Source organism: Bactrocera neohumeralis, unplaced genomic scaffold (genome assembly GCF_024586455.1).
Source record: "Bactrocera neohumeralis isolate Rockhampton unplaced genomic scaffold, APGP_CSIRO_Bneo_wtdbg2-racon-allhic-juicebox.fasta_v2 cluster10, whole genome shotgun sequence".
Taxonomy (NCBI): domain Eukaryota; kingdom Metazoa; phylum Arthropoda; class Insecta; order Diptera; family Tephritidae; genus Bactrocera; species Bactrocera neohumeralis.
Genome location: NW_026089623.1, coordinates 14,474,059 through 14,535,815, shown reverse-complemented (window position 1 = coordinate 14,535,815; position 61,757 = coordinate 14,474,059). Strand labels below are relative to the sequence as shown.

At 37.3% G+C, this 61,757-nt stretch overlaps 2 protein-coding genes and 1 pseudogene across 4 annotated transcripts; 1 reads left to right on the top strand and 2 right to left on the bottom strand.

Moving 5' to 3' along the window:
- Positions 1–5,553: 5,553 nt before the first annotated feature.
- Positions 5,554–26,034, bottom strand: LOC126765223 (uncharacterized). 3 transcript variants are annotated; one of them, XM_050482863.1, is made up of 6 exons: positions 26,016–26,034; positions 6,643–6,747; positions 6,473–6,573; positions 6,131–6,343; positions 5,912–6,059; positions 5,554–5,839 (listed from the first exon to the last, which is right to left on the bottom strand). In XM_050482863.1, exons 1-6 carry the CDS (start codon positions 26,017–26,019, stop codon positions 5,667–5,669), a joined length of 744 nt encoding a protein of 247 aa, XP_050338820.1. In that variant the 5' UTR covers positions 26,020–26,034; the 3' UTR covers positions 5,554–5,666. The 3 variants fall into 3 exon arrangements, with proteins under 3 accessions (XP_050338820.1, XP_050338821.1, XP_050338822.1); XM_050482864.1 differs by having other exon boundaries at positions 5,912–6,048; XM_050482865.1 differs by lacking the exon at positions 26,016–26,034 and having other exon boundaries at positions 5,912–6,065; positions 6,643–6,818.
- A 3,079-nt stretch (positions 26,035–29,113) lies between these two features.
- LOC126765654 (small nucleolar RNA U3) lies at positions 29,114–29,316 on the bottom strand (annotated as a pseudogene).
- A 12,185-nt stretch (positions 29,317–41,501) lies between these two features.
- Positions 41,502–44,030, top strand: LOC126765207 (uncharacterized). Its single transcript, XM_050482821.1, has one exon. It carries the CDS (start codon positions 41,502–41,504, stop codon positions 44,013–44,015), a length of 2,514 nt encoding a protein of 837 aa, XP_050338778.1. The 3' UTR covers positions 44,016–44,030.
- Positions 44,031–61,757: the final 17,727 nt, after the last annotated feature.

Sequence of the window (61,757 nt, the reverse complement as noted above, 5' to 3'; positions counted from 1 at the left end):
TTATTACGTCCATAGAACGTCGAAACATTCAATCTAGTACTTTCTTTTCAAAAAATTCACTAAAACCGCTTAATTTTTCATGCGTCACACTGGTATAGCCCCTTAAGCGTGGGTTTGGCTTGTGATGAAAAATTACCAACAGGATTTGCTCCAGAGTAGAATTTTTTAGTTAGCGTCCCGTTGGAATTTTCTGTCTGTAATCAAACTATTTGAGAGTGAGTGCAGAGTTAACGATTATTTATAATACCATAAACAAATTTTCTCATAAAATCACTTTTAGCTAATTTTTACACATATATACTCCAAGCGTGGGGAAAACCGAATAATAATAACGCATTTAATACATATATTTAAAACTATAGAAGCATTAAGTTTTAGAAAACTAAAACTGAATATTAATGACTCTGACTGTATATTACAATAATATTATAGTCAATCACATTTCATCTTTGAAATTTTCATACGCATACATCAGAACATAAGTACATTCTATGTAAGTACAATTCAAATCAAGATATTATCGTTTATCAATTATATAATGTGTGTGCACTGCTCTATATGTGCATATGTGTATATGACATTGCCGAAAAAGTAATAGGAGTATTCTCTTGCTCTTGCAAAACCATTGGACGGTGCACGAATTGCAGAATTTTCCACTTGATGCGACGGCACAACAACAAACACACGCAGACAATTATTTCCAGTGGCTGTAAAATATGTCAGACCAAAACCATTGTTTATTTTCGTGCAACGACATATAAAAATATAATTGCAACCCTGTTTTAGCTGTTATTTTACATAAAGACATATTACACCGTTAAATTGTGGAGGAAAGTAAGTTTTAATTAGAAGATACATAATTTCTACTTAAATTATAAGGGCTAGTAATAAAATATTTTTTTTTATAAAAACTCAATTTATTCAAGTACTTCATGGAAAACTACATTCGTAGTGGTTTTATTTTGGTCGTAAGTCTTAACTTTGATATCTTGAGAAGATCGTACTCGACTCAATGCGACATACAGCTGGCCATGCGTAAAACAATCCTCCTTGAGGAAAACACCAACTCTTGCTAGAGTCTGCCCTTGAGATTTGTTTATTGTTATTGCGAATGCTACAATTATTGGAAATTGGTGACGCTTTAAAATAAAAGGAAGTGTTGATTCGCTGGGCTGTAAATTTATACGGGGCAATAAAATTTGTTTCCCTTGTGATTCACCGGTTAAAATTTCGACCTCCAAACAATTACAATGTAGTGCTTTTACTATCAAGTGAGTCCCATTGACCAACCCTTCATATGTATTAAGATTGCGGATTAACATCACAACTGTTCCAACCTTAAGCCTTAACTCATGAGGCGCTACTCCACTGAAATTAAGGGAGTTTAGAAATTCTGTAGGGAATCCGACATGCTCTTGAGGATCTTCAGAAACGACAGTATCCACGCTATAATATACCCTTTCTTCACCGGGCAACATATTTACTATTTCGCTATTTATTATCGTACAGTGATCATTTTTTGGACACATAATTGCCCGATCCTTCAAATGGTTTTGACTAATAACACCAGACTGAGGCTGAAATACCCAATCCACTAAATTCTCATTTAGAAAAATTATCTCTTCTGGTATATTGATTTTCGACTCTGGAGAGAGCTCTCGACCTTCTCCAACACGCAAAAGAAAACTGTTGTATAAGGATTCTTTAGAACGCATATTCGTTGAGAGTTTGAGACACCTAAAAAATTTCCAAAGTGAGCACCGTTTCAAACAATTACCAACTATAGCGGCGCGTGAGCTATTGGGCACCACAGGAAGAACTTGCCTGAAATCACCACCTAATAAAATAACCTTTCCACCAAAAGGTATTTCATTTTGGTGAATATCACGTAATAATTGATCTAAGCAAAAGTAGCATGCTAATTCGGCGAGCATTGCAATTTTCTTCTCTGGCCCTCTGTTCCTCTTCGCGTTCAACCTGCGCCATATGCTTATACTCATCTGCCAAGGGGTTAATATTTGAAAGCATTTCGTGGATTTCTCTCAGCAAATACCTATCGCAGTTTGAATTATGTTGTGCCCTTATATCAGTTGCTTGATCCGTGTCAAGAATAAACAGCTTGGCGTAGGAGGATTCTAAAGGATGATCTGCATGCAATGGACCTACCCTATGATATATTGATCCATGTATTCGGAAGCATTTTGGTCCGCGCCCTGTAGGCTCCGCATTTTTCGCTTCGAATGATGCAAAAGCAAACGAACTATTTAGCTGCCGCCAAGAGCTCAAATCATTTTCTAACACAGCTTTCAAAAACTCAGGTACACGTAATTCTTGAAGTTTAACTCTTTCGCCATGACAACATGTCGTAAAGCCATTTCTTACCTAGTAACAATTTCAACCAAATATTAAGACAATAAGTATGTATATACATACATATATTACGAATACAAAACAATGAAAAGTACAGGTACCTTTTCACTTCCGAAATGTTTTGCTTTACAGTGTAAACATATATTAGTCAAATCCCCAAGCGAACTATACTCCGGAAGAACTACGGAGTTTAGGGCAGCTTTGAAATAACTTGCCACAGATCCTGCATGACTACGGCTCTAATAAAACAGGTCAATTCATATACATACATACATTAACAATTAAAAATTCCTTTTTATCTATAACATTCACCTCTTCTCTTCGACCTGTTAAACTCCTTTTTCGTCTAATTCGCCTTTGGTTTGGCATTTTATTTTTAATAATTAATCTGAATCTGAACTGAAATTCGATGTAGTTTGCATGTATTCGCTGGTAATAGCCGCCTTGACTTTTGGAAGAAAACTGAACTGACTCAAAGCTTACCTAACGCAATAACACTTCTAATCAAAATAACGCCGACAACAATATTTCTGTTAAATTTTGCACTTGCGTCTTCGCCCATACATATGTATATACATACATATGTTTGTAAGTATGTATGTGTGAATATTAAACAAAGTAGAGTGCGCATGTCAAAGCGCAGTGTTCCTTAGCTCGTACATACATATTCGTGCAACATAGAAGAGAGCGCATGTCAAATCGTAGATAGCGCCTTAGCGCATGCATATGTATGTATGTACCAGTGCACATGCCAAAGCAAACATTTGTAATATTCGTCATTCTCTTATTGTCATAGATAACTTGATTAGAATCTCTTTTCTTGCTCTCTCGCTTGCAGCTGATCTGTTTTCTGAGCTGGCAACAAAACACAATCAGGGTGCCGTCAACCAGCAGTTAGTGAAAAAAGCGGGATGCCAGAAAAGCACACGAAATTAGTGTGAAATGAAACTGTGCGAACATATTTTGGCAAAATAAATGTTTATGTAAATTAATTAATGATTTTGCATTTTAGCATTTACATATATATGTATGTATGCATTTTCAAAGTGTTTAATTTAGTGTTTTGTATAATTTATTAAATACCCAAGTTAATATTTTTCAGCAGTGGCATCATTGGCAAATGTTATAAAAAATGCGAGTTTTGACAGCTCTCTCTCGAACCGAAGAGTCTCGTATCAAGTTATCTATGCTTATTGTCATTTTGCTACCGAGCAGCAGTGGTCGGCATGAGAGGATCTGTCACTGTATTGGTGAGCACGAAAGAAAAGTAGTCCAGTGAGAAATTGGAACTAAAATTCAGCAAATTTTATGAATAATTAAGAGTATAATGAAAATTAACAAAATGTCTTTTAAGGATATATTCCCTATTATCTTTAAAAGACTTGGAACATAAGAGGCATTGCATGGCACCAAAGGCATTTAGAATCATAAAATATTTCTCGCAGGGTATATTTGGTTTTGCGCTATAGTTTTGCGTGATGTTAATTCCTTGCTGGCTCGACAACGACTGAACGATAGAGCGTAAGCGTACGTGTGAAGTTAGTTTGCAAAATTTTGCTATGAAATGCCGACCACTGCCGAGCAGACAACATTGATGTTGTTAGATTTTGCACTTGCGCCTTCGCGTATGTGGGTATGTGTGTAACGAAAGCAAATGACGGAAACATTTGTAATTATTCATTCTCTTACATATATGCTCTTTTCTGTAGAAGCGCTGCTTATATTAGCTTAATGTAAAAATTTAAGAACTTTAAACGCAAATATATCAAAAGTGGTTCAATGAATTTAAAATCTGTAAAATTTGTGCAAAGTTTCAGATCGCACACTTTAATTTGATGTATTATTTGTCTCTGTACGTTTTGTAGATCTCTGGAAATAAGCGCCTTGTCTTAGAATAATATTTAGATTTGTTACAGTTTTTTGTTACAAAAAATCCCTCCGTTAATACATTTTTATACTCTCGCAACAAAGTTGCTAAGGAGAGTATTATAGTATTTTTCACATAACGGTTGTTTGTAAGTCCTAAAACTAAAAGAGTCAGATATAGGGTTATATGTACCAAAGTGATCAGGATGACGAGTAGAGTTGAAATCCGGATGTCTGTCTGTCTGTCTGTCCGTCCGTGTAAGCTGTAATTTGAGTAAAAATTGAGATTTCATGATGAAACTTGGTACACGTATTTCTTGGCTCCATAAGAAGGTTAGGTTCGAAGATGGGCAAAATCGGCCCACTGCCACGCCCACAAAATGGCGAAAACCGAAAACTTATAAAATGTCATAACTAAGCCATAAATAAAGATGTTAAAGTGAAAATTTGCACAAAGGATCGCATTAGGGAGGGGCATATTTGGACGTAATTTTTTTGGAAAAGTGGGCGTGGCCCCGCCCCAAACTAAGTTTTTTGTACATATCTCGTAAACTACTATAGCTATGTCAACCAAACTCTATAGAGTCGTTTCCTTCAGGCATTTCCATATACAATTCAAAAATGGAAGAAATCGAATAAAAACCACGCCCACCTCCCATACAAAGGTTATGTTGAAAATCACTAACAAAAAACGTCAGAAACACTAAATTTTACGGAAGAAATGGCAGAAGGAAGCTGCACCCAGCCTTTAAAACTTTACAAAAATACGGTATTTGAAAAATATGTAAATGACGTATAATGAAATCTCGATTATCACTTTATCAAGCGAGAGTATAACATGTTCGGTGACACCACAACTTAGCCCTTCTTTACTTGTTTTGGTATAATTTCAATTCGGCCGTTTCAGTCATTCCAATCGCAAAACGTCAAAACCTACCAGATCCGGTCAACTGTCGAAGTTTGGTAGGTGAGCGGTTCTCACTTTCCAGTGACAGGAGAGTGTTCATCTCTTTATCTCTGGTTAGAGCAGTGACGGTCATGTTACCTAATGACTTGCCGGTAACGCGTGCCGGTTTAGTTGTCACTCTTTCCCATCACGTTCTTAAGGGCGAATCAAAAAAGCTCCCAAAACTTTTATAGACATGTGATGTTTTATCACCTTCTCGCTCACATATTTTCTGCTGCAATAAAACTATATCCTTCTTTCTGACACTTTCATTAAATTCGGGACAAATCAACAGAACTGCTTTCAGGAAAGTTTGACATTCGTTTGACATTCGTTTGACATTCCTTCAACCTAAAGTTCCAAACACAAAATTATAAAGATCTTTTTTATTACAATGTTTTTATTAATTTTAATAATAATAAAATCATTTTATTTAGATTTATAGTACATTACATTAATTTTTTTTTTCATTTAAAAATTATTTCTATATAAATAAATTATTATATATATACATATATATCGAAAAAATAATTATAATATTATGATTCCTCAGCTTTTCGCTTCCTATATTTTTTTGCTTATATCTATGGTGGCTCTTTTTGATGGACTTCCGAATTTGTTGTTCGAAATTTGCAAATCCACATGTGATGAAAGGATCTAAAAAAAAATGCAATTAAAAATCAATTTAAAATGCATCTTTTTAGGTAAATATGTATGTATTAAATTTACCATATAATATGTTGGACAATAGAGATTTTGATAGCGGTTGTTTGCCTCCCCTACCGTCCCAATTACATAAAATCAGGAATTCATCAGTGTGCAGATGCCGCAACACATCACACACCCTTTCGGGAATGCCTTTCATCCTTAAAATAAACTTTACCTATAGTTTGAAAATAGTTTGCAAAATAAATGTTGTTTAGTGAAGAAATTGTACACATAACTAACCGTTGCTTTAGCAAATTCTTCGGATTTTAGTCTTTCACCCATTTTTAAAGCTGCAGATAGTGTTGTTAAGGGTAGGATGAAAGCAATTTTTGTTTGGGTGTTGTCGATTTCTTGGCCAGTCAGTCGGCATACTAATTGATGAACTTTTCGAATTAGCACCTTACATTCGTGGACGATCTTTTGTTGGGCCATTTCTTCGCTTTTATGAATTATCTGAAAAGAGAAAAAGTGCAGTTAGAGAATACTTAAATAATGCTTAAACCACAATATCTAATCAACCCGTCCTCATTGCATTGATGAATACTTATAGAACAATAAAAACTTTTATGGACATAAACTTACATTTTCTTTCAAAGAGCTGTCCATCTTCTTTTCCATATTACCAACTCTTGAAGACAGTTCTTCTAGTTGCGGGGAAATAGTTTTTAACATGTTAAAAACATCTGAAAAAGGTATTAATATAATAAAGTAAAAAAACTTAAGAAATGCATTTCAACAATATATTGGATTACCGTTTCCGTCCACAGACAAATTGTTTACTTGTTGCTTTGAGAAGCTTGCCTCTGAGTTGTAGCAACCAGAAATATTGAACTTCTTTCGTTTCAATGTCAATTGATCTACAATAACAAATGCGTAAAAAGAAATTGAAAACTGAAAAGACAATTTTTCATGCACCTTTTAAGAAAGAAATACAAATTTGACAGCATCAAAATTCATTTTAAATAACTTAACATAATATAATAAAATACCGTAAAATGGGAATTAGAGTAAGCTTGCCCGGAATAGAAAAATATTTATAAACTATATTGTCTTTTTCTATTTTAAACAAATATGGATCTAATTTATTTGCCAACAAAATATCTAAACGAGATGACGATTCCAATGGTTCTTGAAAATAGTTTTCAACACCCAAGAAACAATGTGCCTATACTATAGCGATATCAGATTCCTCTGTCATGCCTGTTACTTTTATGGGGCCTAAGTTTAGACTAAAATAATAAGAATATTTCTCTTTTTTTTAAATCTACATATATTAAACGAATAAATTTTGGATATTTAATTGCAAGTATAATCTGCAATATTTCTTTCTTCAAGCCTTAAATGTAATTGCTGCAGGATTATATTTTGGGCTATTTATAAGTTTTTCTTAAATACTGTATGCGATTTTCAAACTTGTAAGCGGAAAAGTTATCTAGAGGACCATATTGGTTGGTACATTCAGTTAAATGAAGTAAACCATGTATAATGCAACTAAATAAATAGTGTCCGTATATATTTCCAAACAAAACAACGAATTGTTCCAAGATTTGTTGGGCAACATTGGCTTCAGTGCTATAAGACTTCTTGCATGTTAGTAGCCTTATATTATATTTTTTAGAAGAAATATACCTATGTACAATAAGAACTGCCTAAACTCTATCGCTTTCCAATTGTTGATTTCATCTAAACTTCTACATATTCGACCGAGTTCCGAAGGAACTAAATTGAAAAAAAAAAAAATGTATTTTTCGTTAGCTTTGCTTACGTTTATATTGCCTTTTTAATCAACAATTGATGTAACTTTCACATACACCTTTCTCTAAATTTAAAAGGATTAATGTGATGTGATCTGTCACTTAAATTTTTAAAAGAGTGGTCAGTTCATAAATGTTTTATTTGTTTTGAACTTTGTTAATTAACTTCTTCACAAAATTCTTTTAAAAAATCATTAATATTCCAAGGTTTTTCTCTTCCAGAACAGCATGTAATTGTAAGCGGTAATTCATTTGGAAAATCAACTATGGAAGCTAGAATAGACCACAATACTCTATTCGAATTTTTGAATAATTTGAGGTCATCTATTCCCACATCATGCACAATATTATTTTAATTTTCAAGTTCAGGAAATGAATTTTTCTCAGAATGTTTTTGATTTCCTCTATATAAAAAAGATCCACTTGGAATCGTTTGAATATTTACTTTTTTTCGGCTGGTACCTAGGAGACTTTTAGCCATTAGAGGTAAATCTGTGCAACCTATTTTACGTAATATTTGCAGAAGATTGGTTATTGTATTGTGGGATACCCTATTTCTTAAAGCCCAAGCTTTTAACTCAGAACTAGGTGTATTATTTTCTATTAGTTATAAAATTTTACTATCACTGTTATTCCTATCACTAACATAGCTATCGGGGAGCTTACTAAGATGCATCCCTCCACATCAGGATCACAATCAAAATTTACATATGTTTCACAAATTTAGATGCACTTAGATTAAAAGCCTTTTTTCCCGGCTCATATATGCACTGAATGTATCTTTCTTCATATTAATTATCATTTCCTTTACTCACCCTTTTTCTAAATATTCTTATAGTCACAAATAGTCACAAATATTGAACGAAATACAATTCGAATAGATATTTTAAATAATTTTGCACAAATATGCACAATTCTTTTCACGACCCGTTTGTAACCGAAATCTTTTTTCTTCGAATTCAATTTGTCACAACGAACAAGCAACCGTCGAATTCACGGTATCATGCTGTACGCTTTCACATCCATCGTTTTCAATACGCGGTAAAAGTTAAAAAAATTTGTTTGTCTTCTTTTGTTTTATTTTTGCTTAACATCTGTTGAGTGGAGAGCTTATAATATACGAGTAAAACGAACAAAAGACACAATAGATTGACTTCTTACTCATTTCAAAGTTTTTTGAGGGAAACTTAGTGACAAATAAAAATTGTGTAAAACTATTGGGGTTCGGTCACGCAAGTTTTGCTGGGTTCATGAAAACAAACACATTTACATCTTCCCGAGCATGCCTTTGCCGACAAGTGTCTTTTAGTGACGATGGCAAAAGCTAAAAATCATAAATTGTAAGGGTCAACCCCGTAAGCTCGCAAAGTACAGAAAAAAGTGGCAACTGATGTAGCTCTTGTCGATTTAAAATATTATACAATTCTAAAATATTTTTTCCACGGCTCGCAAAATTCTGCGAACGCGAGCTCATACATTAACATAAATATACATTTACGCTGGTTTGTAGGCGAAGCTGTTCACTATTAAATTAGAAAAATTATGCTAATTTCAATGTTTAGAAATGTACGCGTACAGGTTCGTATATTTGTAATGCGCAAACGATTCTGCATATCTTATATAATGTTGGGTTTTTGTCTGTTCGCTATAGCTGACTAAACCGTTGCATGAAATGAAAAATGGTTTGAACCACTTTGAAGAGAATCCAATGAGGATTGTTTGTACAAAAGGAAAATTCAGAAAATCTTCAAAAAATCTTCAAAAATCTTTTTAACAGACTTAAGAGCGTAAATTTCCAAAAAGTGACTTCTCCATACACATATTTTTTTCATTTTTATTTGTTTTGTTACCCAACTGATTTATTTGTAAATTATTTGAGTTCGGTGGTTTGCTTTCTTTATTTCGGCTATTCAAAAGAAATTATTGAAAATTATTCAGTGAAAACGTTATGTGTGTTTCATACAAAGTGATCAATTACAGATTGAAATTTGTTACGATGCCACAAAGAGGTCGCGCTAATATCGGTTGGGGTTCTTTTTGCCATCAACATACATTAGCATCCCAAAGCACATGCACAAGTACTCGCAGGATGCGATGACATACGTGCAGAATTACGGATCGCGGTCAATTAGCAAGCGATTTTCACGATGTCACAGCACGACTTTTCTTCAAGCAACTTATATATTTCTGCGGAAATTCCTGATCTTGAGATAGATCCAGAATTATGCGAAGTGGTGAAAATCAATATGTTTCATGGACCTTGCGGACACCACAATCCCACTTCGGTTTGTATGTCAGACAATAAATGCACGAAACACTATCCACGTGCTTTTCTTTCGGAAATGTAAAGTGGAAATTATGGACGACAATGCCACAACATTCAGCATTCAATTTAGAGGAGTGAATATCGCCACTATTGTCTACTTCAGATTCAAAACTCATAACAATGTTGAGAATTGCAGTTTGACAAAATCGATCAAATACGTTTGCAAGTACGTCATAAAAAAACAACTTGGCGGTTATTGTCCTTGAACGAGATGAGATCAGCAAGTATCAAATGGGTAGCTGCGTGAACTGCAATGAAGCGTTTCGTAGGATATTTACTTTTGATTAATGTATGTGGTTCAACTTCATTTGAGTCATGGCGTATTGTTAATAGTACGGTGTGTGCAACTTCTTGAGAAGCATGGCAGCAAATCCAATTACTAGGACATGATAGTCACTAGAGTCAAACGATGGGCGATGCGATAGCTACTTCGCATGCCAGTGAAGTTCGTACACTTTTCGCGATGAACATTTCGACATATTCGCTAAGGATTGGAAATGGGCGAATTCCGGTTGATACTTCCAGTGGTTTGATATCAATTCCACTTGTCTTTTGTTAATTCACTTCAACGAAAGATGAACTTATCACAAAAGTTTATCCGAACATTGGCCAAATTATCGTAACTATGCTATAGTGCACGCGCAAATTTAGCTGCCAAACATACCAATATTAGTGACTTAAACTGAAAGATTCGAAGTCAAATTCCGGAAGGTTTGCGTTCATACAAATCGATCGATCGTCATGACAATGAAGACGATGCGTGAGTTATCCAGTGGGATTTTTAAATTCTTTGGAGAGGTTTGGTATGCCGCCGCATCATTAACGTCTCAAAGTTGGATTTGTCATTATTATGTTTCGCAATCTTCATGCGCCGAAACTGTGTAATGGAATCCGACTGATTGCGACGCAGCTATCGAATACAAGGGGCAGAATGCTTGATTCTACGAATTTCTTTGAGTTCCAACGATTTGCCATTTCAGCTCAAACGTATTCAGTTTCGAGGGAAAATTGCATTTGTGATGACAACCAACAGGACACAAGGTTAGTCGCTAGAAGTGTATGGTATAAATCTGGAAATGCTATGTTTTTCACATGGCCAGATATACGCGGGGTGTACACGAGCTGGAAAACCGTATTTTCCGTACATTTACGGATTGGAACAGAAACCAAAAAATGTTGTTTATCAGGCTGCGTGACATTAAGAAAATGTAAAAAATCGCAAATAAATGATTTTCAACACAATATAAATTCAACTTCCTTTTCATTTCAAAACACATAATTTCACGCAGGACAACATCTGCGGAGTCAGCTAGTAATTTACATATATATGTACATATGTATATTTTATATCAAAGCACACAAGCATGTACGTACAAATTGAACTATTTCATGATGAATTTCTTAAAATCTTTTGAAATATATAATAAAGTCATGCATATATTATTACCTAAATATTTAAATAATGTAGGCTTAATAAGTTATATATTTATTTGCAGGGCATTGTATGTTTGATAACAATTAAAAGACCAAGCGGCCGCACAAATTCACGTACATACATATGTATGTAAATATGTGTGCAAGTTAACGCCACTAATAGCTAACAGCAGTTATGCGCAATATAAACAATATATATAAAATTTCTTCATTAAACGAATGTGTCAAATTTGTTATGACACCTCGCCAATTAGGGAACGGCCTTCAACTTTAGCTTATGGCATGCTTTAACCCTTTCGACCCCAACTTTTTCCACGTGAAATGACAATTTTTTTTTATATTAATGGTTTTGTATTCATTTAACAAGTATTTGGTAAAAGTTTTAAGTCGCCACTCTCATCGGTTTGGCGGCTACCGGAAGTTGCTTGTGGGCAACGTTGGGCCATGGTGGTATATAAAATAAACAAAAATATTCTTTGAACAGCTTACAATTATTTCTATGTTATTTTGAAAATTAGGTGTGGTATGACAAAAAGCAGTTTTTCTTGTTGTTACAGCAAAGATGGACTTTGCATTTAAGGCATTTGGATATTGGTGTTACACATTCTGCAACGTCCTTTTTCACCAAATACAACCCAATGTTCCATTTTAGCATAACGCTGAGAGTTTGATGGATTCGGTTGGAACCTGTACTTTTTTGACTGAGGGATAGACAGACTACTTGTTGGGGACATAGTATCTAGGGATACTATAGAGCTAGCCCTTTCAACATTCGATGGTCGTCCTCTCTTCTTTTCGAATGTAGTAGTGGTAGTACTCTGTAAAAGCTCCATTGCAACTTCTATCTGGAATTTAATAAGTGTCATATATTTTTTCGTTGGGTTGATCAAATATAAATGTTTTCTATACAAAAGCCAGGCATTTGTAACCGATGTTCCCAGGCACCAATAAAATATCCTTATGTACCACTTCTTTGAACGGTGGTTAACCTTGTAGAGTTCCATAAGCATGTCGGCCAAATCAACTCCTCCCATACCATTGTTGTAAGAAGCAACAATCGCAGGTCTTGAAACATCAATATATATATATATATATATATATATATATATATATATATATATATATATATATATATATATATATATATACATCCGAAGATATTCCCAATCCATTATCAGGACAGGTGCCTTCACCAACATACAGCGTTAAGTCGTAAACTAACCCAGAGTTTCCAGCACGCGTAAACATTTTCAGACCCCATTTGTGAGGCTTAGCTGGGTTGTATTGTTTATATAGTAAGTCGATCGTCCTGTAAAACTAAATAAGGCTAAAGTGTATATTTTTTATGACATTACGGAAGGTATACCTTTGAACGCGATGATTTGTTCATCAACGCTTTGATGTCCTTCCTGGGGTGGTTTACCAAAGTTTTCTTTGAGAATCTGCAGTAAAGGGCGTATCTTGTACAGCTTATCATAGTTAGGCTCTCCTTTTTTGGGTTGTTTAGAGTTATCGTTAAAATGTAAACATTTCTTCATTTTTTCAAACCTTCCGCGTGGCATTGAATCTGTTATAGCTGTAAGCTTTAAGTCTTTTGACCATGTCATTTTGAGTTGTGGTAATTTTAGAACACCCAAGTACAACCAAATACCAATGTAACGTTTAATATCCTCCTAGTACATTCTAGCTCAATGCCGTGCTTTTGCAGCCCATACAATTCAGTTTGCATTGTCAGCAAATAAATTACTCGCCTATCAAAAAAGGTGCAAAAATATTCTATCAGCGTCATTTCAATTTGTCGCTTCGCCAGACTTTGTCTTCTTCCCAAATACTCGCTTGGGAACGAAATGGCCTTTTTCTCCACTTAAGTGCCTTGGGGTCAACTTTTTCAAAGCACAAATCTACAACATTACAATATTCCTTCTCACGTTCATCTTTGTTCATATTTTCAAAAAGGCCAATCTCTATGCTTTCTCCTTTTTCCATTATCCCATCCAAATTGTTCTCTAACACTGGATGTGGATGTGAAGCACACTCATCTCTTTGAAATAACTTTGCTAAATGTTCTTCAAAAGTGAATTTGCTTAATTAAATTCCAAGAATACACGTAAAAGTACCGTAATAACTAAGTATATGCCAACCAAAACAAAAACCACGCTTACAGTTAATCGCAAAACAGCCGAAATTGCCCAGAAGCAACGTTGGTGTCAAAAGGGTTAAGTAGAATTAGACAGCACATCATCTAACACCTAACATCTGCACTTCCTAGAATGTACATAAGATGAAACTTTTTAGGCTTAAGAAATCAGTTGTATAAACGAATGTAAAATAAAGACATTTCAGTTTAGTATGTTAAATAAACTCACTAGACTCAGTTCATTAATGACCTTTTTAAAAACAACCCCGCATTCGCGCAAAACATAATTGGCCAGGAGCAACGAAAAAGCTCCTGTTAGATCATAAAAGTTACAAAATTTTAAAAACGCATTAAGCGTTCAAGTAACGACTTATCTTTTAAAAAAGTAGCATTGTTATTGTAAAGCAACAATCCCTTGTGTATATCCGCATTAAAAGCGATAAAGCAGCGGCCCAGCGTAGAGGAAAAAAACACAAGTTTCCAAAACAACAGTAGCAGCAAAGGCAACAAGAGCAATAGCATTAGCAACGAAGGCAAAAATTAAACAGCAACAGCAGCAACAACAACATCAAGTTAGTTGTAAGTATAGTATACAATATTTCATAATTAAATGGGAAATAATTCCACTAGTATTAAGTATGAAAAATAGTGAGTATTGCCAAACCAATATCATGACACTCACAAGTGATAGTGAAGTCAAGTCAAACAAGATAAATTCGTATACATATGTATATTAAATATACATAAATAAAAAAGAAAACGAGATAAATTATATTATTATTGTATTAAATATATATAAAAAAAAGAAATAAAGTGGACAACATAATTTTACAATTTTCAAAAATGGCGGTTAGTAATTTTACTGCAGAAGACATAGCTCAACCGATAGCGACTCAAACGATGAACTTAAGAGCTGAAATAGCTCAGCTAAATAACCAAATAAAAAACATAACAACAGCTACGCAGGTGGCAGTATACGAAAAACAGACAATTAACGACTCAAATATAACATGCAATAAAAATTTAGAAATTGTGAAATAATTACCGGAATTCTCGGGAAGGTCATACGTCAGCTGGAAGGAAGCTGCGAAAAATCTAATAAGTCTCTATGTAGAAGAGAGTAGGAGATATTTTGGAGCCCTAACAATACTGAGAAACAAGATTGTTGGCAATGCTAAGGACATTTTGACAAACCATCGCACAGTTTTAAATTTAGAGGTCATATTTTCAAAATTAGACTTTGCATATGCGGATAGAATGCCAATACACGTAATTGACAAAGAAATGAGCATACTCAGACAATAATTAATAACAATAATGACCCATGGAACAAATTCCGAAATAACAAAGCAATTAAATACTAAAAATAGGGAAACCGAGCTTAGAACATTCATAACTGGTTTAAATTATCCTTTAAACCAAATACATTTTACTTTAACGCCTACAGATTTGCTTAATGCTCTTGCTAAATCGCAATAACTGCAGCCAAAGAAAATGAGATCACAATTCACGTTACATTTATTCAAAACAAACCAAAAATATCCAAATCGTCCAGAACCAGTGGACGTGGATCAATCAATTCAAATAATAAATAACCCCAGGCCTATACAAACAAACCAAGCACATGCTAGGAGTAACAGATTCAATTGGCAAACCAATTATCAACAAACAAATATACCAAAGAGAAAAATTGAAAGTGCACAAGTAAGCACACAGTCTCAACCAAAAATTCAAAGAGTTAATAACATTGGAAAAAATCATATTATGAAAACAGATATGAAAACCGAGCAAATCCTTAGAATTTTAATAGATATGGGGGCAACCAGTTCATATATACGAACTGGAATTTATAATAATAAAAAAATATTACTAATTAAGAAGAGGCGATCATAAAATATCGGGTGATTTTTTAAGAGCTTGATAACTTTTTAAAAAAAAAAAACGCATAAAATTTGCAAAATCTCATCGGTTCTTTATTTGAAACGTTAGATTGGTTCATGACATTTACTTTTTGAAGATAATTTCATTTAAATGTTGACCGCGGCTGCGTCTTAGGTGGTCCATTCGGAAAGTCCAATTTTGGGCAACTTTTTCGAGCATTTCGGCCGGAATAGCCCGAATTTCTTCGGAAATGTTGTCTTCCAAAGCTGGAATAGTTGCTGGCTTATTTCTGTAGACTTTAGACTTGACGTAGCCCCACAAAAAATAGTCTAAAGGCGTTAAATCGCATGATCTTGGTGGCCAACTTACAAGATGAATTGTTCTCCGAAGTTTTCCCTCAAAATGGCCATAGAATCGCGAGCTGTGTGGCATGTAGCGCCATCTTGTTGAAACCACATGTCAACCAAGTTCAGTGCTTCCATTTTTGGCAACAAAAGTTTGTTAGCATCGAACGATAGCGATCGCCATTCACCGTAACGTTGCGTCCAACAGCATCTTTGAAAAAATACGGTCCAATGATTCCACCAGCGTACAAACCACACCAAACAGTGCATTTTTCGGGATGCATGGGCAGTTCTTGAACGGCTTCTGGTTGCTCTTCACCCCAAATGCGGCAATTTTGCTTATTTACGTAGCCATTCAACCAGAAATGAGCCTCATCGCTGAACAAAATTTGTCGATAAAAAAGCGGATTTTCTGCCAACTTTTCTAGGGCCCATTCACTGAAAATTTCTTGATTGGACTTTCCGAATGGACCACCTAAGACGCAGCCGCGGTCAACATTTTAATGAAATTATCTTCAAAAAGTAAATGTCATGAACCAATCTAACGTTTCAAATAAAGAACCGATGAGATTTTGCAAATTTTATGCGTTTTTTTTTTTAAAAAAGTTATCAAGCTCTTAAAAAATCACCCGATATTTTCATAATATTAATCAAGAACGTTTTTATGAAATTGATAACTTAGAGAGCGATCTCTTAATTGGAATTAATTTCTTAAATAAAATCGGAGCCACAATAGATATTCCGAATCGGAAATTAATTTATGGAAATACAAAAATAGAGAAAATACATTTTCTCAACGATTTAGTTTTATTAAACACCTTGGGTTTTTACCGGCAAAGTAAAACAAAAAAGGATTGGTGAAAAACCAAATAAAATATAAAAACACAAAGTTTTAACTACTTGGGACAAAAAAATCTTAAGATGCAAGTCGAAGATAACACCGATAATAAAATAAAAAATATATGTACTCCAAAAAAAGAGGTACTAATATTTTAAATATAAATAATTTCAATATTACCCATGAAACTAATTTCGAAGCATTTGCAGAAAAATATAAAAACAATAGTAAGGAAATTAAAAATATTAATATCCCACTGCTTAAAGAGGATTTTATCAAAATTATATAAAACATAAACATGGATTTACCATTCAGAACAGATATCAAAGCAGAAATAAGAACGGAAGGTAAAAAACCCATATGAGCGAAACAATATCCATATTCATTATCCGCGAACAATTTTGTCAATCAGGAAATCCAAAGTTTATTGGAAAAGGAATTATAAGGAATAGCAAAAGGCCATATAATTCTACTGTTTGGGTTGTTCCGAAAAAAGGTGTAAATAAGGACGGTAGTTCAAAACTAAGAATGGTCATCGATTTAAAAAAAATTGAACGAAAAAACAATAACGGATAGATATCCAATGCCTAATCCAGAGGTTATACCCTTTAATTTGGAATAATCTAAATATTTCTCTACAATAGACCTTTAGACCGGATTTCTTCAAATATTGATGGAAGAAGATATTGAAAAAACTGCATTTTCCGTGAATAAAGAAAAAAATAATATTTAAGAAAGTATGAATATTTAAAAATGCTTCAAGTATATTTCAAAGAGCAATGAACTATCTACACGAACGTATCGGAATATTTTGTCACGTCTATATTGACGATATTATAGAATACTCAAAAACATTAAAAGAACAAATATTTAATTTAAAATATATATAGTACATACACTTGAAAAAGTTTATGTGAAAATTTGCATGGAAAAGTCAAAGATTAAAGCAGCCGAGGTTGAATTTTTAAGATACGTTGTATCCCACACAGTTATAAAAAAATATCCCTAACAGATAGAAACAATAAAGAATTATCCAAATCCCAACACGCTACGGCAAGTTAGAGGATTTTTAGGAATAACCGGATATTACAGGAAATTTATTGAAAACTACGCAACAATTGCTAAGCCATTAACAAAACATTTGAAAGGAGAAAATGGGAAACTATTACAATTTATGTAAAAAAACAGTTACTAACCTTGATCAAGAAGGAATAACTGCTTGCGAAACTTTAAAGAAAGCATTAGAAGAACAAATTGTATTTGTTCAACCAGATTTTGAAAAAAAAAATAGTTCTAACCACTGATTCATCAAAAGCAGATGTAGGTGCAGTTTTATCCCAAGAAGGGCAATCAATTACAATCATTTCAAAAACCTTAAATTCTACCGAGAAAAATTATGCAACTAACGAAAAGGAATTATTCGTCATAGTATGGACATTAAAAACATTACGACATTATCTTTAACGTAAAGGATTTGGAAATCCATACAGATCATCAGCCATTGGCATTCGCAATGTCATCCAAACGTAAAAATGAAAAAATGGAGAGCTTTCATTGAAGAATTTTCACCAAAAATAATTCATAAACCGGTTGCAACGAATGTGGTTGCTGACGCATTGTCAAGGTAATTTTTAAATAATTTAACAAATTCAGGCGAACTAAGTCACTCAGACAATTCTATAATAGAAATCGAAAATTCACGAAACAAAAAAGCCATTAAATAATTTCAAGCAACAAATAATAATAATAAGCAAGTAATAGATAAAACAAAATATCAGTCTTGGAGACAATTTCCTATTTCAATAACAAAAGATTTGTGATCGAATTCGACATACCAGAAGATATAGTTGGTATTTTAAAATATATAAATCCAAAAATAGTTACTGGAATATCCTGCACACCTGAAGGAAGCACCTATATCACAGAAAGAGCGGGAGCAATTTCACAAATTTCTTACGTGCATTGATTCTTATTCCAAATGTATAACAACAAAATATATTGAAGACAAATCGAATTTAGAAGAAAAAATTCTAGAACTTTTACAATTCTTAGATTGTAAAAAGTGTAGTTATCGACAATAAATCAGGTTTAAGTAAAATGCAATTCAAATCCGACTAAGTACGAGGGCTGCTATATATATTCTGGCTTAGGGCAACACTAAGTGTTGCCAGGTGCAATCTGACATTTCCATTGGAAAGTTTGACATTTTTTAGCATAACATCACTCAGAACGTTTTGTCATTTAATCGTGAATTGTTTTATTTACAGGGAATTAAAAAATTCATCTCGGCCAAAAAATGGAATCAACTCGTGAACATTTTCGTGCGATCATTTTTCACAATTTTCGACGTGGATTATCACGACAAGAGTGCACCGATGAACTAAAATCTTTGTATGGCTATGAAGCACCATCCTATAGCACTGTGAAAAACTGGTACAAAGAATTCAATCGTGGCCGACGCTCGCTCAAAGACGAATTCCGTGAAGGTCGTCCAAAAACAGCCGTTGTGCCAGAAAACATCGATGCCGTACGTGAACTGATAATGCAAGACCGTCATGTAACATACCTTCAGATAAAGGCATGCCTATGCATTTCTCCCACCAGCATACATTCGATATTGCATGAACACCTGGCCGTAAAAAAGGTTTGTTCTCGTTGGATCCCGCACAATTTGACAATATACAAATTTATTACTGTACACCACGTCACAGCACTAGTGATGGGCAAATAGAAAGAGTTCATTCGACATTAAGAGAAATTTCAAAATGCTTAAAACAGGAATATACAAGTAGTTTAATTCGTAACTTTGAAGCTATTATTAGAGCGGCTCAACAATATAATAAAGCATTACACTCAGTAACAGGTAAAAAACCTTTTAAAATTTTAGTTAATAAAGAGACCCACGTAGACCTAATAGCCACGTTAAAAAAAGCTCAAGAAAAGATGTTACAGTATCATAATAAAAAAAGAGAAATAATATATGAAGAAATACATTGGTAAAGAAATAAATATGAAAAACAAATAGTTGCAGAAGACCTAGGAAATAAAGTAAAAATACAAAATAGAAAAAGAATAATACATAAAGACAATATTAAAGTTTAATTTCATTTCCTTATATGCACAATGAAGACATTTTTACATATTTCGTTGATACTTTTATACAAGGTCTGTCGCAAAAGAAACAGGACTGTTAAAAAACAACAAAAAATTAATATTTTTCAAAAGTTATATTTTTTTATTCAAAGTAGTTTCCTTGTGCTTCAATACAGCGTTTAGCCCGGTCAATTAGCATTTCAAATGAGTGTTTAAGGTCATTTTTCGGAATGCTCTTGAGAATATCGGTCGTCGCTTTTTGGATAGCTGAAATGTCCTTAAACCAGTGCCCTTTCATGCGCAAATGAAGGTTTCCAAATAGGTAAAAGTCACAGGGTGCCAGATCAGGTGAGTAGGGTGAGTGATTAATGGTTAATATGGAGTTTTTTGCCAAAAAATCAGTGACAAGCGTCGACCGATGACACCGCGCATTATCGTGCAACAGGCGACAGAACCCTGCCTCACGGTATTGTGATCGAGCACGACGATTACATTTGCAAAACTGGATATTTTGAATAATGGCAGAGATCAAAAAAATAATAAGCGAGGAAAGAATAAACGTAAAAATATCAGATTTTATTGATGTTTCAAAATTTAATTGCACAAAAAATAATCTAATAACAGTATATATTAAATATCCAAAAATGCAAAATATTTTTAAGTTATTTAAAGCAATACCCGTTTCATAAATGATGGTAAAATACTAATCGAAAGCGAAATAATAAAATGTGGAAATAAATTTTATTCAGTCAATTTTGCAAAAAAAAGTTAAATAATGCATTTTGTATGATAAAAAGAAATAATACTTGTTTTTTAGACATGTTAAATAATAAACATGCTAATTGTACAAAGATTAATGAAGCAAATAAAGTAACAAATAGTAAAGGACGAGGTGACCAAAGATGACTTCTATGAGCGCTTGGAGCGCGCTTTTGAGAGCTGCCCCCGCCACGATGTCAAAATCGTGCTTGGCGACTTTAACGCCAGGGTGGGCAAAGAAGGTATCTCTGGCACTACGGTGGGTAAATACAGCCTCCACGACGAAACTTCCCCAAATGGGTTAAGGCTGATTGACTTCGCCGGGGCCCGAAATATGGTTATCTGTAGTACTAGATTCCAGCATAAGAAGATTCATCAAGTTACCTGGCTGTCTCCAAATCGAAAAACTACCAACCAGATCGATCATGTTGTGATAGACGGAAGACACGTCTCCAGTGTTTTAGATGTGCGTGCGCTCCGAGGTCCTAACATCGACCATTATCTTGTTGCAGCCAAGATTCGCACCCGCCTCTGTGCAGCAAAAAACGCACGCCACCAAACACAAGGAAGGTTCGACGTCGAGAAGCTGCAATCACAACAGACGATTTTCTACTCGGCTTGCACTCCTGCTCTCTGAGAGCACTCGTCAACAACTCGGTATAAGGGAACTGTGGGACGGCATTTCAAATTCCTTACGTACAGCTGCAACCGAAGCCATTGGTTTTCGCAAAGTGCAAAAGAACAGCTGGTACGACGAGGAGTGCCGTGTCGCAGCGTTAAGAAAACAGGCTGCCTACCTCGCAACGTTCCGATCGATCACAACACGTGCGGGATGGGATAGATACCGAGAGTTGAAAATGGAAGCGATACGCATTTGTAGACAGAAAAAGAAAGAGGCTGAAATGCGTGAGTACGAAGAGCTTGATAAGCTGGCCGATAGGGGTAATGCTCGAAAATTCTACGAAAAAATGCGGCGGTTTACAGAAGGTTTCAAGACCAGAGCATACTATTGTAGAACCCCCAAAGGTGATCTAGTGAACGATGCCCAGAGCATACTTAAATGATTGAGGGAACACTTCTCCAGCCTGCTGAATGGCAGTGAAAGTACAACGCCAGGAAAAGGCGAACCCGATTCCCCAATCGATGGCGATGGAGCAGACGTTCCTTTGCCCGATCATGAAGAAGTTCGAATAGCAATTGCCCTCTTGAAGAACAAAAAAGCGGCAGGGGCCGACGGATTGCCGGCCGAGCAATTCAAACACGGCGGCGAGGAACTGATAAGGAGCATGCATCAGCTTCTTTGTAAAATATGGTCGGACGAAAGCATGCCCAACAATTGGAATTTAAGTGTGCTATGCCCAATCCATAAAAAAGGAGACCCCACAATCTGCGCCAACTACCGTGGGATTAGCCTCCTCAACATCGCATATAAGGTTTTATCGAGCGTATTGTGTGAAAGATTAAAGCCCACCGTCAACAAACTGATTGGACCTTATCAGTGTGGCTTCAGACCTGGAAAATCAACAACCGACCAGGTATTCACCATATGCCAAATCTTGGAAAATACCCGTGAAAGAAGAATCGACACACACCACCTCTTCGTCGATTTCAAAGCTGCTTTCGACAGCGCGTTAGTTCTGCTTTCTCCAGGCTGGAAAAGGAAGCACAGAAAATGGGTCTGGCAGTGAACGAGGGCAAAACGAAATATCTCCTGTCATCAAACAAACAGTCGTCGCACTCGCCAACTTGCTCTCACGTCTTACTCCACGGCGCTCAAAAGCACAGCGGATCAAATCAATGCGTTGATCAGCGCCCTGAGAATGCAAAGCATTTTCGGTACCAATTGGCAGTGTGGAATGGACACACTAACCACCTTGGTAGGTTTCGAGGCCCATCTAAAACCTCTGCCGTGCTTTGGGTCCGGCACCCGGTTGCAATGCAACCCCACATTCAACTGACAAAGTCAGTTCTTCCCGCGATTTGGGTTTTAACCACAACCACCACGATACTCCCCGAGGGGCCAGTCCGCACGAGCAGGTTGGAGCGAAGGGCTCCTGCTCCCCGTGGTACCAGAATTAAGTCTCCGGTCAGACCTCGCAGCTGAAACTACTACCAGTTGAGCTTCCATATGGCTCAGGACTGGTGGTTGGACCCCATACACACATCACTTACACACACCAATCATACAAAAACTAACCCTAACTTCCAGCTAACCGCCTTCGCCGCATAAATAGTTCACGCGCAATCGACCCTTGCTGTTCGGTATTCCGACTAGTGGAGATCACACCACTAACATCGAATTGTCCATCAGTCCAGCTAATCCCCATACCACCCAAATCCCTAATGTCCGAGTACATCGGGCACTCCGCAATCAGATGCGACCAATTTTCCGACCCACGTCACTGTTAACAGTCATAACTTTGAAGTTGTAGATAATTTCGTCTATCTTGGAACCAGCGTAAACACCACCAACAATGTCAGCCTAGAAATCCAACGCAGGATAACTCTTGCCAACAGGTGCTACTTCGGACTGAGTAGGCAATTGAAAAGTAAAGTCCTCTCTCGACGAACAAAAACCAAACTCTATAAGTCGCTCATAATTCCCGTCCTGCTATATGGTGCAGAGGCTTGGACGATGACAACAGCTGATGAGTTGACGTTGCGAGTTTTCGAGAGAAAAATTCTGCGAAAGATTTATGGTCCTTTGCGCATTGGCCACGGCGAATATCGCATTCGATGGAACGATGAGCTGTACGAGATATACGACGACATTGACATAGTTCAGCGAATTAAAAGACAGCGGCTACGCTGGCTAGGTCATGTTGTCCGGATGGATGAAAACACTCCAGCTCTGAAAGTATTCGACGCAGTACCCGCCGGGTGAAGCAGAGGAAGAGGAAGACCTCCACTCTGTTGGAAGGACCAAGTGGAGAAGGACCTGACTTCGCTTGGAATATCCAATTGGCGCCACGTAGCGGAAAGAAGAAACGACTGGCGCGCTGTTGTTAACTCGGCTATAATCGCGTAAGCGGTGTCTCCGCCAATTAAGAAGAGAAAAGACGATGCTATAATAGTTTCCAACAAACATATTGTGAATAATCATACAATAAATGGAGTATATAATATTTAATAACTTTTGAAGATAATGTAATGCAAAAATTTTTAAATATTTAAAAGAAGGAAAATGTAAGCTATTTTTCTTAAAAGAATACATATTTTGAAACAACAAATATTGATTTAAGATTGGAAAACTTTGACATGTTAAATCCAATAAAACAAGAAATGAAAATAAATCATATTTGGTGGACATTTAGTGCTTTATTAGTGATAATCATATTAGGTTATTTTTGTTGCAGAGAACCACTGATAATATTAAGATTACAACTTCAGCACTTCTTCTTAAGCTTATACATATATCTACTTTTTAACAAAACTAGAATTTAATCCAAGCATTTTTACAAAATTACAGTGCTTTTGCCTAGACAAAGACTTTGTTAAGATATCGGCTACATTTGCCCGATGACCCGATCGTTGACAATTGAAGCATTTCCCCTTAAATATGAATTTATTTTGCTTCTTCACTTCTTTCGTTGCATCGCTTTGCCAATCGAGTGTTCTAACGCTGCTTAGTTGCTTTTGCGCTGCATATGTGCTTTTGTTTGCGCATGCATGCACTGCTTGCATGTCCTCTCTTTCATTTCGTTCTTGCCTACGCGTACTTTCCTCAAGAATTTTAGCTTTGACTGTGTCAAAAGTTGGCAATTCGTCGCGAGTCTCAATTGCTACAACAAAAGTTTCCCACGAGCTAGGAAGACTTGACAACAATATTATGACTTTCAAATCATCCGCTATTTGTATGTTTAATTCCGCTAGTTTGTCGACCGTTTCGACAAACAACTGTACATACTGAATCACGCTATCATTTTGCTGCATATTCAAACGCAACAATTTTTGATATACATAACTGCAGTTTTCTTATTGGACCAACTGGCATTTGAATTTGCTTCAATTTTTGCCATGCTTCTTATGCCGTTTTGCAAGATTTTATATGCAATAATTGCGTCGGTTTCACATTAAGGAACAAGCATGCCAAGGCTTTTTGGTCTGCTGTGTTCCATTTTTGCACATCTTGAGGCGTTGCCTCCACTGGTTTTTTATCACTAACAACGTACCACAAATCTGTGGTAATTAGCACACTGCGCACAGATACCGACCAGACGCCGTAATTATCTTCTGCAAGTTTTTCGATTTGCAGAGACAAACTCATTTTAAAAACTTATATAAAAACCGCGCACACACGAAATTGAAAATTCACTTCAGTTAATATTTGCCGTTACAACAAATGGTGCCCTATGCGTTCTGGCCTGGGCCCATAACCATTGTTGCAGAGAACCACTGATAATATTAAGATTACAACTTCAACAATTTTATTACAAAAGTAATAACATATATTCTATTAAATATTAAAATTAAAAATTAAAAAGAAAAAGAGGAAATGTTAACTATCGACACAAATTAATAAGGTACAGAATATATATTCGAAGACGGGATGCTTCGATATAGAGGTGGCGGAGTCAACGCCATTAATAGCTAACAGCACTTACTTTTAAAATAAACAATATGTAAGTATATAATTTCTTTATTAAACAAATGGGTCAAATACGTTATTGACACATCGACAATTAGAAAGCGGCCATCAACTATAATTTATGGCACGCTTTAAGTAGAATTAGACAGCACATAATAAAAGTGAAATAAAGATATTTCAGTTTAGTTCGTCATATAAACTCACTCGATTTACTTCAGTAGAGGTCCCCCCGCGTTCGGGCGAAACATAATTTACATGTTAACAAATTTGAAAGGACCATACGCAAAATGTTTGTAAATTTGTCTGCCCACAACTTTGTATGTAAATGTGTACACTTATTCCTTAATGCGAAATCTCCTTTGTCATGGGCAACCAATGGCCGAAGCTCACGTTTTGTCAAAGAGTCAATGTGTCGAAGAACTGTAGCGACGACAAAGCGTCACAACATTATGTTGTTGGTAGAAAATCCGAGCTTCGCCTACAAGCCAGCGTAAATATGTATGAGCTTGCATACATATCGACGCAGATTTTTGAGAGCCCCGGAAAAATATTTTACAATTGTAAAATATTTTAAATGGATAAGAACTATGTTGCCCCTTTTGTCACTTATTTCTGTGCTTTGTGGACTTACGGGGTTAACACTTCTCCATTCTAGAAGAAACATCAGAAATTGTTCAATTTGTGATATTTGGCTTTTGCCATCGTCGCGAAAATTCGCTTGTTGACAAAGGCATGCTCGGGAAGATGTATTGGTGTTTGTTTTTATGAAGAAATCTTGCCTGTCGAAAGTGCGCTTGCGTTCATGAATGAAAACGATAAGCGAAAATATCTTGATTTGAATTGGTCTTACATATATATGTATTGTATAATGAGTATAATTTTGTATGAACGCATATTTAATAATTTTATTTGATTTGTACATAATATACTATTATATATCGGGTGATTCTTATCAAGCTCTTCATACTCACGCATTTCGGCCTCTTTCTTTTTCTGTCTGCAGATGCGTCTCGTTTCCTTCTTCAATTCTCGGTATCTATCCCATCCCGCACGTGTTGTGGTCGATCGTAACGTTGCGAGGTAGGCAGCCTGTTTTCTCTCCGCTGCGGCGCGGCACTCCTCGTCGTACCAGTTGTTCTTTTGCACTTTCCGAAAACCAAGGGTTTCGGATGCAGCTGTACGTAAGGAGTTTGAAATGCCGTCCCACAGTTCCCTTATACCGAGTTGTTGACGAGTGCTCTCAGAGAGCAGGAGTGCAAGCCGAGTAGAAAATCGTTCGGCAGTCTGTTGTGATTGCAGCTTTTCGACGTCGAACCTTCCTTGTGTTTGTTGGCGTGCGTTTTTTGCTGCACTGAGGCGGGTACGAATCTTGACTGCAACAAGATAGTGGTCCGAGTCGATGTTAGGACCTCGGAGCGCACGCACATCTAAAACACTGGAGACGTGTCTTCCGTCTATCACAACATGATCGATCAGGTTGGTAGTTTTTCGATCCGGAGACAGCCAGGTAGCTTGATGAATATTTTGTGCTGGAATCTAGTACTACAGATAACCATATTTCGGGCCCCGGCGAAGTCGATCAGCCTCAACCCATTTGGGGATGTTTCCTCGTGGAGGCTGAATTTACCGACCGTAGTGCCAAAGATACCTTCTTTGCCCACCCTGGCGTTAAAGTCGCCAAGCACGATTTTGACATCGTGGCGGGGGCATCTCTCATAAGTGCGTTCCAAGCACTCATAAAAGGCATCTTTGGTCACATCGTCCTTCTCATCCGTCGGAGCGTGGGCGCAGATCAGCGATATGTTGAAGAACCTCGCTTTGATGCGGATTGTGGCTAGACGTTCATTCACCGGAGTGAATGATAGTACTCGGCGACGGAGTCTCTCTCCCACCACGAATCCCACACCAAACTTGCGCCCCTTTATATGGCCACTGTAGTAAATGTCACAAGGACCTACTCGTCTCTGTCCTTGTCCCGTCCATCGCATTTCTTGGACGGCGGTGATGTCAGCCTTTGTTTTTACGAGGATATCAACCAGCTGGGCAGTGGCACCTTCCCAATTAAGGGACCGGACATTCCAGGTGCATGCCCTTAATTCGTAGTCCTTCTTTCGTTTGCCATGGTCGTCATCAAAAGGGGGGTCTCTCATCCGAGGCTGCTGTTGGTTTTTCATTGGGGTGAGCTTTTTACGTGACGGGTCCCAAACCCAGCGCACAACTCTATGCAGGGGTGTTTCGCCTTCTTACTTCAGCTCACCTTCGAACGGATGTTCTTAGGCTACCCAGAGGATACTTGGTCAAAAACCGGAAGTCGTGAGCTGCTTGAGTCATATATAATTTTCCAGTAAATCTTCCTCGAATTTGGGAGATTTCAGAGAAATTTAGGAAATCACAGAGTTGATTTCTGCATGTATTTCCTAAATGCAAACAAAAATTTCTTTTAGTTGCATTTAGGTATAGAATTTTGTATGGCTAATGCCCGGTTTCACAGTCCATACTTAAGTTGTGCCTAAATAAAATCCTAGCTAAGTATTGTTGCAAACTGAGTAGTCGTTTGCGTTTCACAGTCAATGATTAATTTTTATAAAATTTTATTATGATATATGTCAACGTTATGGGCAACATATGTTTTACAAATGTCATTCATAAAAATATGTTTGAAATATTTAAATTATAACTGCGAGGAAAATTATATCAAAAATTGATGAAAACAACAAAAGAACCCCAAATTTCATCATTCCCATTTTCAGTGCCTAAGCATAACCTAAGTATGAACTGTAAAACACTATTTTCCTGTTTTATTATATATTAAATAAAAGAAAGTTGTGTTAGTTACACCATTTATAACTCAAGAACAGCTGAACCGATTTGGTTGAAAATTGGTGGAGAGGTAGTCTAGAACCGGCGTAAGGACATAGGATACCTTTTACCTCTTTATACCAAAATTTAATAAAACTCATAAATACAAAATTTATATTTCAAATCATAAGCATTTGTTGAAAATTCATGTTTGTAGAAATCATTTGAATATATGCGTACAATTTTAAACAGATTCTTCGTCAAAAATAATACAATTGCTAAGTATTTGGAATAGTAGAAAAAAACTGCAACCAAATACGCAGTGAAATAGATTATAACTGGCTCAGTAAAACTGATGTTATAACCTTTCCAGCGACTTTTTCGTCTTTCCACGCCTAAGAACCGGTTCATCATGTGCAGTCCACTAGAATAACTGTCGATTAGACTTCAGTGGGAAATGATGGAGCTATGTTTCTATTGTCAAACACCGACGCAAAAATGCGGTTTTATTACGATTAAAGAGCACTCAAACTTCTCAGAATCAGTTATTCGTTGTGTTTGTTGGATTATGAACTTGCGAGGCACACACTTTGCCCAGAGCTTTCGCCTCTTTAAGTTTGGCAAATATCTTTTCATCGGTGGATTTCCATGAGCCAAAATACAACAGTATTTTCACAAAAAAGGCAATGCTTCATTGACACACGAAATGTTTTATGATCCATTTTTTTGTAAACTAACACAAGCTGCTTCACAAAAATTCAAAATCTCCTTAACTAATAGTTATAATCCAACTAATAGAAATCATATACATAGATGGTAGTTGTAGTATTTTCAGCCACAGTGAAGCGTGGACGGGTCCTCTAGTTTATTATAATCTATTATCTCCACGAGCATGCCTTTGCCAACAAGTCTTTTCGCGACGATGGCAAAAGCTAAAAATCATAAATTGCACAACTTTCTGGTGCTTCTCGCAAAAATCTGCGTCGATATGTATTCACGATCATACGTATACATACAAACATATTTACACATGTTTGTAGGCGAAGCTGCTACAGCGGCAAGGGGTGACAATCGGCGGCCATTACTTTACTTATGCCATAGAAATTCCATTGCTACGAATATGGAAATGACAACGAAATAATGCAAATATGCATATTTCTAAAGGTCATTAATTTCTTGAAAGGAATGAACGATCCTGAGAAGTATAGTCTTAACTTTTCAACGGCCAACGCAGAGCATTTCAACCAAAAGGAATTTATTCATTAAAATCACCACTCAGAAGTCGTTTTATCCGTTGTAAGCGAACGATTTTCGAAGAAACATCATTTCTAATATGCCACAAGACACAATTAGAAATGAACTTCTTAAACCTCACGCTGTCAGATAAAACGATATACCTCGTCATCGCGGGTCGATTTCCAAAAAATGTAAATGAAGACTAACTACAGAAATAATCCTGTAAAGTATAGCCTTAATTTTTCAACGGCCAACGCAGGGTATTTCAACAAAAGGTCACATAAAATAGTTGAGAATTCGCAGAAATGAAAGACAAAGGAAAGAAAAAGCAGTATAACTTCAATAATGAACAAGCACACAAACATACATATGCGCAGCAGCAGCAAGAAAAGAGGTAACAATCGGCGATCCATTGTATATTTCTTTCATGCATAACCAAACCATAATTAGGACAATGCAATTCAAGTGTCAATGGTGGTGTTGGTGGTAAGCGCTTGAAAAGTTACGACGAGCACGTAGGTACGTAGGTTCGAATCCCAACAGAATTTATATTTAATTGAATATGTCACCAACCAAAAATTGAAACATTGTTCTACAAAAACAACAACAGCATAAGCATGGCAACATTGTGTTGTTGGTAGAAAAGAAGAGCTGTGCCGAAAGAAACGAACAAACGATCGTCGATTGTCACCGCTTCGCTTGCTGCTCGAACATCTTCGGAAACAAGCTTGCGTAGATTCATATTGAGCCAGGTTGCGCAACCTGAATCTATCGCAACCTTTTCCGAACTCGTATAAGAAGTATAACTTCAAAAAAAATAAACAAAGTGTATCAAAACAAAGCCTTATTAATTACGGAAAAGTAAAATTTATGTCATTATTTAGGCACTCAAACTTCTTGAATGCCACCTTGTATTGCAGCCCATCATAATTTAACTGCACCATGACGCTATCGCTGAGAATTTTTTTCATTCCGTTTGTAACTCCAATTGATCCAATAATGTTTTTTATAATATACACCTGATACACCGATTTAGTTGCTGATAATGAATTTATATACATTGAAATTTTATGATAATTTTCACTTGTACGTAATGAAAAACCTTCGTCAGTGCGTGGCAATGCCTTTGATGTGCTGTAAATTGTTCTGTTGTTTATGCGTTCTCCTTGCTGGCAACATCTAGTACAACCTTCTAATGCATTATGTCCCATAGTCTGACATAAAAATGCCTTTGCGGGTGAATCACATATGAACGCTCTGATTTTGATTTCAAATACCTTTCCAATTATGTTTATACCATTTTTAAGTAAATTGGATATTTCAGACGCAAATTCCTGTAAATAACTATTCACGCTGGATGGTTTTTTTGTGCCTAAATAAACGCCAAATAACAATACATCAGTATTTAATTGTGGAAAAAGCTTTCCCATAATAGGCCATAACGTTTGCTGTGAGCTCTTATATAGTGGAAGACTGTCAATACCGATATCTAACACTACAATTTCCATTTGTTTTATAATGTCACTTATTCTACGCAGCTTATTTTCGACTCCTAAATGCAAATATGTTCCAGGCGAAACACTACTTATAATTGAATCCTGCCTAATAATCAGAGACTCTGCGCAAGTTGGGACATTTAAATGCCATTTATTTAAAAGTTTCAATAAACCATCAAAAGCCACACGAGTTACGTTATTTTTCACTGCCCATTGTTTCAAGTCAACTACCAAACTACTTTCATTCACATTTTCAGTTCTAGAATTTTCATTGTTAATTTCAAGCACATTTTCATTATCATTGTCACATTCACTAAGATTATAATTATTGGCATTTGAATTATTTATATTTACAATTTCATTTATTTCGGCATTCATTAATCTTCTTTGATGACGTTTGCTGTACATATGTACTTAAATAACTTTTAATACTTCACACGCGACCGCTTTCAACCGATACTTAAAATTTACTAAAAACGACAATCATTAAAATTGAAAGACAACTATTGTCGGCGTCGTGGCAGGACTAACGGTTACCAATTATTTTCAGAAAAGAACAACAACAAAAAAGCATCGGTTTTGTCACACAACCTATTTCCTATGACACTGAAGCGCTCACATACCAGGAATAATGGGATGCCCAACTCTCCTGTCACTGGAAATGTGAGAGCCGCTCACCTACCGAACTTTGACAGTTGACTGGATTGGGTAGGTTTAGACGTTTCGCAATTGGAATGACTGGAACGGCCAGATTGAAATTATACGAAAAATATATGTGAACGGAGAAATTTGTTGCCGCCGTTCAAGATCGTTAATAAAAATTTAAAACAATGAAAATCAAAGAAAATGCGAAATTTAAACATATTTCATGAAACGTTTTGTAATTTGATGCATAATAGAAATCATTTTCTATTACAAATGATTAAAAACATTCATTAATTGAGAACTAACAGGCTTAATTCACCTTATTAAGTATTGAAAGATCGAAAGTCAGTTGTTTTAATATATCATAAAATCATAAAAAAGGATTTAAGTGGTTTCGAAATATATTAAAAGTCCAATATATAATAATTTGCAATCGTAATAAACGTTGGGCGTTTTAATTTAAATGCCCAAAAATTCTTATTTTGTTCGATGTGGCCACAATGGAAAATGTTATAAAAAACGCTTATTTTGAGGCGCTCTCACACTGGAATAAGTTGGGCATCCCATTATCCCTGTCACATACCCAGAGGGCTGGGTCGATCAGTTGTGCGGATGACCAACTCATATGAATAAAATTCGCACATTTCTTGAAGATAACAACAACGATTTTAAAGCGAAATTTTTTTCGTTTCTTGCCCCGCAACCCATTACCAACTCGCTTACTTTTTTCAGTAGTGAATTATTTTGCTACTGGGAGTGGTCGGCATGAGAGGATCTGTCACTGTGTTGGTGAGCACGAAAAAAAAAAGTAGCCCAGTGAGAAATTGGAATTAAAATTAAGCAAATTTTATTATTAATTAAGAGTATAATGAAAATTAACAAAATGTCTTTTAAGGATATATTCCCTATTATCTTTAAAAGACTTGGAACATAAAAGGCTTTGCATGGCACCAAAGCCATTTAGAATCATAAAATATTTCTCGCAGGGCATATTTGGTTTTGCGCTATAGTCTTGCGTGATGTTAATTCGTTGCTGGCTCGAAAACGACTGAACGATAGAGCGTAAGCGTACGTGTGAAGTTAGTTTGCAAAATTTTGCTATGAAATGCCTACCACTGATTCAGATGCATCGCCGAGCTCGTGTTTGGTTGGTTTTGGTGATTTGGAATTGCGAGTTGCAGAGTGCTATAATTTCAGTTTAGCTTTCATTTTGATTGAAATACCTCTGGGAAAAATTTTAATTTTTGTTTCGGTTATACGCTGTGGGTGGGTGGCTGTGTAGTGGGTTTAGGCAAAGGCTTCGATGTTGAAGGAGTGACGTCGTCGTCTGAAGGTAAGCTTTCATAACTTATTAGTTCTCTTCGTTGTCGTTGCTGATTTATTGGTTTGGTGACGGTGCTACTTTGAGCGGGCGATTCTTGTGTTATGATTGCTTGAATCTCTTTCTCACGTACGAATATAGGGCATTTTTTGCCGTATGAGTTGTGGTTGTAGGTTTGGATGTCGTTTTCTTTGCAGTTGACGCAGCTCTTTATGTTCACACATTCTTCGTTGTCTTCGCTGTTATGAAATTCGTTAGCACAGTTAGGGCATATTTTGGCATTTTTGCATATTTTTTCTATGTCACCATTTTTTACACCTTAGTGGAAGTGGAATGTAAGGTCGGATTTTGATTTTTTCGTACCCTATTGACATTTCAGTTGGCAGCAATATTGAAGAGAAAGTGAGTATCCATATAATTAGACCAGTCTCCTTCAGTGAGTCGTTGTTTTCCTTTTTAAGTATTTTCTTCACTTCTGTTACGCTTTGGTTTCTCAATTCATCGAGGATTTCTTCTTCTTTTATACCGCGCAAATCGTTGGAGTAGATGACACCTTTAGTTGAGTTAAGTGAAGTGTGCTCGGAGATTTCAATGTGTATGGAATTAATATGTTACCATTTTTTGTGAGTTTTTTGCAAGTTTCCACCTCACTACCGGCGGTATAATCGATTACCTTTCTAATTAAGAAAGGCGACACATTTGCGAGTGTATCGTTACTTAATTTTCTGCACATAACCAAATACTTAGGGCCACATGTTTTTTGTTGAATTGTTTTTGTCTGGTCAAAAGTAATTAATGGTTGGGCATTATTTTTCCCGGCCGGCGGTAAAATTGGTTTGTCGAGCATTGTTGTTGTTGGGGGGTGAACCCCGTCTAAATATCTGGAGGCACTCGGAGGCTTGTCTTTTTTATGACACGGACTGTATATGTGGCACTATAAGTTTATTGTCTGAGAAAATAGTATTTTATTGTGTGCACAGTGCACAGTAGTAATTAAGACACTTCGGTTTTGCAAAACAAAAACAAAAGACGAACGCTTGTAAGCGAAAACGATATCTGTCCAGTGCGAGAGATGGTCAGAGACTGAGTGTTTAAAGTTTATTAGCTCGCAATATTTTATCAATTGTTCATGCTATCATTTGTCCTAACTACAGTTAACAAAATGTCCAAAATTTCAAAGATACGTAAAAGGCTAGCCATTTCCAAATAAAATTGATAATCTTAGACTGTCTGGCAAGAAGTGAAGGTTCAACATCTGTGGGCAAGCATATTGGCTTAAACGAAGCTATGCACTATCAGGACCATTAAGAAAAATGAGAATGAAATACGGAAATCTGTCATCAGTTCATCAAAGCATAGTTTCAAAACATCGCCATATATTAGAGATGAAGTGTTAGTAAAAATGGAAAAATGTGTAGTGTTTTGGATTGAGGATTTATTGCAAAGGAGAATGCCTGGATTAACAGATTTCTTTTGGTTTTTGCTTGCTCTACCAATTTTTCACCTGTAGGAATTATGTATTTTAAGTTTTAATGCTCATATCCGTATAATATGTATGCATATCTGAAATTTAATAGTTTTCAAAATTTTTTAAACTTTTTTTCTATGTAAATATAGTTCTTTATTTCATCTTACTCGGTTTTCATATGACATGGAACGTATCCCCCATTTTACTATAGGAAATGCCGTCGTTTTTTACACGGTTGGGTGTACATACAAGTGTGTGATATTTTGTATGTAAGTCTACAGAATACTCGCAATCAGCACATAGAAACATAAGCCATTCAACAACAAAAATTAGTAATATACCCGTTGGTGTTTATAGTTTCTATTAGAATGAGAAATATGAAATTATGACTTTTATATATTATACAAAAACTAAATTGTTTCAAGTTTATTTGCAGCAAAAAAAAAATAAAACTTGTTAAGAAATTTTGTCAAAATGCCTCCCAAAGATTCTGGCATTCAAGGCAAAACTTGCCAATATGCATGGGACGGCCCGGACAGAGTTATAATAATTTCATTCGTCTAACGGTTGTTTGTAATACCTAAACTAATCGAGATAGATATAGAGTTATGTAAGTGACTAAGATGATGAGACTAGTTGAAATCCGGCTGATTGTCTGTACGTCCGTCCGTTCGTTTGTGCAAGCTGTAACTTGAGTAAACCATCTATAAATCCTTCCGTCTGTAACTTGAATAAAAAATAAGATATGCTGATGAAACTTCGCTTCTTAAGCAATAAGAGTGTTGTAGAAGGGCGTTATCGGATAAGTGCCAGTAGCACAAAATGCTTCTGTTTATAGTAGGAAGAAGCATCGTAAGCCGGACGGTGGAACTTTAATCCTCTAAGCATAACCTACTGCCAAATCATACCTCTTCTACGGAAGGATCGGATTAAGCATTACTTCATTGGAGAGATAAAGATTTTAAGTCTCACAAATCGTACAGACTGACTGGCGCCTAACATAGGGTCTTAATTTTGTCATAATTAGAGCTGACGCTTCGCTGACAGCTTTCCATTTACCAGAGAATTGACATATGAGTGCTGTTAAATTTTCTACCGTAAAACTATCGCAAAGTGAAGTTTTTAACTTTCTCCTTTGAAAAAGTACGTGCTCAGAGTCTTCTATACACTCTGTACACGTCGGACAGTACGGACTAAGGTCGTGATGGAATCGGAACAGATAGTTTCTAAATCCACTCAGTATTCTCCCCATGTTGGCTATCTATCCACAAATGGATGCCCGTCATTAGTTTGCGGGTCCACCGTCCATTGGTAGAGGTTTTTCAGCCTTTTTTTAAGCCTAACAATAAGTTATAAAATCGTAAATCTATTTAAAGACTAGACAGGCTCAAGCAAGTGATTGAGTTGTTTTGGTGATACGTTGCTCTTTAATACGCAGGCATGTCTCTTCTTTTAAACCGTGTTTGATCTCAGGAATGCACCAAAGCATTAGCCAAAGGGTTTGGGTGATCTCGGAGTTTAGATATATTTTTAATTCTGCTATATTCTACTTCTTTCTTTACCATAGTGTTTAATTTGCTGCCCAAAATTGCAGACAGAAGTATTAACCACTTTAACAATTATTTAATAAAAATGCACACTGGTTAAAATGGAATGTTGGTAGGGAATGTAAGCACGGATGCGTATAACGATGTATAACGTATGAATATGACATCCCGTTGTCCATCCTTTTTGTTGAGTGGGTTGGTGTACAGGTGTGGTGAGTTGAGTTGGTGTTGTGTTATCGTGTCATCGGCTGTGGTGTATTAAGCTGTCTTGGTAGGGTGCGTCAGTTTTTTCCAGGAAGAGTGGGGAAGACTTAACTCATTTAAACACATAGGAATACCAAGGTTTTTATGGATATTTTCGTTAGGCATGTACCACGGTGAACACGTAATTGTTATAAGCGTTTTCAATTGGAACCTTTGTATTATATCAATATTAGTTGCTCGGGCCGTACCCCACAGTTGAATGCCATACATCCAAATCGGCTTTATGACTGCATTATATAAAAGCACTTTATTGTCTAAGCTAAGTTTAGAGTTTTTATTTAAAAGCCAATTTAAATTTGCAGCTCTAATCTTCATACATACATGTTATTTTACTAGAGAGGTGTTTTCTTCACGTAAGCCCTCTATCCAAGTGAATACCAGGATATGTTACTTCGTTCACTTGGGGGTACTAAAATATTGTTTATTTTTACTGCCAAACACATTTTTGATTTAAGCGGAAATGTGACATCCTTACACTTCTGTTCATTCACATTTATACGCTAGCCATTCTTCGACAGAACTTAATTGCTCCGCTAATATTCTTGATGTCAGGATGTGGCAGTGGTTACGGCTCACTAGAGCTGTGTCATCCACAAAAGTTGAAGTTAATACATTGTTAGCAGTTGGAAGATCTGCTGTATATATGATGTATAAAGTTGGGCCCAAAACGCTGCCCTATGGTACACCAACCCTTATCTGTCTTTCATTCGATATTAAATCTCCTACTTTCATCATAAATTGTCCATTATTTAAATAAGACTCCATTGTTTTATACAATTCTAAAGGTAAAATTTTTTTAATCTTATATAAAAGGCCTTCGTGCCACACTTTTTCAAAGGCCTGAGCTACATCTAGAAATGTTGCTGAAAAGTACTCGCTATGCTCAAATGATTTCCTTGTTTCGTCAGTAATTCTATTTACTTGCTCTATTGTGCCATGTTTCGCACGAAATCCGGATTGATGCATTGGTATTATATTATTTTCGTGGAGGAAAGGAGACATCTTTGATAGTAATACTTTTTCAAATATTTTATAAAGACAGGGTAGAAGACTGATTGGTCTGTATGAAAACGGCTGTGTTAAGTCTTTCCCAGGTTTATCTATCAAGATAATCTGCGACTTTTTCCATGAAACTGGATAGTATCCGAAGCTAAGAATTGCATTGAAGAGCAAAGAGAGCACCTCTATAGCAATAATTGGTAACTCAATTGGCATTTTTGGGGAAATATTATCATGTCCCGGCTACTTTTCTGGATTAAATTCTTTGTGTGATTCGAATAATGTCAGAAGGTGAAGTCTTAAAAGACTCGAGCGACTCTTTAGTTGTGTTGGGTAAGATTGACAGCTTAAATTTGTTCTTTGCCAAATTGGGTTGAAATACCTTTTGTAGGTGATTTGCAAAACAATTTGCCATTTCCTCATCTCTTCGAGACCAATTTCCACCCAAGTCTCGTATAGGCATGTTGGAGTCAGTTGGTGGCTTCATGGACTTTTGGGCTTTCCAACGGGAGTTTTGCTTATGATATAGCCCTGACAGACGAGCAAAATTAATACCCCTTAAGCAACGCAAATGCGCATTGCAATTTTATGATGACAGACGGCAGACTTGTGCATTTCGACAGCTGATTTGTTTATTTATTAAAAAAAAAGGTAAAATAAAAATGAATAAGATAAATTATTAATAAAAATCATTGTCTAAATGACTCTCGGCCTACCCTATCATGAAACACAGCCACACCAAATTTCACCACTCACCTTCCACATCACTACACATCACACCAATACACTCAAGCATTACACCACACTTCCAACTAGAGCACAACAGTTTACGCAAAAAAAGGGACGGACAACTCCAGCCGGACACACTTCGCTTTTTGCTCCCGTACGAGTCGCTTTTGCGCATACGCTTTTCGCAGCATCGCTTTGCTTTTTTTCTCTTCCTCCCACGTACATCAACGTCCGCTGATTCCGCCGCCGAGTGAGATATCCGAGCAATTTATAACGTTTAAAAAAATATATATATATATATACATTCTGGAATAAAATAAATACATTTACGAAATTTACAATTTCAAAAAAAAACCTGTGCTGTGCGTTATTTGTTACAACAAAAAACTAACAAGTGAGTTTCGGAAATAAAGGTGAGTTCGCTACTTAAAGAAACATGGTCCTTCGAGCCTACAGAAAGGCACCTTATAAAAGAAAACATAAATGCGAACATATGATTTATAAATTGAAACACACATACATATATACATGCAAACCAACTTTTCTTAGCTTGGTAATTAACTAGCATATACTTACCGAAATTTATTAGAGGCAAATATAGGAACATACATACGAGTATATACATACCGTCACACATGTGTGTTGAGTGCAGAAGTTAAATACCTGCAAATATCGTTTCTCTTCTTCCAATTTAACTAACTTTCCTGCGTCTATAATAGTACCGCGATTACAACAATAAATTGTATTTCAATAAATTGCATGCCTACATGGTATATACCACATATACATAGGGACAATCAAATTACGGGAAAGTAATACAATTTTGAAAAAAAAAAAAAAAAAAAATAATAAACGGAGTGTTACAAGATTGATAACACGAATTAACAACAGAACGAAAAAAAATTTTATTACAATAAATACATAAAATACCATATATATGTACATATATGCACATACATAAATATTCATATACTCAAAGTCCAAATTGGCATCAGGTTCAAGCAATACCTCTTGTATTTGCACAACAAAAACAAGCAGGTTTGCTTCATATTAAAATAATTTAAGCATACTTATATGCATACGAAGCACATATCATGCACATATACATACATACTTATATACAAAAGGTATTGACCCTTTCCGGCACACAAGTACGAGGGCATACCAATAAATCCGAAAAAAAAAAATATATACTCGCAGTACATTAAAAAAAAAAAAAGAAAATAATAAATAATAATAATATTATAATATATTATTATAATTATTGTTATTATAATTATTATTATTATAATTATTATTGTTATAATTATTATTACAATAATAATAAACACAAACGCCATCAAAAGTAGATACAACGGCGAGTAATATAAGCTATAAACGTGGAAAGAAAATATACACAAATATTTTACAAATTTACATTTTCTAAATGAATATAGATTCAAAAGAATCTAAAACATCTCAATTCCTAAAAATTCCAAAAATGATTTCTGACGATAAGAGTCCATGTACACCTGCAGAAGCTACACGCTCTAAGCAAGGTGCTACAAAACAAAAGAGAGGGAAAGACATATCATACTCCAAATTCATTTCAGAGAGTGACTGTCTAGTAAAATACTGCACTCGGTTTGCCTCTTCGCCGATTCAAGACAATTCTGAATCGGCGCTAGAAATAAAAAGCCAAACGCTTGAAAATTTTTGGATACGTCTCCAAGCTGCATATGACACAATTGTAGATACTGACGAGTCAGATCTACCAGAAAACTTTAAATCTTCTGCTTACGCCAAATTTGAAAACTGCTTAGACCAGTATGAAGACACGAAAATTATGATCACAGATCAACTAAAACTTATAAAGTCAATTGCACCTACTCCCCACAGTAGAGTAGAGTTACCACAAGTGCAAGCCCAAGAGGCAACAGGCATTCATCTCAAAGTGCCAGCATGTGATACGGAAATATTTCATGGAGGTTATGAACAATGGCCGTCCTTCCGGGACATGTTTACAGCCGTGTACATAAACCATCCAAAATTATCACAAGCGCAAAAAATGTATCATCTCCGATACAAAAAAAAGGTCAAGCAGGCGTAATAGTAAAACAGTTCGCATTAAGTGATGACAATTTCAATTTGGCTTGGGAAGCTCTGAAAGCCAGATATGAAAACAAAAGAATATTGGTCGACAAGCAAGTAACCATACTCATGAACTTGCCGAAAATTCAAAAAGAAACAAGTGAAGAATTCATAAAATTAGAATCCACTGTTTCAAATTGTTTGTCGGTTCTAACGACACAAAATGTTCCCACAGACAGTTGGGACCCTATTCTGGTAAACATATGCACCGCAGCATTACCAGAAAAATCATTACTTCTATGGGAGCAATCGCTCTCATCAAGAAGAGACTGCCCAACGTGGCAGCAAATGAAAGATTTCTTAACTGCCCAATATGAAATAGCAGAAAGGGTAGATAAAAAAACAGTCAGAACTAAAAACGTTCAACCCGACCTAAACAGAAGCTTCAATAGACCCGAAGTCAATAACAATAACAATTTAAATAGAAGCTTTTTCAAAGCTCAATCGTTCACATCTGAACAGAACAAAAATACATCATGCGAACTATGTACAGGAGGGCATAAACTCAAAACTTGCGAGAAGTTTAAAAAATTAAATATAAACGATAGGAACAACTTTGTCAGGTCAAAAAGACTCTGCACAAACTGCTTGTCCCACTCACACAATCTTAATACTTGCGAAAGCAAATTTAATTGCGTATATTGCCACAAAAGGCATCATTCCATGTTACATCTCAATAACTTTCCCAACACATCTCAAAGTAGCGCTTTTTCAAAAAAAGCCACGGGTTTAGTTGCAACAGCAACTCCCGAAACAGAAACTCAACAAAATTGCCAAGAGACACCATGCTGCTCAAAGGCACTAAAAACTCAAACGCTACACAGCGATAATCATAGTAGAGTACTACTACCCACAGCAGTTGTCTCCATCGAACATCGAGGAGAACTGTTCAAACTAAGAGCCTTAATAGACCAAAGGTCCCAACGATCCTTTATAGCGTCTAAGGCCCAAAATAAATTAAAATTGCCAACAAAACATGCCAACTATGAAATTACGGGAATGGGCGGAAGAGTAGTACAAAACTCTAACAAAATATGCCCCATTACCCTAATTTCCCCCCAAGCGGATAAGCGCATTCAAGCAAATGCTATTGTCTTACCGCAACTAACAAACATGCTTCCAAGCTATCAAATAAGTAGCAAGCATTGGGATAAGATTTCACATCTGACTCTAGCAGATCCCAACTGCAACACCCCCGCTCAAATAGACCTTCTATTAGGTAGCGATCTTATATCGCAAATAATACAAGAAGGTGTTGAAAAAATTTCGAAAACACTACTGGCGCAAAATACCATTTTCGGATGAGTCCTAAGTGGACTAGTTGCGGAACCAGTCACAGCAATGACAACTCAAGTTGAGGAAATCTCAAACGAGTACCTCAATTCACAATTGAGGAAATTTTGGGAGTTAGAGGAACTCCCCCCCATTTCAATTACAACACCAGAAGATCAGTATTGTGAAGACTTTTACAAAGCCACAACTACTCGATCAGATAATGGTCGGTATGTCGTACGACTACCACTAAAACAACAATTTCCAGATACACTCGCCTTAGGTCACTCTCCCACCTCTGCAATACAGCAGTTTTTAAGCATGGAAAAAAACCTACTTAGAAAAGGTGAGCTCAGATTATGATGGGATCTTAGAAGAATACCTCCATTTAGACCACATGGAGGAAGTAAGTCCATGTGAAAAAATCATAGGAGGCAAATATTACTCTTTCTACTTGCCACATCATGCAGTAGTAAAGCCTGACAAAAAAACAACAAAAGTCAGAGTTGTCTTCAATGCCTCCAGAACCACTAGCTCGGGGAATTCCCTAAATGACATTCTATTTACGGGACCCACACTCCAACCAGATGCTCCTCATATTGAACTGGCGTATATACAAATACGTATTCAATGGGGATGTCGAAAAAATGTATCGACAAATAATTGTTCATAAAGATGATCAAGATTTTCAACGGATTATTTTCCGAAAATCTGCAAATAGTCCACTACGCGACTTTAAATTAAAAACAGTAACTTTTGGCGTAAACTGTGCCCCATACTTAGCCATTCGAACACTACATGAATTGGCTGAAAACACCAAGTCAGAGTTTCCTCTGGCGACCCAGGTGTTAAAAACACAAACGTATGTAGACGATATTCTGTCTGGAAGTCACAGTCTTCCACAAGCATACGAATCATTATCACAAGTAATCCAAGCCCTCAAATCCGCAGGGTTTCCATTAAAAAAGATTACGGCAAATCACCCAACTATATTAAAAAATATACCAAAAGAAAATTTGTTGGACACTAATTTCCTTATTTTCGAAAAGGAAAGTACAACAAAAACACTGGGCATCCAATGGAATGCGATATCGGACCAGTTTTCATACACAACTGAGTCCATATCCGCATTATCCGCCATTACAAAACGCCAAATTCTCTCCTCTGTGGCAAAACTTTTCGACCCCGCAGGATGGCTTTCGCCAATTATGATACAAGCGAAAATCCTGATTCAAGAATTATGGCTAGACGGAACTGACTGGGACGAACAAGTGAAACCTCTTCGCTTAGAAAGATGGTCCCAGTTTGCTAATAACCTAAAAGACATTTCGCTGATACATATTCCACGGTGGGTAAACTATTCCCCCGAATACAAGGTGGAACTACACGGCTTCTGCGACGCCTCTGAAAAGGCATATTGTGCCACTATATATGTGCGCACCCAAAGCGATATTGCAACTACAAGCCACCTACTAGTGGCAAAGGCAAAAGTTGCGCCTCTAAAAACCATAAGTCTACCACGACTTGAACTCTGTGGCGCTCTGCTACTAGCAAAGCTCGTCTCCATGGTGCAGACCCACTTAAACATGGCAAAATATAAATTATACCTCTGGTCCGATTCCGAAATAGTTCTAGCCTGGTTAGAAAAACCACCACACGCGTGGAAAACATATATTTCTAACCGAACGTCTCAAATACTTGATCTAGTAGGATCAGCCACTTGGCGCCACGTAGCCAGTGCTGACAATCCTGCCGATCTTGGGACAAGAGGGTGCAAACCCCTTCATCTCGCCACCACCACCCTCTGGTGGAATGGCCCCCGATGGTTAACAGAATCTCCCGATTCTTGGCCACAATCGCCAATGCGCAACATAATTGCCCCAGAAAGTCGAAAAATCGCCACTTATCACACAACAATGGATGATGCTGACATCCTTGAACGATTTTCATCGTTCCCCCGAGCACTCAGAGTAGTCGCCTATATTTTCAAATTCGTAGAGCGACTTAAACTTAAGGTAAAGGGAGCAACTTGCCCCCAATGCGATACATTGACGCACCAAGACTTACAAAAAGCGAAGGTCGCTCTTATCGCATCAACCCAAACGCGCTACTTCAGCCGCGACCTAGGGTTACTAAGAGAATCGAAGCCAATTGACAAAAAGAGCTCACTCTTAGTACTAAACCCATTTATAGACACGAAAGGTCTGCTTCGTGCAAACGGCCGGCTTGCTAATTCCAGCCTTACGTATAACGAACGCCATCCCATAATAATACCAGAGAAATCCTCATTTGCCACATTATTCATCAATTATATCCATATACTCATGTTGCACGCCGAACATCGCCTCATGCAACATATGGTACGCCAAGAGTACTATGTTCCCCGCCTTAAGCCCCAAATCAAGAAGTGCATTTTCACGTGCAAGGTCTGCACTATGCACAAGCAGAAAATGAGAACCCAGATTATGGCAGCACTTCCACCGGAACGCTGTAACTTTGCTCTGCCTTTCACCACCACAGGTGTCGACTTTGCTGGGCCTTTTCAAATAAAGGCGTCCATGCTAAGGTCTCCCACCCTGATGAAAGGCTATGTGGCTGTCTTTGTCTGTTTTACGACAAAAGCAGTACACCTTGAGCTATGTTCCAATCTGACAAAGGAGGCTTTCCTCGCGGCATTTGCTCGCTTCGTCGGACGACGTGGCTTTCCATCCAAAATCATGAGCGATAATGGTAAAACATTTATCGGAGCTCAAAGAGCCACAGAGAAACAATTTGTGGATTTTATGAAACAAGTCTCACCTGACATTATACAAAAATATGCTCCCCAAGGCATCAATTGGCAGTTTATCCCCCCAAGCGCTCCACATTTGGGTGGTTTATGGGAATCAGCCGTAAAAAGCTTCAAATCACATTTCAAGAAGCTAGCTGGCACTTATAAATTCAATTATGAAGAATTCACGACCTTGTTAACTAGAATTGAAGCCGTTCTCAACTCACGGCCTCTCGCAGCCCTCTCGCAAGATCCATCAGACTTTACAGCCCTCACACCCAGGGCATTTTCTTAAAGGAGCGCCCATTCTGGCCACACCTGAGCCAGGCGTGGAGTCGCTTTCCTTATTAAACAGATGGGAAAGAATTAAAATTCTCCATCACGATTTCTGTCTTCGATGGAAAGAAGATTATTTAAAGGACCTCCACAGAAGGTATCGGTGGAAAACACCAGAAAACGCGCCTAAGCTTGGAGATTGTGTCTTAATTCATGACGATTGTCTCCCCCCCACTGAATGGCGGCTTGGCCGCATAGAGAAGCTTTACCACGGCTCCGACGGTCATATTCGCGTAGTTGATCTCCGTACGCAAAACGGAACACTAACTCGGCCGCTCGTTAAACTATGCTTTTTGCCCACAGCCGATAAAACCGACACGTAAACCGTAAACAATAAACGATAAATCGATATAACCCGCAAAACAAACCACAAATCGTATCTTAATGAAAACCGCAAAAGTAGTAATAGAGGGGTGGTCCACATGACTACCCACCAGTGCCACCTAACGTAGCACCACCTATCATATCCGTATACCACAAACATATAACGTAAATATCTTTGACAGATCAAATGGATGTCGATATGCCGCCAGCACCAACGCCAGCCGTTCGGTCGACCATTCACGTGCCACGAACGGGGCCTACACCAGCTCCTCGAAATCCGACGGCCACAACGCAACCAACCGTTGCCCGAAGTGCAACACGCGCAACGCCGACGCCGGTGCCAGCAGACCCACAACGCCTCCGATGCCCGCTTTGCCGCCGCCCCCACAGGTTGCCGCACTGCGGCATTTTTAAGAGGATGCTGCCTCCGCTCCGCCAGCAGATTGTCCAGGCACATGGCCACTGCCTAAATTGTCTGGCACCTACCCACTCCACATCGGAGTGTACATCCGGGTATACGTGCCAAATATGCATGCGGCCGCATCACACGCTCCTTCATCGGGACGGCAGACAATTACTTGCCCCCTCCAGTCGTGCTACGACCCGACGACCGCAGGCGAACCGTGCTGCACGATCACGAAGAGCTGAGCCACCACCAAAATCCCGAACCCGTACTCGGCGCCAACAACCCAATACCTCTACGCGGCGGCGTCAACCTAGGCCGCGGTCTCGCCAACCCACTGGGCTTAGTAACGTGGTGGCCACCTTGCAGCAATTGCAAAGGCTACTAGGCTAATAATTTGCCTAGGGGGGCCGGGATGTCTAAATGACCCTCGGCCTACCCTATCATGAAACACAGCCACACCAAATTTCACCACTCACCTTCCACATCACTACACATCACACCAATACACTCAAGCATTACACCACACTTCCAACTAGAGCACAACAGTTTACGCAAAAAAAGGGACGGACAACTCCAGCCGGACACACTTCGCTTTTTGCTCCCGTACGAGTCGCTTTTGCGCATACGCTTTTCGCAGCATCGCTTTGCTTTTTTCTCTTCCTCCCACGTACATCAACGTCCGCTGATTCCGCCGCCGAGTGAGATATCCGAGCAATTTATAACGTTTAAAAAAAAATATATATATATATACATTCTGAAATAAAATAAATACATTTACGAAATTTACAATTTCAAAAAAAAACCTGTGCTGTGCGTTATTTGTTACAACAAAAAACTAACAAGTGAGTTTCGGAAATAAAGGTGAGTTCGCTACTTAAAGAAACAATCATGTATTATTAACTACGTTAAAAGATAATAGAGTGAAATTAAAAGTAATAATTGATTGTAATGCGGAAAAGTGAGCGAAAAAGTTAAGAAAAATGGATAGCAAACTGTGCGTTGTTTATTTTCTGCCATCTAAATATATTAAAATTTGTTTTTGTTAATATACTTGCACATGATTTAATTAGCAATATAAAACCTCTTACCTCTGATGCTGCAAACGCAAAGGAGGCGGCAGACTTCAAGCGACATCTGTCAAAAAATAGCAAAAATCGGCCATTTTTAGCATTGTTGCCTACTCAAATTCAGCTAAATGCACGAAATTCAAACTTGCATTAACATGGGTCACATGCGCAAGTAAATGTAAATTAAGCCCGCTAATGAATATTAGCGCTGTCTTCTGTCAGGGCTAATAGACTGGCTGACTTCTTACCAAAAATTTCGGTCAATGAACTAATTGAAATTTTCAGAGCCTCTTTCCAAATTATACTATATCTGCACTCCAAAAAATATTTGGATTGAGTCAATACTTCCTTTAGTGCCAATATTTAAAGATTTTCGAATTTATGGTTGACTTTGTACCACATATGTATATCGACCAATATGAGAATTCGAGTTATCTTAATAAAATTGTGTGAGCGTGTTTTCAATTAACTGTGCATATTTGTCCGTAATATTGCTAATTTGCATTAGCGCGCTTAATTTACATTTACTTGCGCATTTGACCCATGTTAATGCAAATTTGTAATGCACAAGAATTTCGTTCATTTAGCTGAATTTACCAAATTTGTGTAGGCAACACTGCTCAAAAATGACCGATTTTTGCTATTTTTTGACAGATGACGCTTGAAGTCTGCCGCCTAATTTGCGTTTGCAGCATTAGAGGTAAGCAGTTTTATATTGCTAATTAAGTATATTGGCAAAAACAAATTTGAATATTTTTAGATAGCAGAAAATAAACAACGCACAGTTTGCTATCCATTTTTCCAATATTCTTTACTTTTTCGCGCACTTTTTTCGCATTACAATCAATTATTGCTTAAAAAAACCAAAATTTCTATTTCACTTTTTTTTTTAAATAATGTAAATAAACAAATTTCACAATCAGCTGTCTAAATGCACAAGTCTGCCGTGTGTCACCATAAAATTTAATGCGCATTAGCGTTGCTTAATGCGTATTAATTTTGATTGTCTGTCAGGGCTATAAGCTTCGGATGCAAATTTGCTCTAGCTTCTTATAACTTGAAAATTTTGAAACATCCTAAACAACATAAGGAAAGATATCTTATCAGAATTAACTGAACGTACATATTGGTAATACTATAGTTTATTTCCAAAATATGTGAAATTGGCTCTCGATTTCCCCCTACTCCAATATACTTCGTTATTCCAACAAAACATTTGCTGAACATTAGGGCAAGTCTAAGAGTTATTTATTTATAAAACAGCCCGAAAATGTGTTGCAATATGCTGATCAATACCAAGGGTTAATGCAACAAGCCTTGAGATTACTCTGCGCCTAATATTCCCTGTATAGTGATTTACGTCTTTCTAGCTGACTTTATACCGTTTAAGTTGGGCAAACTGTATGTGATATTTTAATGAAGTTAAGGGGTTAGGTACAGAATTTTCCAAAAATCTATTTATTTAATTTTATTTTTTTATGTTCATTTATTTAACAATAACACATATACAAATTTTATATCCTTCCAGTGTATGTTTTCAAAGTTACACTCAAATTTGAAAAGACTTTTCAGAGTGATTGGAAGTGCACTCCAAACTTTTAACGCGTTTTTCTCCAAATGGGGGTTTCAAAGTCGGTGACCAATATTACTCGAAAACGGCTAAACCGATTAGTCAAAAAAATTTAAAACGAGTTTCCTAGATATATTTTTTGGTAACTAATCGAAGATTTTTTCTCACCGATAAATATATTTTTTTTTAACAATTTAAGGCCAAGTTTTTGTTCAAAAATCGATTTTTTTTGAAACCACGAAGGAATAATGTTCGATTAATTAAAAGATTTAACATTACTTTAAAGAAATATGATTGCTTTTTAATTTCAGAGTATTCAGTTCAGAGATATAGTGGTCACCGCAAAACGTCTTTTTTGAGAGGAGCTCACAGGGATCAGCTGTAGTTCTATTCCACATAAATATTTTTTGCTAATATTAAGTCTTAAAACACAGACACCATAATATGTATGTGTATAAATTTTTGGATCAATAAATTTAAAAGTTTTCTCAGAAAGTATTCTGAAGAATTAGCTTTTTTGGCCTTCTAACTGCATATAATCCCTTAAAATGGCAAGATTTCTTAAAAATTATAAAATTATTCTAATGTTTTTGCATATTAATAGAACTTATATTATAATATATTAATATGTTATTTAATTTAGCCCATTCGGTAAAGTTTATATCATGTATGTATATTTCATTTGAAGATGACTTTAACATTATTCATAACTAAGCCACAAATTAGGGTGCAAAACTGTAATTTGGTACACCAAATCGTAGTAATACGAGTAAGAAGCATCTATGCTAAATTTATATGTGCGTTAGAATTTCCTATCTTTATCGATTGTCCAGTGATAATTTCATGACATGAGGTTAGAAAGGACAAAAACTTTCTTTACAATATTGTGACTGGTGACAAAACGTGGTGTTTTCAATATGATCCCTAAACGAAACGCCAGAGTGCTGAATGGAAGGCACCGGATGAGCCGAAACCCAAAAAAATCGCGCATGGAGAAGTCAAAAGTAAAGACAATGCTGATTTGTTTGTATGATTCCAAGAGTAATGTCCACATAGAATTTGTTCCACCCAGCCAAACGTTAATGCGGTATTCTACCTTAGAGTTTTAAAGCGTTTGGTGCGCCGTATTCGACGTGTTCAACCCGAATATCACCGTGCGACTTCTTTTTCGGAAAAATGCATTTGCCCAAGAAAGAAAAGCGTTATGCAGACGTAGAGGCCATTCAAAAGGCATGCACCGGAATACTGGCGGCTTTTGAACTGTGCAAAAAGCTGTATTGAAGCAGAAGGAGACTATTTTGCATAAAATAAATTGATTTTGCCGAGAAAACCATTTGTTCTGTTTTTCCATGTTTACTTTGGAACAAAGCTTTTAGTTCTAATTATTTTTTCAAATTAAATAGGTTTTATGCAAATAATTTAGTACAGTTTAACTTTTTTTTTTCATTTTAAAGTGAAAAGATCCAGATCTCAACTTTTTGGAAATAGGCGAGGGTATCAGAAACACACCGTGATGGAAAATCAACATAATTTAAGAACTTCTCAAGTACGCGCGCGGGAGTCGAGTATCGAACTGCGTTCGCTCTTTTACTGAAAAACATTGGAGAACCTCTCAAGCAAGGCAAAATATCGGAAATATAAAAGCTTGCAGTAGGCAGTCAAGCTCTGAGCGTTCCCAACGCCTTCATGATCAGAGAGAAAGACAACGGACGTCAACAACTAGAGGTCATAACCAAGTTTTAGCTAATACATAGTAACAGTTTGGCTTTCAGATAAGATCCACAGCTTGATTATGCTCAACAGCCTTCCGTAGTTACAATAGCTTTTTTCAAATGATTATTGGCGCTAAAGAAATAAGGGGGGATACCTACTTTTACAATAGTGGGGCAAGTGTTTCATCTAATAGGTAGCCTTCTACCATCATCAGGTCAAAGTCCACAATACTTGCAAATCTATTTCACAACATAGCTCCAATGCTAAGAATTGATTTGATTCACGAACTAAAAACTGCACTAAATAGCAACAATGTATACATAAGATATTAAAAAAAACAACTTTTTACTGACCCCACACATACTTTCTCGTTTTTGCGTGGGGTCATTAAAAATGAGTAAAATGAAGGAAATTCGAACATGAAAGTATATTTTTTGGTATTATTATTATTATTTTTTAATATTTGTAAAAAGGCCTTTACTGTATAATTTACTTTCTCTGCTTCTGAAAAAAGATCTGAAGAGTTACGATCCAAGTTTTTTTTTTAAATATCCTATGTATACATTGTTGCTATTTAGTTCAGTTTTTAGTAAAGCAACAAAAATGCCAATGTCGATATTTTTTGCTGACCTAGAGCCATCAGCAAACAACAAAAGTGCATTCGACATTAATCGCTTATGTAATGCAGTAGTCAAAATTGAGCCTCCTCGAAAATTTAATGACTTAGTTCAGTGCCATCGTTGTCAGGAGTTTGGACATACTAAACGCTATTGTAAAAAGCCATTCAGGTGTGTGAAATGCGGTCTAGACCATTCCACCGCTCAATGCGAAAAAGACGTCGGTACTCCACCAAAATGTGTACACTGCTTGCAAAATCATACTGCCAATTACAAGGGTTGTCAAGTCTATCAGGCACTTGTATGCAAAAGAGATCCAACTAAGTCGACTAATAATAATCCAAGGCCTAAAGTCGGTACTAGTTTAAATACCGAGCAACTACTTTACAACAACTTAAGCTACGCAGATATCACAAGAGGACAACAAAGCACTGCTGCATGCAGTCACAACAATTTAGAAAAGCTAGAAGCTCTGATCTCTAAACAAATTGAGCTGACCTCAGCGCTATTAACCATGATGTCTTCCCTTGTTGCAAAATTATGCAATTTAGTCTAAAGATGGCTATCTGGAACGCCAATGGACTAAGTAATCATAGATTAGAAGTCGAACATTTCATTGTAACTAAAAACATAGATATACTTATGATATCCGAAACTCATTTCACTATCAAGTCTTTTTTTTAAATTAATGGTTACGACCTTATTACTTGCAACCATCCTGATGGTAAGGCACATGGTGGATCTGCTATTATTGTCAAGTCCGCTTTAAAATATAAGATACTAGAACCAATCTCGTTGCCTTCAGTCCAAGCAGCCTCTATTGAAATCACAAGCGTTAATGGAGGAATCGCCATAACCGCACTTTATCTACCTCCGCGTTTCAAAATAGATAAAAAGTCATTTATTACGTTTTTCAACAAACTGGGCAGTCAATTTCTGGCTGGTGGTGATTTCAATGCCAAACATACATGGTGGGGATCTCGTCTTACTAATCCGAAAGGACGCGAACTATACAAATGTATAACAGAAAAAAATCTTAACGTTCTTTCTACCGGCAGGCCCACTTACTGGCCCACTGATCCTGACAAGATACCTGATTTAATCGATTTTGCTGTCCACTTAGGAATTGATTCCAATCTCCTCGAAATAATCAATGATGACGATCTTAGCTCAGATCATTCTGCTTGATAATTCGGGTGGTGGAGCACGGTGCTCGCTCGTTCCAAAGATGTGGTTGGCCGTGGGGAAACGGTCGGCGCAATTTATTCCACAGAAATATTAAATAAAACAAAGGGTTTCATATAATAAATGTATTTAAATATAACAAATTGGAACAACACTTACCACGTCTGTATAGCTGAGCGGTCGCAAAAGGAGAGAGCGCGCGCAACTTTTTTTAGTTAGAGTTTAGTTGCGCGCTAATAAAAACTCCGAAAAAACTTCGAAAAGAAAGAAAGAAAAGATTACTCTGCTGATACAGACGTGGCAAAGAAATTGAGCGGGGGCGGCGTCAACATTCTCCCCGCCTTGCAGTATTACTGCAAAGGCAGTTTACAATAAATTTCTTAAAACTAACTTAACTAACTGGGTCCTGCACTTCCTCTTCCACGTCTTCTCTGCAGATGGGGTGGCCGACGAGACGAATCGAGACTGGTTCGGTCCGGGAAATGCCGCTGAGATGAATCGAACCTCAGTCGGTCATTGCCATGCCGCCATTTTGCATAGAAGTCACCACCTTCCGAGGTCGTCGAGACGACTCGAGTCTAACTCGATCCTTGGTAGGTGGTGAATGTGAGAGGCGTTGGCAGCCAGTGCACTTTATTGTGCCGATGTTATGCGACACCGGATATTATATATCCCAGTGTCGTATTTTGGGCGATGAGTTGGCCCATTGACGCTGGTTGTAACCCTGGCAATATGAGCCGGGAGTACACGTCCGCTCCCAAGATTACTTCTACTGGCGCTGCTCTGTGGAACTCATTATCTGCCAGTCTTAAGTTGCGAAATTGTTGAAATAAATTCTCTTCCAGAGACCTTACTGGCGTTGGTGGTAACGGGCGACGTTGTATTTGGGCACTCACGGAGACTTCTGTTTCTCCACCCTGGTTGTCCCGAAACATGAGTTCGCACACTCGGCTGTCTCCTCGTGCATGCGTATGCAGTCGCAATCGTGCAATTGTGGAGGCGAGGATAACCGTGGCTGGACTAACTGGGCTAATCATGGCCCGCACTGTTACGAACCTCGTTGCGGTTCGAACGCTTATTAAGGCGGTTGGTGATAGCGCAAGTCTTTGCTGCCAAGGTTGTGTTGCATGCCTGTTCTTTATGATACGGCGTGCATCGGCTTGACGACGAACGTCTCGTCTACGCCTTCGCTTCGGATGGGGTGGCCGACCAGACGAATCGAGTCTGGTTCGGTCCGGACAATGTCGCTGAGACGAATCGAGTCTCAGTCGATCGTTGCCATGCCGCCAATCCGAAATGAAGTTACCAGCATGCCGAAGTCGGCGAGACGACTCGAGTCTGGCTCGATCTTGGGCGTGTGGTATGCGGGAGAGGCATCGTTGGTCAGAGCTTTGCGGATGCTTGACTGTTGACGTCGGTGGACATGGTTGATTGGGCTCCGAATACGTCGGGCCGATTGCCAATGAATTCTCCTCCATTTCCTCTGCCTCGACTTGCTGTGCCCATGTCAATTCAATGACATCGTCGTCTTGTTCTTCGGCATCTGACCCGAGGCCATGAAGCATCGTGTGGTGTGGGTTGCCGCAACGTTTGCTGCGTATTACGCTGTCGCATTCATTCTTTGAATGGCTCCACGCGAGGCAGTTGCTGCAATATCTGTTCATCAATGTGGTCCTCAGCCTATCTTCTGGGGACATCTGACGGAACTTTGGACACCAGCGGAGTAGATGGCTATCTACGCATAGGGGGCAGTTGATTGTTGACATTTTAAATAATTTTCTAACGAAAATAAAGATTATTAACGTGAGAGTTTATAATATGAAATTAACATTGATTGGGTACAATGACAATCTTTGTGATAGGCCGACAAATTAAACCGCGTTGAGTTTGGATGTCCACCACCCGAACTCGTTGATCCAACCCTGGATATACTTTGATGATGCTGCCTAATCTCCTTTCATTTGGAGGTACATTTTCATCACGAACTGCCACCAGGTCGTTGACTTGGACGTTCTGTTGGGAATGTTTCCATTTCTTTCGTTTCTGCAGTTCCTTTAAGTATTTGGTCTTCCATCTCTGACAAAAGTGCTGACTTAAGTCCTTTAAATTTTCACATTGGTTTACGAATGATAGCGGTCTGTCGGTTATTTCTTGTTCTGCCAATTCATTTCTATTCCGCTGATTGCTATTGTGTTGTTGCTGCTGATGATGTTTGCGTTGTTGTTGTTGTTTAGGTAAAAAATTTGTAATTTTTACACTACAAAAATGATTTTGTGTTTGTTGTTGAGATATTGTTGAATTTATTTTTGTTTCTTCGGAGGGAACGGAACCTGTTGTAATCCAACCGAACACCGTACGTTGTGCTACGAGGGATCCGAAGATTTTCGATTTTACCCCGTTCAGTATAATTTTCGGGTAAAGATCTGCTCCGATCAACAAGTCAACCTTTTGACTCGTATAGAAATTTTTATCCGCTAAGGAGATAGTGGGTAACCTTTTAACAATCGAAGGGTTTATTGATCTGGATGGAAGCAGTCCAGTCAATTTTGGCAGTAATGCCTCCGCTTCTAGTCTTAAACTTTTGTTACGGGGCGAGCCAATTGTAATCGAGCATACCGATTGAACTCGTCCTGATACGGTATTATTCAATCCTCAAACTCGCGCGCTGATATTTTTGCTTGCCAGATGTAAGCGTTTTTGCAGACTATTGCTTACGAAGGTGGCTTCAGATCCTGAATCAATCAGGGCTCTGACAGTGAAGGTGCTCTCGTTGTGACATACGGTCACCATGGCTGTATCTAAGAGCATGCTTCGACTGGTAGGCACATTTGAAATATTGGCCTTAATAGAGGCCACATGAGATTTAGTAGAAATCTCAGTAGGGTTTGTGCTGTCGGACATCTGAGCTATTTCCTCACTCTGATCCCGGTGAATCATAAAGTGATGTCTCTGTTTACATTTATTACAATTAAACAGACTTTTACAAATTTTTACTTCATGTGAGTCTGATAAACAGTTTAGGCAGACGTGGAGTTTTCTGACAGCATTTAACCGTGCGTTAGGCTGCATCTCAATGAATCTTTGACAAGTTTTCAAAATGTGCGATTGAGATGAGCACAGTTTACATTTGATATTATTTGTCTTGGCGTGATGGGAATTGATGGGTTTGGATTCAATCCTTGACTGCAAGGTTGGTATCCGACCTTCACCATCAGCCGATTTAATCTTGGGTTGAGTACCCAAATCGCCTTTGAGGTTTGATACTCTCTCAAGCGTTTTAACCCGTTTGGTTAGAAATTTGTCTAAGTCAACCCATTTTGAGATCTCTGAATCCGAATCCAGAGATTGTTCCCAAAGCGACAGTGTATAATCCGGGAGTCGGATAGAACACAAATACGTAAATAAGGCATCCCAACTATCTACATTGATGCCATGTATTTGTAAAGCTGAAATGAAGCTATTAATCTCCCGCTGTAAATTTCTGAGTTCGGTCTCAGATTCTGTAGAGATGTGCGGAAGCTTGAATAGTAAATTTAACTGTGTATTGACAAGCACTCGCTTGTTTTCATACCTACACAACAAATTGTTCCAAGCCAATGCGAATCCGTCATTCGTCAATGGCGCTTTCGAAACGATATCTTTTGCCTCACCTCGCGTTTTTTGATTTAGATGGAATAACTTCTCCACTGGAGAGAGCCTTGGGTTATTCCCATAAATGGCGGCAAATAAATCCCTAAAAGAGGGCCATTGTAAAACATCGCCATGAAATATTTCGGTATCACATGGCGGTAAGTTGATGGAATACCTCACGGGTTCTACCGTTTGTTGTAACCGTTCAGGTTGAATCACCGTAGAATTCGAAGTAGGGCTTTGGTTGAAAGCCGTGAGGTTGTGCATGTGTTCGCCCATCAAGGCCGCGCAACACACATACGCGTGGTAACAGCTTGAATATTTAAGCTTAATGTCATCAATTGAGCTTGTGTCAAAAGGATCCACCTTTGGCAAACACAACTTGTATTCTGACTTTACCTCTGCCCACAGAGATTTCAGTTCAGTTAGTTGTACTTCCAGAGAGTAGGCACTTTGGTTGTTTGCTGTTGGAGTGCTCTGATGGCTTCCATTGTGTTCAAAAATTGAACCGGAACTGCAAAAAGTTGCACAAAATCGGATCTAAAGCTTTGAAATTAAAATTTAAAAAATATTTGCAATTATGTTGCAAAAAGTTCAAAAGTTATAGAACCAATCACGGACAAACTACAAATTAGTAGTGCGTTGTTTCTTAGTGAAGCGTGAATATTCGAAGGCACAAAAAAAAATTAATAAATTTAAAACTGTTTTCGCAAAGTATTTTTTTCGAATATAATTACAATGTGCTTGCTGGGTAATCGGCCCAATGCACTTGTACTTGCACTTGAAAATTTAGTGAAGTATTTCCTCAAAATATTTTTCCAAAATTTAATTTGAATGTGCTTGCTGGGTAATCGGCCCAATGCACTAGCACGCCTAGTCTTCGAATATGTACACAAACAAAATTGCTTTGTGCTTAATTGCTTTATTAAAATCCAAATACAAATACAGGTAAAAATTCGCAAGCACTTCACTTTCACTTTTGTTCACTGGGTTATTTAATTTAACACTACACTATTTGTTTGTTGCTGTCCTTCTGGGATGGCTGCTGTGCTGCTTTGCCTTTGCTGCTGTGCCTTTGCTGCTCTCCCTTTGCTGCTTGGCCTGTGCTGCTTCTCTTTGCTGCTTTGCCTTCGCTGCTTGGTCTTTGGGTCTTCGCCTTTGCTCCTCTGACTTTGCAGTTTGCCTGTGCTGCTTGGCTTTCTCGCTGTCGCTCACTTCACTTTTTCTAATTTCTCACTTCACTTGTTTTAATTTTGTGTGTGGTTTTTTTTTTTTTTTTTTTTTTGCACTCGCGAAACTGCAGCTGCGCTATTGCTGCTTGCCTTTATTGCTATTCGAGCAATATATGGAAAGGCAGAGTTGAGCGACTAGCCTCAAATTAACCACAAGGAAAAAAAAACAAAAAACCGAGAGAGATTGTAGGTTTGTGCGTCCAAGAAATTTATAATTTTATTCGGATAACAGTGTGTATGGTTTGTTTTGTAAAGTGAAATAGTGCATTTGCCAGGTGTATTTGTTGTTGTACTTAAATGAAGTACAATACTACCTGCAATCTTGTGCTTTGATTTTGTGGGTAGAGTGCCAAAAATAAGTTTTGGTCTCCACTTCACACAGCACAATTGGTTTTGTACATAAATGATGCACAAATTAACCAATCTATTGCCTTTTAGCTTGCAGAGCACAAATCCAAAATATGTTTGGCTGTAACTTGCGTGTTGCTAAATTGGGCAAATTATGCACTTTCACTTTAATAAAAAATCGACTTGTTACCTGTTATCCGGCTCGAAGGACCAATGATAATTCGGGTGGTGGAGCACGGTGCTCGCTCGTTCCAAAGATGTGGTTGGCCGTGGGGAAACGGTCGGCGCAATTTATTCCACAGAAATATTAAATAAAACAAAGGGTTTCATATAATAAATGTATTTAAATATAACAAATTGGAACAACACTTACCACGTCTGTATAGCTGAGCGGTCGCAAAAGGAGAGAGCGCGCGCAACTTTTTTTTAGTTAGAGTTTAGTTGCGCGCTAATAAAAACTCCGAAAAAACTTCGAAAAGAAAGAAAGAAAAGATTACAGACGTGGCAAAGAAATTGAGCGGGGGCGGCGTCAACACTGCTCTCATTATTAATTTTAATTCGCCTGCTTTAGTCACTGCTCAGAAGCAGCGTATATTAAAAAAGAGATCTGACATAAAACTTTTTCAAGCCCGACTTGAGTCCAATATTAATCTCAACATGGAGATTAACTCAACAAGAGATTTAGATGATGCTGTGGAAATATTTACCAACAAAATACACGAAGCCACCTTTTTAACGTCAACGAACAGTTGTAAAAAACCTTGTCGAACACAAAGAAATAGGCAACCATATTCTGATGAAGTCTCTAAATTGGTTAAACACAAGAGGCGACTTCGAAGGATTTGGCACAACAGCAGGAATCCAAATGACAAAACAGCCCTTAACAAAGCAACCAAGGAGCTTAAAACTAAGTTGGCTGAACTTAAAGAAGAATCGATAGGAGAATACCTCAAAAATGTTGATCCAAACAAGGACGGGGACTATAGTATATGGAAGGCCACCAAATACCTAAAACGGCCCACCGTAAGACAGGTTCCGGTAAAAGATGCCAACAATTCTTGGTGTAGATCAAACACAAGCAAAGCTCATGCTTTTGCCAACCATCTTATTTGAGCCATTTAACTTCAACAGTACCAGCCAACGCCGGGACGTTGAAGAATACATCGACAGTCCATGCCCAATGGATAAACCTCTAACAAGCGTAAGACTCTCAGAAGTTCAGTCGGAAATTTCGCGGATAAAAGATTCAAAGTCTCCAGGTCACGACAATATCGACGCATGGACAATCAAAAATCTTCCCAAGAAATGCCTGTTATTTCTAGTGTTGCTTTTTAACTGTAGCTTCAGGCTAAGTCATTTCCCTACGCAGTGGAAATGTGCTGAAATAACTATGATACCAAAGCCAAACAAGCCGGAAAATGAGTTATCTTCATATAGACCAATAAGCCTACTGACAATATTCTCGAAAATACTCGAAAGAATATTTCTTCGAAGACTACTGCCAGAGCTGGAAAGACAATCGATCATCCCAGATCATTAATTTGGTTTCAGAGAAATGCACGGAACACCGGAACAATGCCATCGTATTGTGAAATCTATACTTTGTAGTCTGGAAGAGAAGAAGTATTGTTGTGCGATTTTCCTAGACATTCAGCAGGCATTTGACAGAGTCTGGCACTCAGGCCTACTGTACAAAATTAAAAAGATACTACCTACCCCGCTGTATCTCTTCCTCAGGTCCTATCTGAGTTTCAGGCATTTCTACGTTAAAATTCAAGACGAAATCTCGGATATACACGAGATAAAAGCAGGAGTCCCCCAAGGTAGTGTTCTGGGACCAACGCTCTACACAGTTTTTACCGCAGACATGCCAATACTAGAAGACGATAAATTAATAGTTGCCACCTACGCAGACGACACTGCTATACTTTCATCCTCCTACTCGGCTAGTGAAGCTGCTGAAACCGCACAAGCACAGCTAGATCAATTGCAATCCTGGCTTAGAAACTGGAACATCTCGGTAAACGCCTCAAAATCTGCTCAAATCACCTTCACATTGAGAAAAGAAGAGTGCCCCAGCGTAAATCTTAATGGAGTCATAATTCCTAAATCCAATAGTGTAAGATACCTCGGATTACATTTGGATAAAAGACTTACTTGGCGTGAACATATCAGAGCCAAGAGAACACAGCTCAAAATTAAAACAAGAAGGTTAAACCTAATAAAACGTCTGGCAAGCTTTCACAGCAACTGCCACATTAATACAATCATAAACATCTTTAAAGCCATTTTTTTGCCAAAGCTAGATTACGGCCTAGCTATATACGGACGTACTGCTAAAGCAAATCTAAACAAACTAAAAGGAACATACCATGCGGCAGCTCGCTATTGCATAGGAGCATTTACGTCCACGCCTATCACTAACATACTTACAGAAGCTGGTTTACCCAGCTTAGAGCAACGAATTGAAGAAGTCACAGCGAAGCTATACTACAAAATAATCAACGTGATGGAACGACCTCACTTCTACAACTTCAAAAAAATACAAAAACAAACTAATAACAAGTCTCCAACTGCCATCCAAAACAAACAAAGGAATTACACTACAACAAAAACTATTATACGCACCCGAAAACCCCCCGTGGAGTTTCAGTAAAACAAGTATAATTAAAAATCTAACCTACAAAAAAAAAGACAACACAAGTGCAACAGTTTACATCCAGTTATTCCTCGAAATACAAAATGAATATAAAAACTGGAAATTTCACTACACCGACGGAGCAAAAACAAACACAGGAGTCAGTTATGCAATAATAGACAATAACCACCAAACTCTACGACTCTCAAGACTCGAGGAATATTGCTCCATATTCACAGCGGAATCGGAAGCCATATTATCCGCCATAAAAATATTTAAAACCAAAAAGGGCAAACACATTATCTGCACAGACTCGCTGTCCACCATTCAAGCAATATGCAACACCCTACACCGCAACAATACAATAGCAGAAATCCGCGATTTGCTTATCCAATTCCAAAACAAAATAAAAATAATGTGGGTTCCCGGACATATAGGAATCAAAGGCAACGAAGAAGCCGACAAAGCAGTGCGTTTCGCAATACGTGCACCAATTCAAGAACAACAAACCACAACAAAATCCGACATAAATCGATTCTTTAAGCACCATTTACAGAACAAACGTTTAGAAGCATGGGAAAGCTACACACACCATTACAAACAATTTAACACCATAGGAAAACCAACCTTATTCCCCAACGACTGCAAAAGGATATACGTACAGAAATTCACTCGCCTGAGACTCGGACACACTCTGCTTACACACCAACACTTAATGCAGAAAACTAGTGCGCCCCTATGCAAGCTGTGTAATCTGGAAACAATATCCATACAACATATAACCGAAGAATGCCACAAAATAAAACAAGTACAAGAACAGCTGAACTTACCCGTAATCCCAGAACTACTAAAAATATTTACAAAACAAAATGTATATACATAGTTTAATGAATATCTTAAGACTTAGCAACATTCTGTACGATGTTTGAAATATACGTAATTAAATCATACATCTAACATACCACCGGTCGATGGCGCTTTCTGTGCTAGCACCTTAGTATTAAGTTTATTTTTGTAATTTACTTACTAAATAAACTGACAATAATAATAATAATAAAAAAAAATACTTTTAATTTCACTCTATTATCTTTTAACGTAGTTAATAATAAATGATTTCTATTAATAATTTATCTTATTCATTTTTATTTTACCTTTTTTTTTAATAATAAACAAATCAGCTGTCGAAAGCACAAGTCTGCCGTCTGTCATCATAAAATTGCAATGCGCATTTGCGTTGCTTAAGGGGTATTAATTTTGCTCGTCTGTCAGGGCTATATCATAAGCAAAACTCCCGTTGGAAAGCCCAAAAGTCCATGAAGCCACCAACTGACTCCAACATGCCTATACGAGACTTGGGTGGAAATTGGTCTCGAAGAGACGAGGAAATGGCAAATTGTTTTGCAAATCACCTACAAAAGGTATTTCAACCCAATTTGGCAAAGAACAAATTTAAGCTGTCAATCTTACCCAACACAACTAAAGAGTCGCCCAAGTCTTTTAAGACTTTACCTTCTGAAATTATTCGAATCACACAAAGAATTTAATCCAAAAAAGTAGCCGGGACATGATAATATTTCCCCAAAAATGCTAATTGAGTTACCAATTATTGCTATAGAGGTGCTCTCTTTGCTCTTCAATGCAATTCTTAGCTTCGGATACTATCCAATTTCATGGAAAAAGTCGCAGATTATCTTAATAGATAAACCTGGGAAAGACTTAACACAGCCGTCTTCATACAGACCAATCAGTCTTCTACCCTGTCTTTATAAAATATTTGAAAAAGTATTACTATTATTTTACCTTTAGAGTTGTATAAAACAATGGAGTCTTATTTAAATAATAGACAATTTTTGATGAAAGTAGGAGATTTAATATCGAATGAAAGACAGATAAGGGTTGGTGTACCATAGGGCAGCGTTTTGGGCCCAACTTTATACATCATATATACAGCTGATCTTCCAACTGCTAACAATGTATTAACTTCAACTTTTGTGGATGACACAGCTCTAGTGAGCCGTAACCACTGCCACATCCTGACATCAAGAATATTAGCGGAGCAATTAAGTTCTGTCGAAGAATGGCTAGCGTATAAATGTGAATGAACAGAAGCTTTGACCAAAAATGTTTTTGGCAGTAAAAATAAACAATATTTTAGTACCCCCAAGTGAACGAAGTAACATATCCTGGTATTCACTTAGATAGAGGGCTCACGTGGAGAACATATACATATCTCTAGTAAAATAACATGTATGTATGAAGATTAGAGCTGCAAATTTAAATTGGCTTTTAAATAAAAACTCTAAACTTAGCTTAGACAATAAAGTGCTTTTATATAATGCAGTCATAAAGCCGATTTGGATGTATGGCATTCAGCTGTGGGGTACGACCTGAGCAACTAATATTGATATAATACAAAGGTTCCAATCGAGAATGCTTATAACAATTACGTGTTCACCGTGGTACGTGCCTAACGAAAATATCCATAAAAACCTTGGTATTCCTATGTGTTTAAATGAGTTAAGCCTTCCCCACTCTTCCTGGAAAAAACTGACGCACCCTACCAAGACAGCTTAATACACCACAGCCGATGACACGATAACACAACACCAACTCAACTCACCACACCTGTACACCAACCCACTCAACAAAAAGGATGGACAACGGGATGTCATATTCATAAGTTATACATCGTTATACGCATCCGTGCTTACATTCCCTATCAACATTCCATTTTAACCAGTGTGCATTTTTATTAAATAATTGTTAAAGTGGTTAATACTTCTGTCTGCAATTTTGGGCAGTAAATTAAACACTATGGTAAAGAAAGAAGTAGAATATAGCAGAATTAAAATATATCTAAACTCCGAGATCACCCAAACCCTTTGGCTAATGCTTTGGTGCATTCCTGAGATCAAACACGGTTTAAAAGAAGAGACATGCCTGCGTATTAAAGAGCAACGTATCACCAAAA

Coding starts and splice junctions, on each gene's coding strand:
- LOC126765223 (XM_050482863.1), bottom strand. Junction 6,060..6,130: donor AAGAATTTGCTAAAGCAACG/GTTAGTTATGTG, acceptor CTATAGGTAAAG/TTTATTTTAAGGATGAAAGG. Junction 5,840..5,911: donor ATTGTCCAACATATTATATG/GTAAATTTAATA, acceptor ATTTTTTTTTAG/ATCCTTTCATCACATGTGGA.
- LOC126765207 (XM_050482821.1), top strand. CDS start 41,502: ATGACATTCTATTTACGGGACCCACACTCCAACCAGATGCTCCTCATA.